We start from the raw sequence: 72,089 nt of genomic DNA on the forward strand, positions 1-72,089 counted from the left end.
TCTTCAGAATGTCTTTTATGTATTTACTTTGATGAACATAGGTGACTTCTGAAGCTTGATTAATCTGAATTCCTAGAAAGAACTTTAGTTCTTGCATTAAGCTCATTTCGAATTCTGCCTGCATTAGCTCAGAGAATTCTTGACATACATAGGCGTTAGCTGAACCAAAAATGATATCATCAACGTATATCTGGCATATCATGAGATCATTATTAATGTTTTTACAGAAGCGTGTAGAGTCAACTTTTCCTCTAATAAAATCATGTTCCAGAAAAAAGTTACTTAATCTTTCATACCAAGCTCTGGGAGCTTGTTTTAGTCCATACAAAGTTTTCTTAAGTTTAAAAACATGTTCTGGACAATTTGAATTTTCAAAACCTGGGGGTTGGTTGACATACACTTCTTCTGATATATAACCATTAAGGAATGCGCTCTTGACATCCATTTGATACAGTTTGATAGAATGATTTATAGCGAATGAGACAAGTAAGCGAATAGATTCTAACCTGGCGACTGGGGCAAAGGTTTCATTGTAGTCAATGCCTTCTTGTTGATTGTAACCTTGAGCTACCAGCCGAGCTTTGTTTTTGACAATTTCTCCTTTCTCATTCAGCTTATTTCTGAACACCCATCTGGTTCCGATAATGTGAGTGCCTTTAGGTTTAGGAACAAGATCCCAGATGTCGTTCTTTGTGAATTGATCTAGCTCTTCTTACATGGCTAGAACCCAGTCGCTATCTTGAAGTGCCTCGTCACAGGAAGTAGGCTCGATCAGAGATACTAGTCCCAGAGGAGTTTCTTCAGGTGTCTTGAAGGTAGACCTAGTTCGGATAGGTTCATCCTTGTTTCCCATAATCAACTCTTCAGATATGTTAAGGCGACTTTTAGCTTTCTTTGGGATTGTTGGGGATTTAGTTCCTTCTGAGGTTTGAGTGGCAGTTGCTTCAGGAGCTTTGATCTTCTCGTCAGAACCTGCAAGAGTAATCTCCAGATCTGCAAGTTTCTCAACTAGCTTTGACTTTTTAGGGTCAAGCTTATCATCAAATTTGACATGAATTGATTCTTCCACAATTTTGGTTTCTGTATTATATACTCTATAGCCTTTAGAGCGTTCTGAGTATCCTAACATAATACCTTTTTATGCTTTGGAATCAAACTTGTTCAGATGTTCTTTAGTATTTAGAATAAAACAGGAACATCCAAAAGGATGAAAATAAGAAATGTTGGGTTTTCTTCCTTTACACAGTTCATAGGGAGTCTTCTCCAGAATAGGTCTTATGGAGATTCTATTCTGAATATAACACGCTGTATTTACAACTTCAGCCCAAAAGTGCTTAGCCACATTTGTTTCATTGATCATGGTTCTGGCTATCTCTTGGAGTGTCCTATTCTTCCTTTCTACAACTCCATTTTGTTGTGGAGTTCTAGGGCAGGAGAAATCATGGGATATTCCATTAGAGTCAAATAATTCCTTAAAAAATTTATTTTCAAATTCCCCACCATGATCACTTCTGACTCTGATGATTTTAGAGTCAAATTCGTTTTGCACTTTGGAACAGAAGCTAGTGAATACAGAGTGAGACTCACTCTTGTGCTTTAAGAATTTTACCCATGTCCAACGACTAAAATCATCAACTATGACTAGTCCATATTTCTTTCCATTGACTGATGCTGTTTTCACAGGACCAAATAAATAAATGTGAAGAAGTTCCAGAGGCTTAGAGGTAGAAACAATGTTTTTCTTTTTAAAAGATGATTTTGAAAATTTTCCTTTCTAACATGCTTCACATAGAGCATCTGAAGAAAACTTCAGCTTAGGTAGACCTCTGACTAACTCGAGTTTATTTAGCTGAGATAACTTTCTCATGCTAATGTGGCCCAAGCGTTTATGCCATACCCATTGCTCTTCGTGAACATACATCAAACATTTTACATTTTGTTCTTTTAAATCCGAAAGATTTCTTTTATAAATATTGTTTTTCCTCTTGCCAGTGAATAGGACAGATCCATTGTTTTGATTTATGGCTTTACATGTTTTTTGATTGAAGATTACATCATACCCGTTATCACTTAATTGACTTATTGATAACAGATTATGCATTAATCCTTCTACATATAAAACATCAGATATAGAGGGAAGAGTACCATTACCAATAGTTCCGGAGCCTCTGATCCTTCCTTTCTGATCTCCTCCGAAACCTACGAATCCAGCGTCTTTAAGTTCCAGGTTTTGGAACATATACTTTCTTCCCGTCATGTGTCACGAGCATCCAGAGTCCAGGTACCATGACTGGTGTTTTAACTCTGCTACATAAGATATCTGCAACATAAACAATCTTATCCTTTGGTACCCAGAATATTTTGGGTCCTTTGTGATTAGTTTTCCCAGAGTTTCTTAACACTTTGGGTTTTCTAGCATTATTAAATTGTTGTGCTTGTGTATGTGTATAGTGATAGGAAAATGGAGATTTAGGTTGGTCATTAGTAGAAGTTTTATCTTCACTAGGATCATATCCAATTCCTCTTCTATTGTTCTGACTGACCCCATAAATCATGGATGCCATTCTGCTCCTCTCTATCCCATTTTTCAGAAACTTTTGAAAAGATTTTTCATATTCATAAATTATTGTGTTTGAAGTTTGTGGAGCTTGAGATAACGCTTCTTCAAGTTTTGAACAATTTTTCTTTGTTGAATCTCTTTCTAATATCAAGGTTATGTTTTCATCTTTAAGTTCTAAAATTGTTGTCTCAAGTTTGCCACATTCTTCTAGTGTTTCTTCAAGCACACCTTTTATAACTTTAAATTTTTGTTTGAGTTTCTGATATGAGTTTAGAGTTTCAGATAGGCATGATTCTAGGTCAGATCGAGAAAGTTCAGAAAATACCTCTTCAGATTCAGATTCTTCATCTGAAGTATTCTTGGATGTGGTAGCCATGAGTGCCACATTTGCCTGTTCATCAGAGTCTGATTCTGATGAGTCAGATTTACTGTCGTCCCAGGTAGCCATCAGTCCCTTTTTGGTTCTGAAGGAATTTTTCTTGAAGTTCTCTTTTCTGGAACTGTCTTTCTTCAACTTGGGACATTCGTTTCTTTAGTGACCTGTTTCCTTACATTCATAACACGTAACATCTTTGTTAGATTTACCTTTTGAGGTTGATTCTGAACGATCTCCTTTGGATCTTGGTTTTCTGAAGTTATTATTCCTTTTTCTCCAGAGTTGTTTTACTCTTCTGGTCAGAAGGGATAATTCTTCCTCATCGTCATAATCTTCCTTTTCAGAGTCATCAACGTCTTCTTCTTCGGCCTGGAAGGTTTTGTTTCTATCAGACTTGCGCCTTTCAGATCTGGACTTTAGTGCTACAGACTTCATCTTCTTCTGAGGCTCATCTTCCTCCAGTTCTATCTCATTTCTGAGTGAACTGACAAGTTCTTCAAGGCTGATGTTGTTCAGATCCTTTGATAGCTTTAAGGCTGTGACCATGGGTCTCCACTTCTTTGGCAAGCTTCTGACTATCTTTTTGACATGGTCCGCAGTTGTGTATCCTTTATCTAGCACCTTGAGACCTGCAATTAGAGTTTGAAATCTAGAAAACATTACCTCTACAACTTCATCATCCTCCATTTTGAAGGCTTCATATTTCTGGATTAGAGCCAGAGCCTTTGTTTCTTTGACCTGAGAGTTTCCTTCATGAGTCATCCTCAGGGAGTCGAGTATTTCTTTAGCTGTTTCCCTGTTGGTGATTTTTTCATACTCATTGTAGGATATGGCATTGAGAAGTATCGTTCTGGCTTTGTAATGATTCTTGAATTCGCGCTTCTGATCATCTGTCATTTTGCTTTTGGGAATAGCAACTCCAACATCTGTTACAGGAGGTATGTATCCAAATGTGACAATGTCCCAGAGATCAGCGTCGTAGTCTAGAAAGAAACTTTCAATTCTATCTTTCTAGTAATCGAATTTCTCTCCACCAAAGACTGGAGGCTTAGCGTTGTAACTATCTCTTTCATTGGTGTTGGCCATAGTTTTTCTCGTTCTGGATCTCTCTATACTGTTAAGTGTTTGATTAGAAAATCAATAACAGAGCCGAAGCTCTGATACCAACTGAAGGCGAGAAAAACAAGAAAGGGGGGGGGGTTGAATTGTTTTAGAAATTAAAAGCTTTTTAGAAATAAGAACACACAAAATTTTATACTGGTTCGCTTATAAAACAAAGCTACTCCAGTCCACCCGACCAAGGTGATTTCGCCTTTAAAAAGGACTTAATCCACTAATCTTGAAAGATTAATACAACCAAACGTCTAAGAGAATGATCTCTTAGTCCTCTCAAGTATACAGACTACGCAGAGTCACTTGAGGAACAAAAGCAATTTAGCAAAATAAATTTGTAATAGAAAGTGCTTCTAAGAGTAAGCAAGTATTACAGCAGAATATTTAAGCAAGAGTTTTCACGTATGAGCAGCAACTCGTGAAAAACTGAGAGAGAATATGAATGATTTTTCTGTGTGTTGTTGTGTGTCTCTCAATGAGGTAGGCTGTCCTTTATATAGTAGTGAGAAGGACCGTTGGAGTGATGACAGAATATTGGTCTTTGATGAACATTCAATATCATTACTTCTGTGTTTCTTGCCATAACCAATTTGTCTCCCTGAATAACTTCTTTCTTAAAATACTTCATTTCCATATTGAGAATTTCTTTCCATTACTCTTTCTGGATTTTGTGAATCTTCATCAGAGTCTTTGTTATCTCGGAGTCGTGCGTCAGAAGGAGATTATGTTGACTTTACATCAGAGCTTCTCAGAGTACTAGTCTTCTAGATCATCAGAACTAGGACCAGTGGATGTTTAGAGCTTCTGGTTCTTTTTTACTGTCTTGCTTTGCTCAGATTCAGAACTTCTTGGGCGCACTTCTTCCTCAGATGCGTCTGATCTTCTAGTACTCTGTATCTGATCAAGGTTTGTATATGATAAAATGATCAGAGTCCTTTGTTGCTGTTCAGAGTCCTGCAGACTTAGAAAAATTTCGTTAGGGTGCCATTTTTGGTTTCATCCTTTGTTATCATCAAAATCCTGGAATTCTATTGTTGGACTAATTTTGTTCTTACATAAACATCATACTCCGAAATACTGAAAATTCCAAGGCCTCCTACTTTTGAAGATGAAAATTGGAGTAAGGAATACCAAGATGATAGCCTAAGCGAATGCCTAGCACTAACGCCCAATCATATGCCTTGCCCAAAGAAACCAGCCATAGAACTTAAGACGTTACCCAAAAATCTAAGGTACAAATTCCTAGACACTGAACTTGAGCGACCTGTAATAGTCAATGTAGACTTAGGGCATATAGAGACCGAAAAGCTTTTACACTTTTTAAGAAAATATCCAACTGCTTTAGGCTACAATATCTCATATCTAAAAGGAATAAGCCCTTCCATATGCATGCATCACATAATACTAGAGGAAGACAGTAAGACCTTTATGTAGCGGTGTATTCGTCGCTATATGATTTATTGATTAAACCATAAGCAAAGTATACAAAGAAATCGAGTCGCCACCGCACTTTTATTTATCCAAAGGACTGGCTAAAAAGCGAACAAAAGCCTAAGGAGTTTTACACATAGAAAACTAATGAAAAGATCAGAGAGTCTGGGTAAGGGGTAAATTACGCAATGGGAAGGTGTTAGGCACCCATCACGTCCTAGGTACTCCTAGGGAACCCTTTTCACACTTGTTGAATGAAAAATGTTTATTTGTTTATGACATATGGTGCAAACATGAATGGGATGATGAGAAAAGAATGTACAAGTTTTATTATTTTTGTGTTTGAACGGATGAACCCGTTGCCTACGTACCTTCCATGAAAGGTAAGGATCAAAACGCCGTAGTTCGGCTAAAAGATTTCCAAATTATCAGTGGGTTCAATTTTAAAACAAGAGCACTAAGGCTTTTCATTCTCAACGGGAGAAAACTCAACCAATACCAACAATCCACCATGTAAGGATAGCTTTAACATACTAATGAGGGGTTAACCCTATAATAAGTATGGAAGACTTACAATCAACTCACTAAGGATGCGGTGAGATTTACATCAACCACTATAAGAATTGAAACCTATGGCTAATGTATGAAAACATATTAACAATGGACAAAGCCACAAAACAATTGAATGGATGGAGTTAATTGATTATGAGTATTCACAAAGTATGGTCAAAGTATGATTATCATTGATTCAAAAAGAAGTATTAACGAAAGTGAAGTTTGAAAAGTCAAGGACTTAAGGTCCAAGTTTCTAATTTGGAAGAGGTGAGAATGTTTGCACAACATGTATATACAAGTTTGAAAAGTCAACAAGTGAAAAGGGGTTTTGAAACAAAGGTGGATGATGGAGTGTAAAACTTCCTAGGAGTTCACCTCTTGAAATCATATAGAAGATGATTCAAGTGTGTCCTTAGGAATAGAGCAACAAAGCAATGCAAATGAAAGATAAGGTGATACCGGATGCCATCAATGGGCTTACTCCAATCTCACAAACAAAAGCGGATACCGGATACCAATAAATGGATTTACACCGATCTCCTTAAACAAAACAATGATACCGGATGCCAATAAATGGTCTTACTCCAATCTCACAAACAAGACAAAATATGGATGTCAGATGCCAATAAATGGTCTTACTCTAATCTCCTCAAAGCAAAAGAAAATAGGGATGTCAGACGCCAATCTATCTGGACTTATTCCAACCTCCACAAGATGATCATAGGAATACAAATGCCAACAACATGGACTTATAATTGCATCCTCACATAGCAAACACAAATGAAAAGAGGGATATCAGATGCCAATCTATCTGGGCTTACTCTGGTCTCCAACATATGATCATAGGAGTACAAATGCCAACAACATGGACTTATAGTTGCATCCTCACATACAACAAACAAACAGAAGCACAAGGCAAGGAGGATATGAGTGACCAATGAAATGGTCTTACACTCTATCCCTTCCAAATCATGGGAGCAATGGCCAAAGAACATGGTCTTACAACTGTCCTCAATGGGCAAACACAAATGTGTCACAAAGATATGCAATGATGATCATGCACTAATGAATAATCAATGATGACAAATGCACAAAAGCATGCAAGCAAGCATGTACATATGAATCAAGCAAATAATCAAACAAGGTCATTTATCACACACTATAACCAAGGAATCAGGCTCAAACAAAGGGTTTGACTTTAAAGTCAACTAGAATGGGGTAAATGGTGCTCTTAACCTTGACATTGAGAGCCAAGGTGAAGCAGATGAAAGGATATGAGGGGTGTACCTCATCACTCTTATCTCTGGTCAGAGAGAGTATTGAATATCAGAAGGTGTGGGAGTTCAGAAAGGGGGAACTCTCTCCACAAGTTAATGACTCTATAGATCTTGGGCTTTTACTCACTATGCATCAACACAAGTAGTGTGAGCAAGGTGAGAGACTCACAGAATAGTAGGAGATATGTTACATATCTCTTTTGTCTACCAATTGCCTTATTAAAAGGACTTCACCTGCTTGGGGACAAAAAATAAACACACAAAGACATTGCCTCTTAAGGAGGACTTCAGACAGGTGCCTGGCTAAATAACAAGCTAGGTCTTCCAGACTACATGGAGACAAGAGAGTCTACCTCAATGCAAATGCTATCAAGCAAAGCAATGCAAGTTCTCAAAGAACTATTAGCAACCATGGTACCTGAAATCAATCAAATACAATCAATATACCAATCACAAAGTCAAAACAGACAACATAAGAACCAACAGTTAACACAATTATTCACATGTGCAAAGCACAAAGCTCAAAGCTCAAAGCAAGTGAGCTAAACATCCTACAAAACAAACAAGTTAGTTCATCTCAATCAAATAAACCAACATCAATCAACTTGAATTGATCTCCTTAAAGCATTTGCTTCTTAACCTGAAAAGTCAAACTCAAACATGAGATGTAAGACCACTAGGACAAGCCTAGGGTCAAAAGGAGGTGAAAAATTCAAAACAGCAAGTGAAAATTGATCAAAACCAAGATTAATCAAACAAGAACAAAGTCTAATTGGTCTCATGTCAAAACTATACACCAAATCCATTTCATACACATAAAATGTCAAACTATGCATTTTGGAATCACATTGGAGCAAACAGAATGATCATACTCCAACCAATATCCAACAGCTCAATAAATTCCATAAAAATTCAAGCTTAAACAGAACATATTCAATGAGCAACATATCAAATTTCATTGCATTTGGACAAGGGGAAGTAAGGAAATTAAAATCATGAAGTCATGGTATACAAATACAAGCTCAAACAAGGTATCAAATGGAATATCAACTTCAATCAAGTATAAAACAGTGAGGACAAATGATAAATGGATGAGACCAAAGCCATGATATACTTCAACATGTTAGGAAGCAATGTATAAAATTTCAAGCTCATGTGATAAGGCACAAGGATTTCACAAAACATGGAAGTTCAGCACTCAACAAGAGTTCACAAATGACCAAACAACAAAGGAAAATATCAAACAAATGGAAAATGTATCTAAAAATTCCAGGAATATTCACATGTATTCTCAACATTTATAAGATCAATTATGCAAAAATCCAGCTCAATTGGCATAGCACAAGTATGGAAATTAAAATCAAGAACATGAACAAAGCATAGTGTGACATACATTGTCACACTCATGAAGATCACATCATATCTCCTAATCCAGAAATGCAAAATTAGCAAACCATATACCAAAATCACCAGGAATGAGTCTAGATCATGCATATAAAATTTCATGCATTTTGGAGCAAGCATCATTATTTCATGGATGAAATGGCAAAACATATGCAAGAAACATACATGAACAAAGACACTAGACCAAAATAAAAACCATCCATGCACAACTTTTATTATCATGCTCATAAAAAACTAGATGAAAAATGGAGATGGATGCAAAAATTCCCAATCAATTTGGATCATCCATGAATTATTTATGATTTTTTGAAGTTTGATCTAAAGATGAAATAAACATTTAAGAATTAAAATGAAATTAAAGGCGCGGATGTCAATTTGGTAATTATGGAGATCACTTAATGAAACGCTGAGTTTCATTAAGCGACTTGGCAACGCGTGAATGGACGGCGAAGGCGGTAAACACTAATTCAAACATGAAGCATAGCAAAACAGATCAAAATGAGGCCTGGACACGAGTTTGGACGCGTTCTTCACATCTTCATGCTGTTCATCAAGCTTATGAACAAAACTTCATGGAAATGCACAAACTATATATGGATCGGTTCATCTTTCAACAAGGATCAATAATATCACACTGATTTCTTCCAGAATTCAACATAGAAAAAGATTCGATCCAAGAAAGTTTTGATGTCCAAACTTCAAATCAAGATTTCTACATGAATACTTGATGGATTTACATGATTCGAATTGCATTCTACTCTATGTTGTACGATCTACCTAAGCCACATGTCAATTTCAAGAATCGAAGGAGTTGAATTCTTACCTTATGATGAAGCTACTGCGGAATCCGTGTGAATTTGGCTTGGAATTTTCAAAACAGATCGCCTATTATGTTGTAGAAGATGAATGCCAGTGATTGTTCAGCTCAGAAATGATTGATGAAGGAGAAATCTCAAAATGCCATTGATGCTCAAGGTTGCAACAGTTAGGATTCTGCACGATTCTTCCAATGATAGCTTCAAACAGATCTTCAAATCCACCTGCAGATGAAGATTACTACAAGAACCATCACAAATGATGAAGAATTTTGATGAATCAAAGTGAAAAAGTGTGAGTGAAAATTGAGAGAATTGAGAGAATTTGGATTTTGATCTGAGATTGTGAATGTGGATCTGAACTTTCTGTTACAATTAAGCTCTTATAGTCTTGTTAATCCAATGCCTTAATCATGATTAGCACAAATTGGAAGTGATTAGCAAGTTGCACATGTTATGCATTTTGGCCAAATTGCCCTTTTGCACTTAGAACCAATGGAACAGTTAATTCTCCTTTGAAGCAAGTCACAAATCATGTTTAGAAGTGAATTGAATTGGTTTGGTATGAAAATCCCATGTATTTTTGAAAATCACTATTTTTCCCACCAAATTTTAAATGGTTCACTTGAAAAATGACCTTTTTATGTGATGGTTTTTAATAAAATGTGATGATGGATTTGGATAGTACACATCAAATGTGGTTTGCTCAAAAAAGAATCACCCAATTTGGCCTTATGGTTTGAAAGTTATGCCACTTTGAATTTCAACATTTTCTGAAAATGATTTGATCATAACTTGACAACCACACATGGGAAATGAGTGTTCTTGGACTTTTTGGAAAGGTGAGAGCAAGATCTTCAACTTTCATGTTGGACAAAATTTCATTTGAAGCATTCTTGGACATGAAATTTTGAGGAGAAGAACTTTCCATTTTTGGCAGGTGAAAATTACAGGTCATTTCTATTTTTGGAAACTTTTTGTCTGACCTCCAATTCTTCAATGATGGCCTTTGAAATGTCAAATGAAGCTTATATGGACATGAATGAGACCTTTCCAACCATCTCACACCTTCCAATCCCTGATTAAATGCACAGTTGACCACAGTTGACTTTGCTAGGGTTTTGGTTGACTGAGCCATGTTCTGATGAATTTCAAACCTCTTTCTCTTGAGATCTTGATACCAAATGATATCACAACTTATATGAACTCTTGATGAATGGTCATGGCGCCCAAATTCTTCGAGAATGGTCACCATCCATTGCTCAATGGCTGATTTGACTGTTTGACCTAGTTGTTGCTTCATCTGCAAGTAACAAGGTTAGATGACAATATTTTTGTACTTTTGGTTAGTAAACAAAGGAAAAGCAATGATATACAAATGCAATACATGCTTGGTGATCAAGAACCACTCTCACAAGACAACCCACCCACTAGGAGGCAAACAAAGGTGCACCATGATCCTTGAGGCAGTGAATGATATGTTATGATGCCATGAGGGATCTTAGGGACAAAATTGGGGTCTTACAGATGCCCCTATTTAAGGTCATTCTAGCCGGAGAAGTGAAGTTTAGAAATCTTCACATCGCCGCGGTAGAATGGGCTTAAATAATAGTAATGAGACAAATTTTGGTCCCTAAGAGGCCTCATGATGCAGATGTATGCATGCAAAAAGACATAAACCCTGTGGGGGATATGGTTCACATAGAAGAAAAGGACGATCCATTGGAGTAATACACTCACCAGGAACAGAGACTCTAACAGGACTCTTGTGGGGATAATAAAGAAAAAGAGATGCGTGAGCAGGACACGACTTCAAGTTGGGGAAAACAAAACTGACAAATCGTGCGCAAGACACGACTCTGATTAGGGGAATAACAGAAATCAGACTGGAGACCTCACTGGGGAAGTAAAAGGACTCAGACTGGGAAAAGAACATTTCCAAAGGATATATACATCCATTGGAAAGACACAAGCTGACTCGCGAAATATATGTACTGGGGAAAACGCCAATACAGCAAAACAAATAGAAACACCACTCCGCTGGGGAAATCTAGAAAAGGCCTTCCAGGGGAAGCCAAAGGATGAGATGTTACCGGTATAAGGGTAACAAACTCAGGAAGAATGAACATCCAAGACCGGTATAAGGGTGGGAGATATCAATCAACCAACATCTGAGAAATACCTAAAAAGGTACATAAACTCAGGGAAATCTGACTCCACAGGGGACCAAAGTCATAATAGGGAGCAGAAAGGAAGGAACACCAGGGATACCGTGGTATATAATAGGTGACCGACCGAAACGTGAATTGGTATATATGCCAAAACACTCATCATCCGAAAGGAGGGCTAAAAAAAAGCAAATCGACTTACAGGATGGACATTCGAATCCACTACGGGAAAACGAACCTTACTCAAACTTGGGACACAAACCCAAAGAGTGTATGAGATATAATATTCATTACCGGCAGACCGTGGATAGAATACTCACATGAGATATATTATCTATTACCGTCAGAACGTAGATAATAAACTCGCATGGTAAGAAACACCAGAGATACCAAGGTATATAATAGGTGATCTACCGAAAACGTGAATTGGTATATATGCCAAAACACTCATCATCCAAAACACAAACTGGTTAAAGGATGGATATTCGATTCTACAAAGAATACGAATCTTGCTCAGTTGGGGAAAATCAACAAAGGATTCCAACTAAAGAGCGCATGAGACATATTATTCATTACCGGCAGACCGTGAATAATATACTCGAAAGGAAAAGGCACCAGGGATACCGAAGTATATAATAGGTGACTAACCAAAAAGAGAGACAATCGATACCAAGCATCTGGGTAAACGACAAACAACTCAAAGGATAAATTGCAAGCATCCGGCAATTATCCAACAACAAAGAACATTCGACTCCGCAGAGGGAAACAACGAATCTTACTCGACCAGGGAAACACAAAAGGCTTCAACTGAAGAGTGCATGAGACATATTATCCATTACCGTCAGAACGTGGATAACATACTCGCATGGAAGATTATCCACAACCGGTTACTGGGTTAACAAAGGATAAATCGACCGAAAATAAAGGCATCGGGATACCAAACTAGGTATATAAAGATGACCGATCAAAGGAAGCAACAATCATTACCAAGCAAACGGGTAAATGAAAGAAGACCCGCTGAGGATAAATTGCAAGCATCCGGCAATTATCCGCAGGGACTAGCTAGGGATGCATTGATAAACAATCAATGATGCGGGGAACAAATCACTAGCAAATGGTGAAAAGACCCACTGGCGACTTCAAAAGGAATAACATTGCAAGCATACGGCAATGATCCAGAAGATTTGCTGGGGATACAAGTGCTTACTCAAGAGCAACTACCCAGAAGAAAGTAGGAATATCAACATCGAACAACGAATGAAGATAACCACAACGAGCAACCATCATCGGTTAGGATGAACAACAAGGTCAACTCTGCAAAAGGGAGAAATTAGGGTTTATAACTACCGAATACGGGGTAGAATACCACAAACTCAGGCTGAGGAAACAAGAGGTTAACACTACCGACTACTGGGTAGAACCAAAGACTCAGCTGGGATAAAATTGCAAGCATCCGGCAATTATCCACCTGCTCCACAAGGCACGAACTCCACTAGGGAGAACAAAACCACAACATGGGATTTACAACTACCGAATACGGGGTAGAAGACCACAAACTCAACTGGGGATAAAAATCGCCACAGGGAGATACCAACTCTGTTAGGGATGAAACCACAACCACAGAAAATTCACCAACAACCAGAACGGACCACAAAGGGTTACCTCTGCTAGGGGAAAAGGGATAGGACTTACAACTACCGAATATGGGGTAGTAGCCATACTCTGGTGGGGATATCCACAAATTCACGTGGGGATGAAAGAAATCACAAATCCGCACGGGAAACAAAATAGGGTTTATAACAAACCACAAACTCTTGCCGAGGAATAAAAGGTATATAACCATCAATTCCATCAAAAGGGCAAGTAAAATAGGACTTACAACTACCGGTATAAGGGTAGAGGCCCGAAAACTCCGTTGGGGAACAACCCACTGGGAAGCACAAGACAGTTGACAAAACGCCCATTCGGGAATATTCTGAAAAGACAGACTGAATCAAAATACGTCCTATGAGGATATAACTCAATAGGAAAATCCATCCCAATATATTTGTTGGGAAGAAACGGAAGAAACCGTCATCCACGAGGAAGTATCTCAGTGGGGAACTGCAGAAGGAAAGACAGACGCTTTCGGCTTACGGGGCTGACTCTAAATTGAGAGATTTTAAACACCCAACATCTGCTTTGGGAAGATCTATAAAGAGATCTATATCACCCATTGCAAGAAGACAACATACAAACAAAAGATATATGGCAAACAATGCAACATGAATATCTGAATGTTTATGAATATGCATGAATATGCGTAAATTATGTTTAATGAATGCTGACAAAACAGACATATCTAACACAAACAGGTCCAGGAATCAAACGCCCGGTATTATACTTCCAGGGGAAAAACCAACTGGAAAGCCAATCTGCTGGAGATCCACATGCTAAAAAGCAAGGATCTGCGGGTACTGCAGGGAAACAGAGATATCAGGAAACACCAACACTCTGAGCGGTGGATCAGCCGAACAAACCAAACAGGCAAAACTGCCACCAAGACGAATCTGTTGGGAACAAGAGAAAACTCTCGAAAATATCTGTAGGGGATCTCAGCGTCAACTGAGAAACAAAAGTTCACAGCACAATGAGAATTGCTGCAAAAGCAACTCCAAACAACTTCGGGGTCCAACCCACAGAAGAAGAATAAACATCATTCAAGTAGAATCTAACTGCACAAGCAACTCTACTAGGGAAAACTGTCGGCTACTCTCTTGGAGAACAACCCACTGAAGGAGAAAGCACCACACAAGTAGACTCTGCAACAAGCCACTCTACTTGGGGATCAAAAGTAATCAGGAAGTCAATCCAATCTCTGGATGATGGAGCCATCAACCGACCATACTGGGGATTGAAGGAGGTTCAACGGGCAACGTTGCCACAACAACCACTCTGCAGACAATGCTGGGGAGATATGGATGAAAATACTGGGATATCAACCTGTCGCAACCCGAAAAAATACGGAGGTGCGAAAAAACAACCGGCGAAGAAAAAGATGACAGAAGAGTCGCCACCGTGCGTTATTTATCCCAAAGGAGGGAAAGGAAACGCTCGAAGTAAACCTGGAGAAAAGGAAAGGAAAAGACAAGGTCTCGCAACCAAATCTTGGGTTCGGGAGTCGATTATGCGGAGGGAAGGTATTAGCACCCCTACGCATCCGTAGTACTCTACGGGATCCACTTTTGTTGTTCTTGTCTAAAAGGTGTGTGTTATATCTAATGTACTATTTACTAAAAGGGTCAATAGAAAAATGACTCGCACAGATATCGCATCCATTGCATACGTATCTCATCTGAATATGAGAATCAGAGTCTTCGTAGCTCGGCTACCTATGGGTGAAAGAGATGAGTGTGCTCGCTAAGACGTCGCGTCTTATGCCTACGTATCTCATCGGGAATGAGAATCAGAGCAAAACGTAGTTCAGCTAACTACGGGAATAAGGGTCTCAATTGCAACTAGGGCAAGAGAAGGGGAAGGTCTCGATCGCAACGAGGGCGAGAGAAAGGATCACAACGAGGGCGAAAGAAAACAAGGATTAGTTATTAGTTGTTAGTCAAACTCGGCAAGACATCGTATCTTGTGCCTACGTATCTCATCTGAACATGAGAATCAGAGTTGCCGTAGTTCGGCCACATAGGGATTGCCATCTGAACATGGCACCTACACACAAAAAGGTGGCAAACATGGAGCCCGACTGCCAATCACTGGACTTACATCAGCATCCGAACCAAAACACACGCAAAAGGGCAAACGTGGAGCCCGACTGCCAATCACTGGACTTACATCAGCATCCGAACCCAACAAACCCACACTGGAACCCGAATGCCACTCGATGGACTTACATCAACTTCCAAGCACACAACAACCAAACAAGTTAATAGGGAGTCGGGAACTCGAGCCTATAACTGTCAAGCACACACAAAAAGAAAAAGGAAAGGTGCCCGGAGTGGTCTCGCACGACCACCTGCCTACATACCTCGTCTGGAACAAGGATCAGGGCGATGTAGTTCCCCTACACAGGGGTTGCCATCTGAATATGGACTTAGAAAAGGAGGACACCAGTTGTGTCAAAAGAGAGTGGGCAATGTGTTCACGTCCTAGCAGTAGGTGTCGCAGCTCGCTGAATCGAGTCTTAGGCAGTTACCTCTTTGCGATAGGACAGACCACATGCCACAAGATCGGAGACGCTCGGAAAGGTCTAGAAGTGGGGAAGCTCTGCCCTAGAGTCGTCATGCAATATGTACTTAAGTGTTTAGGATTTACAAATGGGAATATCTACCTAATGTTAGCATGCAAAGGAATATGGGAATCCTACCTATGTTATCATACAAAGGGTTCTATCTAATGGGTGCTACCTAATCGGAACAAGAATCGACGAATGGAGCAAGGAGAAGTGTTAGGGATAAGGGTAGATGGCGATGCATGAAGCAATCGACTTACAAGGTTGATGGCGATGCATAAAGCAATCGGCTTACAAAAGGAGGATGAATACGTGCTGGTTCTGTTAGGTTTTGAAAAATGATTACTCGACGTTGGATCGAGGTTTTGATCTTGTTTTGAAATGGTTATCGAATGTTCATTTTATTTCTTGTATTAACAGATGAATAGAGAATGAAAAGATAAATATTATACATTTCATGGGAGAGGGATACATTTGTTATGAATGGGGATTGACATGACAATCAAGCAATATAAATATATGCCTCATACACCATACAAGTAGGCAACAGTTAATCAAACAAGTAAGATATGAACAAGTATATAATCAAATCAAATAATCAAAGAATGAAATAATGAAGCATTAAACAATGTATGAGTGTAAGTGCGAAGGAACCGGCTCATTGTAAGGAAGCCCAAGAGTAAGCTATGTGAGGTCGACGACGATGCTTAAAAGGCAATCGACTTACGAGGGTGTAAAAAATGGGCTCGATATTAAATCGAGAAAGTATGATTTTTATAGTTTGAAAAAATGGTTTTTGAATTAAAATACAACAACTTTACATTATTAACAAAATGAACATATAAGTGTAATAAAGGCATAAAAATAAAAAGAAACTAAAATGCTAAAAGAAAAAATAATATAGCTAAAAGAAATAAAATGCCCAAAAAAAAGGTCACACATGAGTGTTGAACCCACCCCACTCAAGACTATGATACTACACTTCTCCACCAGATCACTCATGACTAGTTATTATTTTGATGCTAGATTGGATAAATAAACTAAAATGAATGAAAAATCAGAATTAAAATAAAAAACTAATAAAAAAAAAGAAAACTGTTGGACTAACCTAATTAAACCCAGCCGCTTGGCTGTTGGGTTTAAGAGGCCGGTGAGTTGGGAATAGTAAAAAAAAATCATTGTTAAACACCAACGTTAATGTCTACTGGAAACACTAAATAGTCACCTAAAGGGATTTAAAGGGTCTGTCTTATAATCCTTAATTAAAAGATCAAAAGATAGTAATAATAATAATAAAAAAAACGCAGAATCTCAAATCTCAAACCCAGAATCTCATCGTCCTCGTTCTCCCAATCTGCTTCACAAAGAAACACTCTCAATCGCTCTTATTCTCTCAGTCTCGCTCTCTCTCAACTCTCAACATCCCCGTCGCTCTCCCTCAACTCTCAGCGTCTCACTAAGAACCAAACTACAACAGAGATTGAAAATCCCAAACGGAAACTCACCTTCGGTGGTTTGGCAACTCAGGTAACGATCAAATCTTCCGTCGCTTCTTTCAAATGCTGGTTTTCTTTTATCTTCGGATTAAGTTTTTGATTTGCTTTCAAGTTTTCAATTCCGCCTCTCTATTAGGGTTTTTTTTTATTTTTTTCTCTCTGATTCGCTTTCTTCCCTTTTATATTTGCAGATTAGGGTTTTTAATTTGGTTTCCTTGTGTTCAAAAGAGGTGTCACTACGAAATACTTTTTTGGTGTTCAGACTCGGATTGCCCTGTTTATGCTAGATTCGAAAAGGAATCTGAACCTACGTACTTTCTTGCTCTGTTTTGACTTCAGGCCAATTTGGGATATTTGAGTTTTAACTGTCTTGCTGTTTTGCTTTTACTGCAGTGAATTTCTTGTAACCTGGAGGTTGTGGATGAGGTTGAGGCTCAAGGTGACCCGCTGGTATTGATCTTGGCTTGCTTCATGTCGCAGAACTACTCTGTTTGACTTTAATTTGGAATAGTTTGGTAGGCTGACATGATATGTCCAATTGTGGATTTCGCATTACAGGAGGTTCATGGAGCAATGGTGAGGACAGTGCAGGCTTTGAACTCTGTTCGAATAATCTTCTGGATAAGATTGTCAGTGGCAGTGTCGACGGATGCTGTTGCTTCATCAAGTACAAGTATTTTTGACTGCTTCAATAGAGCTCGGCCAAGAGAAGCAAGTTGCCGCTGTCCTACACTCCAATTGTCTCCACTTTCTATAACTGGTGTGTCAAGCTTTCGTCCTTTGTCGCGGATGATCTCGCCAAGTTGAGACTTATCTAGTGCCTCCCAAATGTCTTTATCTGAGTGCTCCTCAAGAGGATCAAGATTGCCTCGAATGGTCCCTTCAAACAAGGTCGGGTCCTGTGGTATGATACTGAGATGACTTCGGAGGTCATGAAGACCGATGTGTAAAATATTGATGTTGTCTATGTGGATACTTCCTTCTGCAGGTTCAACCAGTCGAAACAATGCTTGAATCAATGTAGATTTGCCACTGCCGGTGCGTCCAACTATTCCTATATTCTTCCCACCAGGAAATATGCATGATACTCCATGAAGCACCAAAGGAAGATTTTATTTGTAACGGACCTTCAAATCAACTATTTCAATTGTCCCATTTTCAGGCCATAAGGATGAAGGGCGGGAATCTTCAATAACTGTCGGTGCTTCACTAGGAATTTGGCTGTACTGATAAATTCTTTCAATTATTTTGTTTTCAAGTTTGCAAAAGCTAAGTACCCAACGGGATAACCGCGCATTTAAATTCAGACCATATGTTACAGCAAGTCCAGCCATGCTAGGGTCAATACTTCCATGGGGAAAGCTAACAAGCAATAGCATGCAGAAAGAAAATACACAGGTGGACAGGAGCTCCATACGAAGGCAGAGCCACTCAATAGCAGCAAGACTGTAGAAGAAAGGTCGTGCAAAACAATCAAGAAGGTAGAGGTTCCGCTTCATGAACCTTTTTCTTGTCCGAAACCCCTGATTGTGGATGCTATTGGTTTAGACATGATGCTGCTGTTATCACTGTGGTTAATATTGTGCAGGAAATTGAAGATCAAGTGGTTGCAAGGAAACAAAACAGGTTGCTTGAACCAGCCCAGGCAGAGAGGGCACTTGGGTGAAATGAAGCATTTTGGGCTTGTTGTACATACTACCGAGAATGAAAACAAATCATCCTCACTACCATTGTCAAGGCTAATGAGGTGGTGGATTCACTTGTGCAAGTCTTATGAGGAATTTTGGGCTTTGAGCGACCCGGTACACAAACTAGCTACCACCAACCTGCCGCGACTGGAAACGGCAAATACATACCACACAAAACCTTGCAACAAAACTGGTGGCAATCGGAACTTCAAATCTGGTGAGTTTTCTCGACTTCGATTCTGCTCTTCATTTTTTTTATGTATGTGTGCGCAAATCGAACCGGATGGTACAAGTTGAGCGTGAAACATTGATGGATGATTGTTTGCTGCAGGTTTACTTAGAGATGAATATGCCAGAGATCTATTCAAGTGATTGCTTTCTTATCCTGCTTAAATCCTGTGATATGTAACATGTGGGGGCAGCTTTGGCGTGCTGCTCTAGGTGGTGGAGTTGGAAAGAGCATTGAAAGCAAAGACCACCGTTGTGATTGTAGATAGTGAGCTGTCCTTCTAATCCCACGGCTGCACCTGAGACAAGGGGCTTTCCTAGTATCACGCAGCCGTCACTGACCAAATATCGGGTGGGAGCATTATCTGTTGCATCCATTATTATATCGTATTTGCTGAAAATTTCCGGAGCATTGGAATTCTGCAAAGCTTCTTCATGTTCCACAACTTCAAGGGATGAATTGATCGAGCGACAAGCAGCAGCAACGGATTCGACTTTTAGCTGACCAGTATATGCTTCCGTGTGCATACTCTTAATCCCACCTTGCTTTATATACTGCAGTTTTTTTCTTTGGCAGGGTGTTGGTTTTCTATCAAAGAAGATTGAAAGGCTCCATGATGTACTGTAGTTTTCTTTGGAGTTGACTAGGAATTGTAGATTGTGGGTTTTATGTATTTTTTTATTGGAAACCTTGTGTATGGATGCAATCGGGCTAAATGAAAATTTGAATGGTGTGATTGAATATTATAGTTGAAAGATCTGAGCCATAGAACATTTTCAGAGCAGACTCAATAATCATGTTATCCCATACATGATGAAGATTTGTTTTCCTCCTGTACCAACGAACTGTTATCGAGTTTCCACCTAGGTCTCCGGTAAAACCAACATGTAGGGGCTGATGTACATCCCCAACAAAATGTGACAAGAACAAAAGTGCCTCTGTCAAATTATAGTTAAATTTAGATGAAGCATCCGCATAAGCTAATTTTAATTGCATCGTATAATTGTGAATTGCTCCAGTAACACACCTATGCTTCCGTCCATAAGAATCATGACAATCTCTGCAGTATTGATAATTACACAAGAAATCAGGTGTAATAGCATAATGCAAAGCACTACTCCAATGATAATGGAAGCGAATTTCATCAGGCCAAGAGCAAAGTGCAGCAAGATCGCCATGAGCAGAATCTGGAAGCAGTTGTTTCACTGCAAAAAGAGCATTTTCACTAAGATACTCCTGTGTAATTTTACAAACCACATAGTGTCCCTCTCTTCCCCAACCAAGAACTGTTGGTATCAAACCACATAGTGTCCCTCTTTTCCCCAACCAAGAACTGTTGGTATCATTAACAGAACTAAGAGTGCTATCAATCGATCATCACTACCGATAGACATAGAAGAAATCATCGAGATTGTGTTTCCATAAATATTGCACGGTTCATAGGAGTACCATTCTTTTCATTCTCCAAATTTAGAAGAAAATATCCCTAAATTTTATTCTTCAATTTTAAACTTACTTGTTTTTCTAGATGAATGACTTCGTAGAAATCATTAAACGTGAAGTGGTCATGAAGAGAAATGCAAATGACTGATTTGATGGGAAAAAAATTTCAGAGTCAAAATCGGGGTATGACAGTTGCCCCTATTTAAGTATCTTCAACTAGAGAATATGAGGCAAGACACTCTTCATATGATCATAGTGGGAGATGGTTAAATACTAAGAAGACCCGGATTTTGATCCTGAATCCCTATGAAATAATTAACAATGCCTGTCAGAATCGGCAAAGAAGCAATCTCAAAAGAAGAATCCGTCTGGTACGGTGAAAATCGGCCTGAGTACCGAAACAGAAAGTTGACCTGGATACCAAAATAAATGGAAACACAGGAATACCCATGGCCCGAACGCCGCACATTAGTCTAAACACTAAGCATCGGAGTATGAGAGTATCAATGTTGGTCTGATCACCGATAATCTGGTCTGAACACCACTTTGATCTGGATATCGAAAAAAAAAAAAAACTGGCCTGAATGCCACTTCGGTCTGGATACCGGGAAAACTGGACTGGACGCCACTTTGGTCTGGATACCGGGAAAACTGGCCTGAATGCCACTTCGGTCTGGATACCGGGAACTGGCCTGAATGCCACTTCGGTCTGGATACCGGGAACTGGTCTGAACACCACAAGTTCTTCGTCCTGATTGTTGAGAACTTCTTCGATCTGGAAATCGGAAACTGGCCTGAATGCCACTTCGGTCTGGATACCGGGAACTCTGGCCTGAATGCCACTTCGGTCTGGATACCGGGAACTGGCCTGAATGCCACTTCGGTCTGGATACCGGGAAAACTGGTCTGAATACCATAAGTTCTTCGTCCTGATTGTTGAGAACTTCTTCGATCTGGAAATCGGAAACTGGCCTGAATGCCACTTCGGTCTGGATACCGGGAAAACTGGTCTGAATACCATAAGTTCTTCGTCCTGATTGTTGAGAACTTCTTCGATCTGGAAATCGGAAACTGGCCTGAATGCCACTTCGGTCTGGATACCGTGAACTGGCCTGAATGCCACTTCGGTCTGGATATCGGGAAAACTGGCCTGAATGCCACAAGTTCTTCGTCCTGACTGTTGAGAACTTCTTCGATCTGGAAATCGGAAACTGGCCTGAATGCCACTTCGGTCTGGATACCGGGAACTGGCCTGGACGCCACTTCGGTCTGGATACCGGGAACTGGCCTGGACGCCACTTCGGTCTGGATACCGGGAAAACTGGCCTGAATGCCACTTCGGTCTGGATACCGGGAACTTCATGTCTATCAGCGTCGGCGAAGATAACAAAACAGTGATACGTGAGCCGGCACGCATGCCAAAGATGCAAGTTGGGGATAACAATCGAAAGATTGACCAAAGAGTGCATGAGATATATTATCTATAGCCGTCAAAACGTAGATAATACACTCGCATGGAAGATTATCCATATCCGGGTTGTAGGTTGTTAAATGGATAAACGACCGAAAAGAAAGGCAACGGGGTACCAGACTAGGTATGCAAAAGATGACCAATCAAAAGAGGATAAAGTTGCTTACTCGGAGCAAGTATCCAAGAAGAAGGGGAAGACCCAATGGGGACAATACTGCTTGATCAAGGCAAGTATCCAAAGGGACAAGACTATCAATACCACAAAGAGGGGATTACATCTACCGGTTTGTAGGCAGAAAACCACAGAAAAGTAACCAGTCCTCGACCAGGATGAGCACAAAGGGTTAACTCTGCTAGGGGATGAAAGTGGGATTTTACAACTACCAGTTAGTAGGTAGAAAACCACAAAGATAGGACTTGCAACTACCGGTTCGTTGGTAGAAGCCACAAACAGTCTGCTGAGAGACCGAGCGAGAAAAAAGGATTTACAACCACCGGGTAGTAGGTAGAAGACCGCAAAATCCGCCAACAATCAGAATGAACCACAACGGTTACCTCTGCTAGGGGATGAAAGTGGGATTTTACAACTACCAGTTAGTAGGTAGAAAACCACAAAGATAGGACTTACAACTACCGGTTCGTTGGTAGAAGCCACAAATTTTGCCGAGGATAAGATGAATGAGTGTCGGTTAATGAGCGACTATTCATTTATGCCCCAGGGAAGCACGGGCGACAGCCAACAGGAAGCCAGTTTAGGATCGATCCAAAAAGGCAGACTGAATCAGGACTCATCCTAATGAGGAAAGAACTCAATAGGGAAAACCCATCCCATTAGGGAGGGAACGGAAACAACCGTCATCCACGAGGATGTAACTCAGTGGGGAGCGCAGAAGGAAATGGTAGACACTTTCTGCTTAAGGGGTAGACTCTATATGGAGAGATCAGACACACCCACTTCTGCTAAGGGAATGGACCCAAGCTTGCAAGATGCTGCCAACTTCGGGGAGTAACACTGCGGGGGATACCCACTCAACTAAGGAGTCACTTGTTGGGAAAACACCAACTTCTCAACCATGCTGATGAACCCAATTCTGAAGCCGATCCAATGGCGCGATGCTAAACTCTTTCCAACAAACCAATCTCGGCTAGTCACCACGGCCTAGGACTAATGGAAATGTTTGCAATGTTGATGCATGAGTTTTTTTTTGTTTTACACAATGCCCCATGATCATGGAAATGCTATGCACTAATGATGCAATATGTTATGCTTATCTAAATGATGAATGCATAAACACACGTCTCCTCCAGAGACAACACCTGGGAACTCCAAGAACTATGCTGAGGATCTTATAATCACGTCAACTTCCATCCTGCTAGGGAAAGACAAACCTTGCTGAGGATGCACTCCATCGAACCCGAACTGCTTGGAGATTACTCTGCTAGGGGAGGCAACTCATTCTTATCTCTACTGGGGATGATTTTCTCCGAACCCGATCCGCTTGGGGACCTCGCTGAGGGAAAACCATCAACACAAACCCTACTGGGAAGGCAGTAACCTTCAGGCTCGCTGAGGAGACACTGATCTCAAATCTGTTAGGGAGGTAACCCTCTCACACCTACTGGGGAAATACAGCTTATTGGACACGGAACACCTGTCGAGTCGCCGAACAGCGGCATCCATCGTCCACCCACAGTGTCGGCTTACCTCTTTTGAGAACACCCAGACTCGCCTAGACTCTTCTGATTCATCCCACGAAGATCGAATTCCAGGGATTCATACAAACTTTCCAGTCATCGGACTTTGAAGAGTCTTCTTGATTTACTTTCCAAGACTGTCGTCGTAATCCTTCACTGTCTTTTCACCGTTCAACTATCTCTTGCCCCTGATCAGGCTCTGCAGCAGGGATCGTTAGATAAAAGCGTGCCCCAGGTATGCCCCAGGTGTTCCGATATTTCAACGCCTAAGTCACTCAAACTTCCGAATAAGATTTCCAGATTTCAACCTCATAAACATGCATCGGAAGGGACCTCTATGTTTCAAAATGCAAATATTCTTATCAAAATAAACGGATGTTTTCGTAATCAAAACGGTAATGACACAAAAACAAAATTTATTTGACCGAACACACGCTTTATTGACTGGAATAAAAGATGGCTCACAACCGAGCAACACACAGGAAGCAAACCCTGGAAAGAGGTGATCGCACACAACAGAAAAAACTCTATCCTAGTGGCAATGTGAAACCATGATCTTATCGGGTTCCAACTCAGTTACACCTCATATGTCCTCAAGACTTTCCGCACTTTCTGTCTTCTGAACAAGATGCTTCCGATTGGTCTCTGTTGGAGATTCTCCAAGTCATCATGAGCACAGACGATCATGCCAGACGCAGTTGTTCGTTTCATTCCCTCTTTTGCCTGGACCGCCCTTTCAGGTTTCAGTCCACCGGGATACCCTTTTTTTGCCCAAGTCGCCCTTGTGGGGTTTTCGACTTGCCGGGTGTACAGTTCTCTTCTTTTATTATCCCTAACTTTTGCCCGAACCTTTTCTCTCTTTTTTTGGTTCGCCGGGATGCCCTTTTTTGCCTGGACTCTTTTATTCTTTTTGTCCAGCGGGTCTCTTTTTCACGAAGTATCTTTTAACAGCGTCCGCATTCACAGGGGATGGAAAATCCTCATCATCCGTGGTCGTCAGCAACAAGGCTCTGTCAGAGAAACCCTTTTTGACCACGAATGGACATTCATAACTGTTTATCCACTTGCCCCACGATCGTCTTGAGGAGGAAGGATCCTTTTCAACACCACATCTCTTCCATGCTACCCACGAGGTCGCACTTCTCGGTTAACAACACGCTTCATTCACTGGGTACAACTGCCTCAAGTAGATGCACGTACCGAAGTACGACACTCAGGATACCAACTTCGTACTCAGCCACCATCGTTGGTGTGTTCACATGTTATCGGGGAAGCACTAGCTCACTCTCTTTAAACTCTCCCCATCAGACATCAAAACCCGTTCGGATTCGGGGTCAGGCCCCTCCTCCGGGATCGGTCACTCTCAATCTTTCGATTCGAGTACCTCGAGATGTCCTCATCAGGGACTTCAGACTTCCTTGGTTGACAATCATCAGTGGGCTGTTGGGCGAGATAACCATACAATACCCTCCTCTTGGTTGCTTTTTGGGAGGTATACTGAATATCGTATTCAGTCGACATCACTTGCCCTCTCACAACCCGTCCGTTCGATGCTAGCTCCTCAAGCACATACTTGATCAGATCCATTTTGGACATCCACAAAGTGGTATGAACCAGCATACACTGTCTCAATCGGCGAGCAGCCTATGCCAAAGTACATCAAGTTTTCTCGAGCAGTGAGTGTATTGTTTCACAGTCGATAAACTTTTTGCTTAGGTAAATTGCGTGCTCTTTTCGACAAGACTAGTCATACTGACTCAATACGCACCTCATAGACCCCTTAAGGGCTGTCAGGTACCAGATTAGCAGTCGTTTCTTCCCCGGAAGGTATCAGAATCAGAGGTTCCTACTACTCTTTTTTTTTGTCTTTCCCTGCCCCTTGGCAGTCCTCATTCCACCTGACCATTTGATTTCTCTCTTTTTTCGTTTGTTTATGGTTCAAGCGTTTCTTGCACTGTTTTTTTTTTTTTTTTTTTTTTTTTGCAGGAAAAACCTCGATTCCTCTTTCATTCACAACATGCCTCGGCAGTTTGCTGGACAACACTCCATAAGTGCATTGATTCGAACTCAACAGTATGAGTTATCTCTACCTGTCAAACAACTTGATCCACCGGATGCCCCTCTTCTGCTTGGGACTTTGCTATCATGTCATCAACATGGCATTTGCTTTCACGATGAATCATATCATGAAACAAAGTCACCGTAGCCCTTTGATCCGTGGCACCGACCTTCTTCTTCACCTTATAACAAGAAGGTACTCTTTGGTGTGATGGACATTGTTTACTCCATATCGTCGGGCGACAATTCCACTTGATTTTGGCCAGAAAGCCATCTATGAAGGTAAACACCGAGAATTGAGTTGTACTATCAAACAATGCATCAATGTGAAGTACCGGGAATTCATCTCTAGAACTAGCTCTATTCACGTCTTGACAGTCCACACACATTCTCATCTTATCATCCTTTCTCGGCGCCAGCCGCTTCTCTGGAGGACAGTCTTCTCTCCATGGTAGCTCGTGCCCCACAACATTGGTATCCTACCTTGGTGCATCTAGATACAACCAGGCGCACATATACCATCCTGTTCTTGACTTGCCTCTGAAGCGGCCTCAATATTCGCTTTCTGACCTCGGCGGTGCTTGGAGCAACAATTCTGAGTACTCCTCATGCGGTTGAATCACCTTCTCCTCTGGTTTCAACGACCCGGCTAATTCCAACAAATCACAATCTTCTTCGCCTTCTCCTTCGGTATGATAGATCGAATTGTCGAAGTCATACAAAGGTGTAACCAAATGGTTATCGATGAGATCAGGAGGGTAATCACTTTTGAGGTTGGAACAAGACAAGTTCAAAAGAAAAACGAAAAACATTGCCATTTTTATTTTTTTTAAACTGTAAAAAATGAAAAACAAGGAACACCGCTTTTAATCACAAAAACATCCATTTATTACCGATGCAAAACGTTGCAAAATGAAACACATGAGATGGCCCTTACAATGGACCAGTACGTTTCGGGCAAAACGTATGGCTTTCATGCAAACAAAAATTGAAACACAGAAATACTACACTTCCGGATGAGTGATAATGATGCTTTTGGAGGCCTTCCAGTTGCCTGGTACGCACGACTTTATCCACAGCTCGAGCTCGCGGTCGCGGTCGATCTCTTCACTCACTGAACAAGCATGATCAGAATCCAGCATTCCTGCACTGACAAAGATGTACGGTGGACGACGTCCCCTGTTTGGTCTAGACGACTCTTGATCTGGATAACCAATCCCGAACATGTCTGCCTTTACCACTATGTCGATGATCCTGCCCCAACCTCGGGCCTCTTGGTTCTTCACCACCTCTAGAGCTTGTTTATAAGAAGAAATGGACAGCTTCTTCTCTTTCTCGACAACAAGAGCGCTCTCTACCTGGACGGTTTCGATTGCTTGACTGGGTGTTTCAACTTTCTCACTGTCCACTCCCACTTCTGTCATCTTCTGGGTCGTATCTCTCATCAATGCACACCCCTCTGTGGCAACGGCCGCACAACAATTATCACTAACAGGGAAAACTCCATCCTGCACCAGAGGTTTTGGGACCACAACCATTGGAACCTTCAGCTGATCTTCCTCAGTCATCTCCATTCTTTTCTTGACCTTTTTCACCATCCTCACTTTTACAGGACCCTGCCTGGGTACCGGGTTGACATCCCCATTCATTATCTGGGCCAAGCTGATGGTCTTGGAGTCCACCATGTCCTGTACGACATGCTTGAAAGCTCTACAACCCTCAACATTGTGCCCGGGTGCCTCAGAATGGAACTCGCACCTGGCATTCTCATCATGGTGTGCAGGCCTCTTCTGTTGTGTTATGGGAATCAACATCCTTGGCCGGACTAACCCCAAATCTCTCAATCTCCTGAACAGAAGGGTGTAGGTCACAGGTGGCTCCTCAAACTGACGATCCTCCTTCTTTCTCTTCACCTGGCTCCTAACTCTCGGTGCCTTCTGTTGAGGTGGTGGTTGTTGCGGGGGTACAGGTGAGTTACCAACAGGAGTGGTTACAGCAATAGCATAAGGATGATAACGATCCTTACTGCGTTCTTTCTTTGCTGGCACACCACTTGACTCAACCTCCTTTTTGAGCGGACCACTGTCAGAGAGTTTCTTTGCTACCGAGCCAGAGGGATTTGTTACATCGAATGATGGAGCCTTTCCCTGAACTTTCTCCTTGATCATCCAGCTCTCAATCCTTTCCAATCTCTCAGACATGGCTTTCTGCCCCAAGGCAAGCCCTTGCATAATACTGAACAATCCCCTCATCATCTCTTTCAGTTCAAGGATGTCGGCGTTGGGAAGATCCATCAGCTTGGATTTGTTGAGTCTGACTGTATGTCTGAATGGAAGAGCTATGCGCACCGGTTGACACCTACAAAACAGCAAATGGGTTAGTATGACTCACGCATGCAGTGTCTATTCGTACCAGGAATATTCCTTTGATTTTGGTTTCACAGAGACAGATAATTTTTCATCAATAACATTCCGACATCTGGATATCCCTCAACCAGAATCTTAATCAAAAAGTGGACCCTGAGTACGGATAGACACGAGTTGAATGCAGATGAATGCGATGCAAATGCATGAATGCAAGTCACTGCGCCACCAAGTCATCTGAAGACCCATTCTCTGAACTAGTCACAGTCATCGGGACTAAGTCACCATAAATCCGACTTGGGGAGTTCCGAAATAAACGGAACTGGAGATTACATCACTATCATCACAGGAACATCCACTGAACGGATGACAGTCAGATCCTCTGAACAGGTACTTTCAAATTCAACCCGGGGATCCGAAATAAACGGAACCCATTGATAAACCACGGACAAAACTCCGGCGTCCCAGAAATAAATGTCCATAAATTTGGCTGAACCAAAGTCACCATCACAGCACCGCTGGCAGAAACCGTATCTATAGAGATCAAACCCTCCCCTCACTGGTAGGTTCTAAGAACAGAAGTTTGTCAGCTTCAGCCCTTCAGTCGAGAATAATACGTTTACCACTGAAGGTTCGACATTATTACGAGATAAAAGACCTCTGCTGACTCCCCTCAACAAGATATCCTAAAGCAAGTTCCCAGTCTCGGGGTCCTCGGATTGAGCAGCGAGAATGCGCCCACCAGAGCTAACATAATCACGTCTCGGAGGAGAGGCCTCGACTGAGTTCTCGGGAAATGGTCACCAGAGTCGACGATTTCTAAAGGAATATCTGTCGTCATGGAACACCCATAGGACAGAATATATCCAAAAGAAACCTCGTCTGGAATGTGGGTCTCATGAACGACTTAACGTAGCAACATACCACGCAAGCCTCATGACTATCCACTCTAATACCTATGTGTACACTCAAGCCTGGGTAGTGGGCTTATCTCTCATAGAACAGTCCCAACCCAACAAACAAACAACCCACAGATACAGCAAGCATATGCCCATGAATGCAATAAGGTAAAGCAGGTAAATGCTGAAAATAAATAACTGTACAAAAGAATAAACACCCAATAAACAAGAAACCTACAAAAGCTAGGAGGGACTCGCTTAGGGAAACCACATCCCCAGCAGAGTCGCCAGCTGCCGCAACCCGAAAAAATACGGAGGTGCGAAAAAAACAACCGGCGAAGAAAAAGATGACAGAAGAGTCGCCACCGTGCGTTATTTATCCCAAAGGAGGGAAAGGAAACGCTCGAAGTAAACCTGGAGAAAAGGAAAGGAAAAGACAAGGTCTCGCAACCAAATCTTGGGTTCGGGAGTCGATTATGCGGAGGGAAGGTATTAGCACCCCTACGCATCCGTAGTACTCTACGGGATCCACTTTTGTTGTTCTTGTCTAAAAGGTGTGTGTTATATCTAATGTACTATTTACTAAAAGGGTCAATAGAAAAATGACTCGCACAGATATCGCATCCATTGCATACGTATCTCATCTGAATATGAGAATCAGAGTCTTCGTAGCTCGGCTACCTATGGGTGAAAGAGATGAGTGTGCTCGCTAAGACGTCGCGTCTTATGCCTACGTATCTCATCGGGAATGAGAATCAGAGCAAAACGTAGTTCAGCTAACTACGAGAATAAGGGTCTCGATTGCAACTAGGGCAAGAGAAGGGGAAGGTCTCGATCGCAACGAGGGCGAGAGAAAGGATCGCAACGAGGGCGAAAGAAAACAAGGATTAGTTATTAGTTGTTAGTCAAACTCGGCAAGACATCGCATCTTGTGCCTACGTATCTCATCTGAACATGAGAATCAGAGTTGCCGTAGTTCGGCCACATAGGGATTGCCATTTGAACATGGCACCTACACACAAAAAGGTGGCAAACATGGAGCCCGACTGCCAATCACTGGACTTACATCAGCATCCGAACCAAAACACACGCAAAAGGGCAAACGTGGAGCCCGACTGCCAATCACTGGACTTACATCAGCATCCGAACCCAACAAACCCACACTGGAACCCGAATGCCACTCGATGGACTTACATCAACTTCCAAGCACACAACAACCAAACAAGTTAATAGGGAGTCGGGAACTCGAGCCTATAACTGTCAAGCACACACAAAAAGAAAAAGGAAAGGTGCCCGGAGTGGTCTCGCACGACCACCTGCCTACATACCTCGTCTGGAACAAGGATCAGGGCGATGTAGTTCCCCTACACAGGGGTTGCCATCTGAATATGGACTTAGAAAAGGAGGACACCAGTTGTGTCAAAAGAGAGTGGGCAATGTGTTCACGTCCTAGCAGTAGGTGTCGCAGCTCGCTGAATCGAGTCTTAAGCAGTTACCTCTTTGCGATAGGACAGACCACATGCCACAAGATCGGAGACGCTCGGAAAGGTCTAGAAGTGGGGAAGCTCTGCCCTAGAGTTGTCATGCAATATGTACTTAAGTGTTTAGGATTTACAAATGGGAATATCTACCTAATGTTAGCATGCAAAGGAATATGGGAATCCTACCTATGTTATCATACAAAGGGTTCTATCTAATGGGTGCTACCTAATCGGAACAAGAATCGACGAATGGAGCAAGGAGAAGTGTTAGGGATAAGGGTAGATGGCGATGCATGAAGCAATCGACTTACAAGGTTGATGGCGATGCATAAAGCAATCGGCTTACAAAAGGAGGATGAATACGTGCTGGTTCTGTTAGGTTTTGAAAAATGATTACTCGACGTTGGATCGAGGTTTTGATCTTGTTTTGAAATGGTTATCGAATGTTCATTTTATTTCTTGTATTAACAGATGAATAGAGAATGAAAAGATAAATATTATACATTTCATGGGAGAGGGATACATTTGTTATGAATGGGGATTGACATGACAATCAAGCAATATAAATATATGCCTCATACACCATACAAGTAGGCAACAGTTAATCAAACAAGTAAGATATGAACAAGTATATAATCAAATCAAATAATCAAAGAATGAAATAATGAAGCATTAAACAATGTATGAGTGTAAGTGCGAAGGAACCGGCTCATTGTAAGGAAGCCCAAGAGTAAGCTATGTGAGGTCGACGACGATGCTTAAAAGGCAATCGACTTACGAGGGTGTAAAAAATGGGCTCGATATTAAATCGAGAAAGTATGATTTTTATAGTTTGAAAAAATGGTTTTTGAATTAAAATACAACAACTTTACATTATTAACAAAATGAACATATAAGTGTAATAAAGGCATAAAAATAAAAAGAAACTAAAATGCTAAAAGAAAAAATAATATAGCTAAAAGAAATAAAATGCCCAAAAAAAAGGTCACACATGAGTGTTGAACCCACCCCACTCAAGACTATGATACTACACTTCTCCACCAGACCACTCATGACTAGTTATTATTTTGATGCTAGATTGGATAAATAAACTAAAATGAATGAAAAATCAGAATTAAAATAAAAAACTAATAAAAAAAAAGAAAACTGTTGGACTAACCTAATTAAACCCAGCCGCTTGGCTGTTGGGTTTAAGAGGCCGGTGAGTTGGGAATAGTAAAAAAAAATCATTGTTAAACACCAACGTTAATGTCTACTGGAAACACTAAATGGTCACCTAAAGGGATTTAAAGGGTCTGTCTTATAATCCTTAATTAAAAGATCAAAAGATAGTAATAATAATAATAAAAAAAACGCAGAATCTCAAATCTCAAACCCAGAATCTCATCGTCCTCGTTCTCCCAATCTGCTTCACAAAGAAACACTCTCAATCGCTCTTATTCTCTCAGTCTCGCTCTCTCTCAACTCTCAACATCCCCGTCGCTCTCCCTCAACTCTCAGCGTCTCACTAAGAACCAAACTACAACAGAGATTGAAAATCCCAAACGGAAACTCACCTTCGGTGGTTTGGCAACTCAGGTAACGATCAAATCTTCCGTCGCTTCTTTCAAATGCTGGTTTTCTTTTATCTTCGGATTAAGTTTTTGATTTGCTTTCAAGTTTTCAATTCCGCCTCTCTATTAGGGTTTTTTTGTTTTTTCTCTCTGATTCGCTTTCTTCCCTTTTATATTTGCAGATTAGGGTTTTTAATTTGGTTTCCTTGTGTTCAAAAGAGGTGTCACTACGAAATACTTTTTTGGTGTTCAGACTCGGATTGCCCTGTTTATGCTAGATTCGAAAAGGAATCTGAACCTACGTACTTTCTTGCTCTGTTTTGACTTCAGGCCAATTTGGGATATTTGAGTTTTAACTGTCTTGCTGTTTTGCTTTTACTGCAGTGAATTTCTTGTAACCTGGAGGTTGTGGATGAGGTTGAGGCTCAAGGTGACCCGCTGGTATTGATCTTGGCTTGCTTCATGTCGCAGAACTACTCTGTTTGACTTTAATTTGGAATAGTTTGGTAGGCTGACATGATATGTCCAATTGTGGATTTCGCATTACAGGAGGTTCATGGAGCAATGGTGAGGACAGTGCAGGCTTTGAACTCTGTTCGAATAATCTTCTGGATAAGATTGTCAGTGGCAGTGTCGACGGATGCTGTTGCTTCATCAAGTACAAGTATTTTTGACTGCTTCAATAGAGCTCGGCCAAGAGAAGCAAGTTGCCGCTGTCCTACACTCCAATTGTCTCCACTTTCTATAACTGGTGTGTCAAGCTTTCGTCCTTTGTCGCGGATGATCTCGCCAAGTTGAGACTTATCTAGTGCCTCCCAAATGTCTTTATCTGAGTGCTCCTCAAGAGGATCAAGATTGCCTCGAATGGTCCCTTCAAACAAGGTCGGGTCCTGTGGTATGATACTGAGATGACTTCGGAGGTCATGAAGACCGATGTGTAAAATATTGATGTTGTCTATGTGGATACTTCCTTCTGCAGGTTCAACCAGTCGAAACAATGCTTGAATCAATGTAGATTTGCCACTGCCGGTGCGTCCAACTATTCCTATATTCTTCCCACCAGGAAATATGCATGATACTCCATGAAGCACCAAAGGAAGATTTTATTTGTAACGGACCTTCAAATCAACTATTTCAATTGTCCCATTTTCAGGCCATAAGGATGAAGGGCGGGAATCTTCAATAACTGTCGGTGCTTCACTAGGAATTTGGCTGTACTGATAAATTCTTTCAATTATTTTGTTTTCAAGTTTGCAAAAGCTAAGTACCCAACGGGATAACCGCGCATTTAAATTCAGACCATATGTTACAGCAAGTCCAGCCATGCTAGGGTCAATACTTCCATGGGGAAAGCTAACAAGCAATAGCATGCAGAAAGAAAATACACAGGTGGACAGGAGCTCCATACGAAGGCAGAGCCACTCAATAGCAGCAAGACTGTAGAAGAAAGGTCGTGCAAAACAATCAAGAAGGTAGAGGTTCCGCTTCATGAACCTTTTTCTTGTCCGAAACCCCTGATTGTGGATGCTATTGGTTTAGACATGATGCTGCTGTTATCACTGTGGTTAATATTGTGCAGGAAATTGAAGATCAAGTGGTTGCAAGGAAACAAAACAGGTTGCTTGAACCAGCCCAGGCAGAGAGGGCACTTGGGTGAAATGAAGCATTTTGGGCTTGTTGTACATACTACCGAGAATGAAAACAAATCATCCTCACTACCATTGTCAAGGCTAATGAGGTGGTGGATTCACTTGTGCAAGTCTTATGAGGAATTTTGGGCTTTGAGCGACCCGGTACACAAACTAGCTACCACCAACCTGCCGCGACTGGAAACGGCAAATACATACCACACAAAACCTTGCAACAAAACTGGTGGCAATCGGAACTTCAAATCTGGTGAGTTTTCTCGACTTCGATTCTGCTCTTCATTTTTTTATGTATGTGTGCGCAAATCGAACCGGATGGTACAAGTTGAGCGTGAAACATTGATGGATGATTGTTTGCTGCAGGTTTACTTAGAGATGAATATGCCAGAGATCTATTCAAGTGATTGCTTTCTTATCCTGCTTAAATCCTGTGATATGTAACATGTGGGGGCAGCTTTGGCGTGCTGCTCTAGGTGGTGGAGTTGGAAAGAGCATCGAAAGCAAAGACCACCGTTGTGATTGTAGATAGTGAGCTGTCCTTCTAATCCCACGGCTGCACCTGAGACAAGGGGCTTTCCTAGTATCACGCAGCCGTCACTGACCAAATATCGAGTGGGAGCATTATCTGTTGCATCCATTATTATATCGTATTTGCTGAAAATTTCCGGAGCATTGGAATTCTGCAAAGCTTCTTCATGTTCCACAACTTCAAGGGATGAATTGATCGAGCGACAAGCAGCAGCAACGGATTCGACTTTTAGCTGACCAGTATATGCTTCCGTGTGCATACTCTTAATCCCACCTTGCTTTATATACTGCAGTTTTTTTCTTTGGCAGGGTGTTGGTTTTCTATCAAAGAAGATTGAAAGGCTCCATGATGTACTGTAGTTTTCTTTGGAGTTGACTAGGAATTGTAGATTGTGGGTTTTATGTATTTTTTTATTGGAAACCTTGTGTATGGATGCAATCGGGCTAAATGAAAATATGAATGGTGTGATTGAATATTATAGTTGAAAGATCTGAGCCATAGAACATTTTCAGAGCAGACTCAATAATCATGTTATCCCATACATGATGAAGATTTGTTTTCCTCCTGTACCAACGAACTGTTATCGAGTTTCCACCTAGGTCTCCGGTAAAACCAACATGTAGGGGCTGATGTACATCCCCAACAAAATGTGACAAGAACAAAAGTGCCTCTGTCAAATTATAGTTAAATTTAGATGAAGCATCCGCATAAGCTAATTTTAATTGCATCGTATAATTGTGAATTGCTCCAGTAACACACCTATGCTTCCGTCCATAAGAATCATGACAATCTCTGCAGTATTGATAATTACACAAGAAATCAGGTGTAATAGCATAATGCAAAGCACTACTCCAATGATAATGGAAGCGAATTTCATCAGGCCAAGAGCAAAGTGCAGCAAGATCGCCATGAGCAGAATCTGGAAGCAGTTGTTTCACTGCAAAAAGAGCATTTTCACTAAGATACTCCTGTGTAATTTTACAAACCACATAGTGTCCCTCTCTTCCCCAACCAAGAACTGTTGGTATCAAACCACATAGTGTCCCTCTTTTCCCCAACCAAGAACTGTTGGTATCATTAACAGAACTAAGAGTGCTATCAATCGATCATCACTACCGATAGACATAGAAGAAATCATCGAGATTGTGTTTCCATAAATATTACACGGTTCATAGGAGTACCATTCTTTTCATTCTCCAAATTTAGAAGAAAATATCCCTAAATTTTATTCTTCAATTTTAAACTTACTTGTTTTTCTAGATGAATGACTTCGTAGAAATCATTAAACGTGAAGTGGTCATGAAGAGAAATGCAAATGACTGATTTGATGGGAAAAAAATTTCAGAGTCAAAATCGGGGTATGACACAACCCAATCAACCACGGGGTAGAAAAAATAAATCCTGCTCTGCTGAGGAGAACAAACACTCTGATAGAGAGAAAGCAACAACTCTACTGGCAACTGCATTGGGGAGAGTGATAACAATTCTGCTAGCGACTGTGCTAAGGAGACAAATGATGTCTGATGACGTCGACTCACTGGGGAAAGTGACGGGGCACCAGGATGGCAAACCATCAACCGCCGAATCTTCCACAAGGAAAGCACCCATGCTGGGGAAAACTGCTGCTGGAGAAAACTGAGTCTTCAATAACACTCTGCTTGCGATCATACTGGGGAACAACCCCACCAACAACTCTGCTTGAGGAACCACCCCAACAGCAAACTGGAGAAATAAGGATACACCCATGCCAGGAATGTGAACAAATGCCTTACCTGTTGGGAATCATACCACCCTCGGGAGAGCGCTGAGACATTCTTAGGTATCCTTTCAACCTTGTGAATATTCACTTTATTTAAAACAACAATTTTGAAAAATTAGATTTGTTTAAAACAATGATATTTTATCAATTAAAACATGCAAAACATTTGTTGAATTGAAACAAATAAGAGTGCAAATAATTGGATAAAAAGCTCAAACTTATTTGATGGAATGGTAGCCTGCAAATGGCAAGACTCCATAGATCTGTACAAATTTGAAATCAGTGATATATATTGGAAGAGGGCTACATTGAACATAATGATCCTTTCTCTACCAATTTGAATCTCTATGTATTCGAAGCTTTAGTTGACGACGAATCGAGAATCCTCTGACGAACAGACAGCTGGTGAACAGAAAGTCTTGTCAGGATGCAGTTACTTGCCAAATCCCTAATTTTTGCCTAGATTGCCCCAGGGTGAGGTACTCAATCTAGCGGGATGCAAATATTCTTTTTTTTTCAAGTCTCTAACTTTTGCCTGGATCACCCTTGCGGGTTCTCCACCGAGACGCTTATTTTTGCCTAAGCCGCCCTTTCGGGTTTTCAACTTAGCGAGCTATTCTGTTTTTCATTTGCATATACTCTCTTTTTTTTTAGGCAAAGTATTTCTTGACTGCATCTGAATTCACAGGACGAGCGAAATCCTCCCCATCCATTGTTGTAAGCATCAAAGCTCCGCCTGAAAAGGCTCTCTTAACAGCATATGGACCCTCGTAGTTTGGAGTCCACTTGCCCCTGGAATCGGGCACGAAAGACAAGACTTTCTTGAGCACGAGGTCACCTTCTCGGAACACACGAGGCTTGACCTTCTTATCGAATGCTTTCTTCATTCTCTGCTGATATAACTGACCATGACACATGGCAGTTAATCGCTTCTCTTCAATCAAATTCAGTTGGTCGTAACGACTCTGAATCCATTCAGCATCAGTCAACTTGGCTTCCATCAAGACTCTCATTGATGGGATCTCCACCTCTACTGGGAGAACAGCTTCCATGCCGTAAACAAGAGAGAAAGGGGTTGCCCCTGTTGAAGTGCGTACAGATGTACGATATCCATGCAAAGCAAATGGCAACATCTCATGCCAATCTTTGTACGTAACAACCAACTTCTGGATAATCTTCTTGATGTTCTTATTAGCAGCTTCAATAGCCCCATTCATCTTAGGTCTGTAAGGAGAGGAATTATGGTGTGCAATCTTGAATTCAGCGTACAATTCTTCCATCATCTTATTATTCAGATTAGATCCATTATCAGTAATGATCCTCTCTGGCACACCATAACGGCAAATCAGCTGGTTCTTGATAAACTTCACAACCACCTGTCTGGTCACATTCGCATACGAAGCGGCTTCAACCCATTTGGTGAAGTAGTCAATTGCTACGAGAATAAACCGGTGTCCGTTGGACGCTTTCGGCTCAATCATGCCGATCATGTCAATTCCCCACATAGAGAAAGGCCATGGTGATGAAATCACATTCAACAGTGTCGGAGGAATATGAATCTTATCCGCATAAATCTGACACTTGTGGCATTTCTTCACATATTTGCAGCAGTCAGACTCCATTGTCAACCAATAGTAGCCTGCTCTCAACATCTTCTTAGCCATGGCATGCCCATTGGAATGAGTACCAAATGAACCCTCATGGATCTCAGTCATCAATAGGTTTGCTTCGTGTCTATCCACGCATCTGAGCAAAACCATATCGAAATTTCTCTTATACAGCACTTCACCACTGAGGTAGAAACTGCCTGACAACCTTCTCAAAGTTTTCCTATCTTTCACAGATTCCCCAGGCGGGTAGACCTGGTTCTGGAGGAAATTCTTGATATCAAAATACCAAGGCTTGTCATCATTCACTTCTTCAATTGCAAATATGTGAGCTGGTCTATCCAAGCGCATCACAGTAATATTGGGCACTTCATTCCAATACTTCACAACAATCATGGAAGCAAGCGTAGCAAGAGCATCTGCCATCCGATTATCCTCTCGAGGAATATGATGAAAGTCAACTTCTGTAAAGAAAGTTGAAATCCTTCTTGCATAATCTCTGTACGGAATGAGACCAGGTTGATTCGTCTCCCATTCACCCTTGATCTGATTAACAACTAGGGCCGAATCACCATACACATCAAGATGTTTGATTCTCAAATCAATACATTCTTCAAGTCCCATAATACAGGCTTCGTACTCTGCCATATTATTCGTGCATTTGAAAGTTAGCCTTGCTGTAAACGGAATATGAGTACCATGAGGAGTAATGATTACTGCCCCAATTCCATTTCCATACTGATTTACAGCGCCGTCAAACACCATCGTCCATCTGGAACCAGGTTCTGGACCTTCATCAAGTGTAGGCTCATCACAATCTTTCATTTTCAAATACAGAATTTCCTCATTAGGGAAGTCATACTGAACAGACTGATGATCTTCAATCGGCTGGTGTGCTAGATGTTCAGCCAAGATACTACCTTTGATAGCTTTCTGAGCTCGATACTCAATATCATACTCAGACAACAACATCTGCCAACGGGCAATCCTCCCAGTTAAAGCAGGCTTCTCAAAGATATACTTGATTAGATCCATTCTGGATATCAACCAAGTTGTATGATTTATCATGTACTGGCGCAACCGCTTAGCAGCCCAAGCCAAAGCACAGCATGTCTTCTCAAGCATAGAGTACCGAGACTCACAATCAGTAAACTTCTTACTGAGGTAGTATATAGCAAATTCTTTCTTCCTTGATTCATCTTGTTGACCGAGTACACAACCCATCGAGTCTTCAAGAACAGTCAAATACATAATCAGAGGTCTTCCTTCCACAGGCGGAGACAAGATCGGAGGTTCAGACAGATACTCCTTGATACTGTCGAAAGCTTTCTGGCAATCCTCGGTCCAGTCATGAGACTGATCTTTCCGAAGGAGCTTGAATATCGGCGCACATGTGGCAGTCATGTGGGATATAAATCTGGAAATATAGTTCAAGCGGCCAAGAAAACCTCGGACTTGCTTCTCAGTTTTGGGTGCGGGCATCTCTTGTATTGCTTTGACCTTTGCAGGATCGACTTCAATACCTCTCTCGCTTACCACAAAACCCAACAACTTGCCGGAACGGACTCCAAATGTACATTTGTTCGGATTCAGGCGAAGTCTAAACTTCCTCAAACGCTGAAAAAGCTTCAACAAATGTTCAACATGCTCAACTTCCGTTCGGGACTTAGCAACCATATCATCAACATAGACCTCTATCTCCTTGTGCATCATATCATGAAACAAGGTAGTCATAGCTCTTTGATACGTGGCTCCGGCGTTCTTCAAACCGAAGGGCATCACTCGATAACAGAATGTTCCCCAAGGTGTGATGAATGTTGTCTTCTCCATATCTTCGGGTGCCATCTTGATTTGATTATATCCGGAAAATCCGTCCATAAAGGAAAAGACTTTGAATTTAGCCGTATTATCTACCAACATATCAATGTGTGGCAGAGGAAAATCATCTTTCGGACTAGCTTTATTCAAATCTCTGTAATCAACGCACATACGGACTTTTCCGTCCTTCTTAGGAACAGGCACAATATTGGCCACCCATTGAGGATATGTAGAAGTCACCAGAAACCCCGCATCAATTTGCTTCTGAACTTCCTCTTTGATCTTCACTGCCATATCTGGATGAGTTCTTCTGAGCTTCTGCTTTACAGGCACGCACTCAGGCTTTAAAGGCAGGAAATGTTACACAATATCTGTATCTAGACCCGGCATGTCTTCATATGACCAAGCAAAGATATCTGAATATTCTCGTAGCAAACTGATCAAATCTCTCTTGACAGACTCTTCAAGAAGTGCCCCAATCTTTACCATGCGAACACAATCCTCAGACCCCAAGTTGACTGTTTCCAGATCTTCAAGGTGTGGCTGAATGATCTTCTTCTCGTGCTCAAGGAGACGGGTGATCTCATCAGGAATTTCTTCAACATCATCTTCCTCTGCCTCGAATACAGGGGATTCAAAGTTGGGAGATGGCGTTGGATCATTATGTTCAATGGGTTTTAAGATTAACCTGCATAATGATTTGGGTTAATGAAAAACTTTAGCATTTAAACAAGCAAACCATTATGCAGATGAAAAGATTGTTTTTATTCTTGTTGTTATGGTTTTTTTGTGATCACTGATTTCATGCAAAAGCAAAAAGTGAAAACAAATGGAAGAACAAATGTTTAACAATGCATTAACTGAATGAAAACATCATTGTATATATGCTTTGCCAACAATGTCATCACTTCTCCTTTTGGCATGGGAGAAGGGTTTTAAACAAAGTGAACAATTACTCTGATCTATGGATGACTGTAGGAACATCTACAGCGACCCAATTGTGGCAGACACCACCAGGAATAACGAAGTTGTTCACACCCTCTGCATCCTCTTCCAAGATAGCAGCAGCTTCCTCTTCAGGTTGATCATCATGGATGAATCCTCCACTCTTGAACAAACCTAGCTCATTATATGCCCCAGAACAGTAGCCAATGCCAGCCCGGGACTTATTGTCTTCCAGCTCAATCACCTTCCCTAAACCAGCAACTGCACCACACTCAATGGCCAGTTTTGCATCATGGTAGGAAGCAAATGACGGAGACTTCTTCTCAATTGGTTCATCAATAGATAAAGCTTGGAACGGAGTTCCAACTTCATCCTCTACGTCAATGTATGAGAAAGAAGACAAGTGGCTAACCAAGAGAGCCTTTTCTCCCCCTACCACAACCAGTTTCTTATTTTTAACAAATTTCAGCTTTTGGTGTAGGGTGGATGTCACGGCGCCAGCCTCGTGAATCCATGGTCTGCCAAGGAGACAGCTATATGACGGGTGGATATCCATTACCTGGAAGGTAACCTGGAAATCACTTGGTCCAATTTTGATAGGGAGATCAACTTCCCCAATCACGGTCTTGCGCGACCCATCAAAAGCCTTCACAACGACCCCACTCTGCCTCATAGGAGGACCCTGGTATGACAATCTAGAGAGTGTGGATTTTGGCAATACATTTAATGATGATCCAGTGTCCACCAGCACGTTGGACATAGCATCAGATTTGCAGTTCATGGAGATATGTAAAGCCATGTTGTGGTCTCTTCCCTCCTCAGGGAGATCAGCGTCACTAAAACTCAAAGTGTTGCAAGCAGTGATGTTTGCAACTAAACTGTCAAATTGTTCAACGGTGACGTCGTGATCAACATACGCCAAATCCAATACTTTCTGCAGAGCCTCCCTATGGGGTTCTGAATGCAACAGCAAGGATAATATGGAGATTTTGGATGGCGTTTGTAGAAGCTGGTCTATAACATTGTACTCACTCTTTTTGATGAGCTTCAACATCTCATCAGATTCTTCATTCGCAATGCCACTCGGGCCAACTGAAGAAGTGGGAGTCTTTTGTACGGAGGAGGGTCTGGCAACATCAAGTGCCGGATTCTGAATATTAACAGCTGTCCCCACAGGACGTTCAACAGATTCAGAAGCAACAGGAGCCTTAGCAGGTGCAGAGAAAACACGACCACTCCGGGTCAATCCGCTTACATCAGCAATGTTGGTTACAGACGTTGAAGGCAAAGACACTTCCACCCCATCTTGCACATCAACAGGGTTATATCTGAACGGCACAGCTCGGTCAGAAGAATAAGGCACGGGGCCTGCAGGTTTAATCACCAAGGAGGGAGAAGCCTTCGGCTTGCTGCTATCATAGCGAATAACAACAGGCTCGGGTAACTTGAACACGGGGGATATAACATTAACCTCTGGTTCGTCCTCATCGACATTGCGATTCTGCAGAATCTCAATGGTTCCTTCGTCTAATAACTCTTGCAATTCTCTGCGGACCTGGTTGCAACCCAAGCGGTTCACCGAGCAAATGCGGCACTTGTCGTGATCATGCTCCATGTAGCTGTATTGACACAGCAAACGATGTAATTCCACCAACGACTGTCGAATATGACTTACATATTTGACCTTATATTTCCCAGGGCATCCCTGGACCATGTTCACAGATTCCCCATGCGAAGGCAATGGGTTCTTAGTGACATTTGGGCCTGAATCTTCAAAGCTCAGAATCCCACATCTCATAAGGTCTTGAACCTTAGTCTTGAGTGGATAACAATTTTCAATATTATGGCCCGGAGCTCCGGAGTGATACACACAATGCTGATCTGGTTTATACCACCATTGTGGATTTGCAGGAATAGTAGGAGGATCCCTGGGAGTAACCAATTTCCTTTCCAACAAGGAAGGATATAGCTCTGCATATGTCATCGGAATCGGATCGAAGCTGATCTTCTTCCTATCATAATTCAAGTTGGCCTGATTGGTTGTGCTTCCACGAGGCTGGTAAGCCTGTTGCTGTGGAAGCTGCTGTTGCTGATATTGAGGCTGTTGATATTACTGTTGCTGATATTGCTGATGCTGCTGAGCATTATCTTTGAAAACGGGTGCTATATGAGCCACCTGATGCTGATGACCGGCACGACGTGCGGTTTTCCTCTGAACAGGAGGTTTCCTTGGTTTGCCATGGGATTGCACAACATGTGCTTCCCCATCCTTCTTCTTAGCAAATGCTCCATACCGCTTGCTAGAAGAGCCTCCATCCTTCGCCAAACGTCCTTCACGGACACCTTCTTCCAACCTCATCCCCATATTCACCATCTCGGTGAAATCAGAGGGAGCACTAGCGACCATCCGCTCGTAATAAAAAGAACTAAGAGTCTTCAAAAAGATCTTAGTCATCTCTTTCTCCTCCAACGGTGGAGTAATCTGAGCTGCCAGCTCTCGCCACCTCTGGGCGTACTCCTTGAAAGTCTCCTTATCTTTCTGCGACATGGACCTGAGTTGATCTCGGTCAGGCGCCATATCGACGTTATATTTGTACTGCTTGACGAAGGCTTCGCCAAGGTCATTGAAGGAACGGATATTGACACTATCCAAACTCATGTACCATCTGAGCGCAGCACCCGATAAACTGTCTTGAAAATAATGAATCAGGAGCTGATCATTATCAGTCTGGGTTGACATCTTCCTGGCGTACATGACCAGGTGAGCAAGCGGACAGGTGTTCCCTTTGTATTTTTCAAAGTCAGGAACTTTGAACTTGATCCGTATCTTCACACCGGGAACAAGGCACAACTCGGCAGCAGACTTGCCGAACAAATCTTTACCTCTAAGAGTCTTCAATTCCTTCCTCAGCTCAAGGAATTGGTCATTCATGGCGTCCATCTTTTCATTAACATCCGGACCCTCAGACGGCTCGGAATGATAGATGGTGTCGTCTACCCTGGGCATGGTATGCACGACAGGAGGAGCAGCAACAGGGACCGGGCTAGATGCCGGCATGTGAGCAAAAGTTGGAGCAGGGATATCAGGCATGAAACCTGAAGGCATACCCCAAGGGAACCCGGCTGGCATTGCATTGGGCACAAAATGAGCACTGGCAGCAGGCGCAGTCGAAGCTACAATCTCTGAAATCACCGTCCTCTGGACAGGAGGTGCAGGCGGTTGAGCAGGTTGATTCTGAGCAGCAAGGAGTTGCTCCATCAAAGCGCCAAGTCTGGCGACCTCTTCTTTCAACTCACGGTTCTCTTGTTCTAGCTGATCCATTACTCTTGTAGAATTGGCTCGAGTATAATACCGGTGAGTCAGCTTGTCTTCAAAATAAATGAAGAACACAGAGTTAGGACAAGAAGACCGGAAACAAGGTACCTGCTTATGCGAATGATGCATGAAATGCTTGTGCAGATGCTTTTGTTTTATTTTCAAGGAACCCTTAGGGCATTATTTGCAATTTTTGAATATTTAAAGCATTTTTAATTCCATATGGAAAACATCTCATTCAATATATTTTGCAAAGAAGTACAGCATTTTTGATCATTACAAAGAGAAAAAGAAAACAACATCCTATGGATCCCTAGAAGCTCGGGATGCTGGAAGACGAGAAGTACACAGCTTCTTGATCTCTCTCTCATAGGCTGCTTCCATATCTGCTTTCTCCTTTGCAAGTCGATCATACTTCCTATTCCAGAACTTGGAAGATTGAGGAAGTAGAGAAGTCCAGGTGTCGTTCGGGTCATCGATCACCTGATGCTCAAGGAAGTCAATCAGAGCATCTTTCTCCTTAATCTGCTGCATCAATTCCTCTCTTTCACGGATCCAAGCACGTGAAAGGTCTTCCTCTCTCAACTCCTCTACACGTTGGGTAGGGAGGGTTGAAGGCCCAGCCACATCCAACGGTGTAGGTCTCGGATAGTCATATGGCATCAAGTACACGACAACTCTCTGTCTGACCCAAGAGGTATAAGGCTCCAAAGCAATGCAATTCTTTGGACCTAGCTCATTCCTACTCTTTTTGCAGATCTTGCGCCAAGCGCGGACGAATCTGGCTTTCAAGCCTTGGGGATCTTTACCCTCCAAAAAGAATACACCTTCTAACAGAATGTTATGAGGTTTATCCTTTAGGGGGAACCCAAGCTGACGACGTGCTAATATGGGGTTGTAGCTGATCCCACCACATGTACCAAGAAGAGGCACATTAGGGAATTCACCACAATAGTCAATGATCTGAACGGTATCATACACGCGATCATACCAAGAGATATCATCATTAGTGAGAGACATGAGCCTCTGAGACCACCGTAGACATCCCTTGTTCTCCTTAAAAGCAACTGTCTGCGGCAAGTGCGAAATAAACCACTTGTACAGCAAAGGTAGACAGCAGACGATAACTCCACCACCCTTCGCATTCCTCAGGTGCAAAGAGACGTATGCATCACCCAACAAAGTCGGAACAGGATTAAGAACTGAGAAGATCCTAATAGCATTCATGTCCACAAATTTGTCAAAGTTGGGGAACAACACTAAACCATAGATGAGCAATACAAACAAAGCCTCAAAGGCATCCTCACTCCTGGCCTTCCCATAAAAGGTAGCTTGAGCGATGAGGAACTCGGAAGGAAAACCCTGAATTCCGCCTTTGGTAGTCAGATTAGCTTTAATCAAATCTTCATCTATGTGCAACAAGCTTGCAATCTCTCGAGCAGTCGGAATACTCTCTAAGCCACTGAACGACACCTGATCCAGAATAGGAATCCCAATAAGATGAGAATACTCCTCCAAGGTAGGTAGCAACTGGAAGTCCGGGAAAGAGAAGCAGTGATACAGCGGATCATAAAACTGAGCCAGAGTACTCATCAAACCCTCATCAACCAGAGTAGTCAACAGAGGCAGAAGCTTCCCATAACGAGCTTTGAAACCCAAGGGATCTAATACATAAGATGTCAGATTCCTTAACTCTTTCACATCAGGTTGTCTAAAGCTGTACTTCTTTGTATGCCTTTTCGGTCTTTCCATGTCTGAAAGTTTTGCAAATAAACCCTTTAAGTTCCTTGAAAATTTTCTCTTTTTTTTCTGATGACATGGAATGCAGATGAATGCATGAATGCATGAATGCAACAATCACACTCAAGGATCAAGCAAAGCACACCAGACAAAGGTCATGGGAAGGCTCAAAGTATCCCTAATATCAATCATCCATTTTGGTGGATTTAGGTTTTCACCTTATCGACACCCAAGTTCCATTGATATTAACGGTACATGAACCGGCTCTGACATCCTTAATATCAATCATCCATTTTGGCGGATTATGGTTTACACCTTATCAACGCCCAAGTTCCATTGATATTAAGGTTGTCTGAACGACTCAACCATGAATCACGGGTTTGCTGAGAGTCACGAGCATGGAGTTTCGGTTAAGAACCACCCAAAGGGAGTGTACTAGGGTTTAAACCGGCCAGACATGTTCTATCAGAGGTTCCCATAATCATCGTTCCATCTTTCGGATATTATCAGAGGAACGAATACTCGTATTCCAAAAATATTCTCAAGAGAAACTCTTATGAGTGTAGTATCGCGTAACAATCGCATCAGATCTTACATCTGAACGACCTCCGCACTACGTCCTAAAAATAGGCCGAGATGGGTTTGGTAAACTAAGGTCCTTGGCTTCTAAGGCACATGATTGAAAGAATAATGCCTAACCACAAATAACTTGTGTGACATTATTAATCCAACATGACCTCCACCAAGTGAATGGACTCGCAAGTCAACTGGCTAAGGAATACTCCACACCAGTCAACAAGACTATGCCATTCTCCTATCCTATAGTGCACTCGAGTTCGGGTATAGAACTCATCTCACAGAGATCACCAAAGCAAACAGCAATTGTATATCAAGCAATTCAAACATTACAATCAATACAGTTATCCCAAATTGTACAAAAATATGTCATATAACAAATAACAATATATCACACAACAAGGGTGAAAAGTAGGCAATACCACCAAGGATCCACTATCCCCAGCAGAGTCGCCACTTTTCTGTAGCGGTGTATTCGTCGCTATATGATTTATTGATTAAACCATAAGCAAAGTATACAAAGAAATCGAGTCGCCACCGCACTTTTATTTATCCAAAGGACTGGCTAAAAAGCGAACAAAAGCCTAAGGAGTTTTACACATAGAAAACTAATGAAAAGATCAGAGAGTTTGGGTAAGGGGTAAATTACGCAATGGGAAGGTGTTAGGCACCCATCACGTCCTAGGTACTCCTAAGGAACCCTTTTCACACTTGTTGAATGAAAAATGTTTATTTGTTTATGACATATGGTGCAAACATGAATGGGATGATGAGAAAAGAATGTACAAGTTTATTATTTTTTGTTTGAACGGATGAACCCGTTGCCTACGTACCTTCCATGAAAGGTAAGGATCAAAACGCCGTAGTTCGGCTAAAAGATTTCCAAATTATCAGTGGGTTCAATTTTAAAACAAGAGCACTAAGGCTTTTCATTCTCAACGGGAGAAAACTCAACCAATACCAACAATCCACCATGTAAGGATAGCTTTAACATACTAATGAGGGGTTAACCCTATAATAAGTATGGAAGACTTACAATCAACTCACTAAGGATGCGGTGAGATTTACATCAACCACTATAAGAATTGAAACCTATGGCTAATGTATGAAAACATATTAACAATGGACAAAGCCACAAAACAATTGAATGGATGGAGTTAATTGATTATGAGTATTCACAAAGTATGGTCAAAGTATGATTATCATTGATTCAAAAAGAAGTATTAACGAAAGTGAAGTTTGAAAAGTCAAGGACTTAAGGTCCAAGTTTCTAATTTGGAAGAGGTGAGAATGTTTGCACAACATGTATATACAAGTTTGAAAAGTCAACAAGTGAAAAGGGGTTTTGAAACAAAGGTGGATGATGGAGTGTAAAACTTCCTAGGAGTTCACCTCTTGAAATCATATAGAAGATGATTCAAGTGTGTCCTTAGGAATAGAGCAACAAAGCAATGCAAATGAAAGATAAGGTGATACCGGATGCCATCAATGGGCTTACTCCAATCTCACAAACAAAAGCGGATACCGGATACCAATAAATGGATTTACACTGATCTCCTGAAACAAAACAATGATACCGGATGCCAATAAATGGTCTTACTCCAATCTCACAAACAAGACAAAATATGGATGTCAGATGCCAATAAATGGTCTTACTCTAATCTCCTCAAAGCAAAAGAAAATAGGGATGTCAGACGCCAATCTATCTGGACTTATTCCAACCTCCACAAGATGATCATAGGAATACAAATGCCAACAACATGGACTTATAATTGCATCCTCACATAGCAAACACAAATGAAAAGAGGGATATCAGATGCCAATCTATCTGGGCTTACTCTGGTCTCCAACATATGATCATAGGAGTACAAATGCCAACAACATGGACTTATAGTTGCATCCTCACATACAACAAACAAACAGAAGCACAAGGCAAGGAGGATATGAGTGACCAATGAAATGGTCTTACACTCTATCCCTTCCAAATCATGGGAGCAATGGCCAAAGAACATGGTCTTACAACTGTCCTCAATGGGCAAACACAAATGTGTCACAAAGATATGCAATGATGATCATGCACTAATGAATAATCAATGATGACAAATGCACAAAAGCATGCAAGCAAGCATGTACATATGAATCAAGCAAATAATCAAACAAGGTCATTTATCACACACTATAACCAAGCAATCAGGCTCAAACAAAGGGTTTGACTTTAAAGTCAACTGGAATGGGGTAAATGGTGCTCTTAACCTTGACATTGAGAGCCAAGGTGAAGCAGATGAAAGGATATGAGGGGTGTACCTCATCACTCTTATCTCTGGTCAGAGAGAGTATTGAATATCAGAAGGTGTGGGAGTTCAGAAAGGGGGAACTCTCTCCACAAGTTAATGACTCTATAGATCTTGGGCTTTTACTCACTATGCATCAACACAAGTAGTGTGAGCAAGGTGAGAGACTCACAGAATAGTAGGAGATATGTTACATATCTCTTTTGTCTACCAATTGCCTTATTAAAAGGACTTCACCTGCTTGGGGACAAAAAATAAACACACAAAGACATTGCCTCTTAAGGAGGACTTCAGACAGGTGCCTGGCTAAATAACAAGCCAGGTCTTCCAGACTACATGGAGACAAGAGAGTCTACCTCAATGCAAATGCTATCAAGCAAAGCAATGCAAGTTCTCAAAGAACTATTAGCAACTATGGTACCTGAAATCAATCAAATACAATCAGTATACCAATCACAAAGTCAAAACAGACAACATAAGAACCAACAGTTAACACAATTATTCACATGTGCAAAGCACAAAGCTCAAAGCTCAAAGCAAGTGAGCTAAACATCCTACAAAACAAACAAGTTAGTTCATCTCAATCAAATAAACCAACATCAATCAACTTGAATTGATCTCCTTAAAGCATTTGCTTCTTAACCTGAAAAGTCAAACTCAAACATGAGATGTAAGACCACTAGGACAAGCCTAGGGTCAAAAGGAGGTGAAAAATTCAAAACAACAAGTGAAAATTGATCAAAACCAAGATTAATCAAACAAGAACAAAGTCTAATTGGTCTCATGTCAAAACTATACACCAAATCCATTTCATACACATAACATGTCAAACTATGCATTTTGGAATCACATTGGAGCAAACAGAATGATCATACTCCAACCAATATCCAAACAGCTCAATAAATTCCATAAAAATTCAAGCTTAAACAGAACACATTCAATGAGCAACATATCAAATTTCATTGCATTTGGACAAGGGGAAGTAAGGAAATTAAAATCATGAAGTCATGGTATACAAATACAAGCTCAAACAAGGTATCAAATGGAATATCAACTTCAATCAAGTATAAAACAGTGAGGACAAATGATAAATGGATGAGACCAAAGCCATGATATACTTCAACATGTTAGGAAGCAATGTATAAAATTTCAAGCTCATGTGATAAGGCACAAGGATTTCACAAAACATGGAAGTTCAGCACTCAACAAGAGTTCACAAATGACCAAACAGCAAAGGAAAATATCAAACAAATGGAAAATGTATCTAAAACTTCCAGGAAAATTCACTTGTATTCTCAACATTTATAAGATCCATCATGCAAAAATCCAGCTCAATTGGCATAGCACAAGTATGGAAATTAAAATCAAGAACATGAATAAAGCATAGTGTGACATACATTGTCACACTCATGAAGATCACATCATATCTCCTAATCCAGAAATGCAAAATTATCAAACCATATACCAAAATCACCAGGAATGAGTCTAGATCATGCATATAAAATTTCATGCATTTTGGAGCAAGCATCATTATTTCATGGATGAAATGGCAAACCATATGCAAGAAACATACATGAACAAAGACACTAGACCAAAATAAAAACCATCCATGCACAACTTTTATTATCATGCTCATAAAAAACTAGATGAAAAATGGAGATGGATGCAAAAATTCCCAATCAATTTGGATCATCCATGAATTATTTATGATTTTTTGAAGTTTGATCTAAAGATGAAATAAACATTTAAGAATTAAAATGAAATTAAAGGCGCGGATGGCAATTTGGTAATTATGGAGATCACTTAATGAAACGCTGAGTTTCATTAAGCGACTTGGCAACGTGTGAATGGACGGCGAAGGCGGTAAACACTAATTCAAACATGAAGCATAGCAAAATAGATCAAAATGAGGCCTGGACACGAGTTTGGACGCGTTCTTCACATCTTCATGCTGTTCATCAAGCTTATGAACAAAACTTCATGGAAATGCACAAACTATATATGGATCGGTTCATCTTTCAACAAGGATCAATAATATCACACTGATTTCTTCCAGAATTCAACATAGAAAAAGATTCGATCCAAGAAAGTTTTGATGTCCAAACTTCAAATCAAGATTTCTACATGAATACTTGATGGATTTACATGATTCGAATTGCATTCTACTTTATGTTGTACGATCTACCTAAGCCACATGTCAATTTCAAGAATCGAAGGAGTTGAATTCTTACCTTATGATGAAGCTACTGCGGAATCCGTGTGAATTTGGCTTGGAATTGTCAAAACAGATCGCCTATTATGTTGTAGAAGATGAATGCCAGTGATTGTTCAGCTCAGAAATGATTGATGAAGGAGAAATCTCAAAATGCCATTGATGCTCAAGGTTGCAACAATTAGGATTCTGCACGATTCTTCCAATGATAGCTTCAAACAGATCTTCAAATCCACCTGCAGATGAAGATTACTACAAGAACCAGCACAAATGATGAAGAATTTTGATGAATCAAAGTGAAAAAGTGTGAGTGAAAATTGAGAGAATTGAGAGAATTTGGATTTTGATCTGAGATTGTGAATGTGGATCTGAACTTTCTGTTACAATTAAGCTCTTATAGTCTTGTTAATCCAATGCCTTAATCATGATTAGCACAAATTGGAAGTGATTAGCAAGTTGCACATGTTATGCATTTTGGCCAAATTGCCCTTTTGCACTTAGAACCAATGGAACAGTTAATTCTCCTTTGAAGCAAGTCACAAATCATGTTTAGAAGTGAATTGAATTGGTTTGGTATGAAAATCCCATGTATTTTTGAAAATCACTATTTTCCCCACCAAATTTTAAATGGTTCACTTGAAAAATGACCTTTTTATGTGATGGTTTTTAATAAAATGTGATGATGGATTTGGATAGTACACATCAAATGTGGTTTGCTCAAAAAAGAATCACCCAATTTGGCCTTATGGTTTGAAAGTTATGCCACTTTGAATTTCAACATTTTCTGAAAATGATTTGATCATAACTTGCCAACCACATATGGGAAATGAGTGTTCTTGGACTTTTTGGAAAGGTGAGAGCAAGATCTTCAACTTTCATGTTGGACAAAATTTCATTTGAAGCATTCTTGGACATGAAATTTTGAGGAGAAGAACTTTCCATTTTTGGCAGGTGAAAATTACAGGTCATTTCTATTTTTGGAAACTTTTTGTCTGACCTCCAATTGTTCAATGATGGCCTTTGAAATGTCAAATGAAGCTTATATGGACATGAATGAGACCTTTCCAACCATCTCACACCTTCCAATCCCTGATTAAATGCACAGTTGACCACAGTTGACTTTGCTAGGGTTTTGGTTGACTGAGCCATGTACTGATGAATTTCAAACCTCTTTCTCTTGAGATCTTGATACCAAATGATATCACAACTTATATGAACTCTTGATGAATGATCATGGCGCCCAAATTCTTCGAGAATGGTCACCATCCATTGCTCAATGGCTGATTTGACTGTTTGACCTAGTTGTTGCTTCATCTGCAAGTAACAAGGTTAGATGACAATATTTTTGTACTTTTGGTTAGTAAACAAAGGAAAAGCAATGATATACAAATGCAATACATGTTTGGTGATCAAGAACCACTCTCACAAGACAACCCACCCACTAGGAGGCAAACAAAGGTGCACCATGATCCTTGAGGCAATGAATGATATGTTATGATGCCATGAGGGATCTTAGGGACAAAATTGGGGTCTTACAGATGCCCCTATTTAAGGTCATTCTAGCCGGAGAAGTGAATTTTAGAAATCTTCATATCGCCGCGGTAGAATGGGCTTAAATAACAGTAATGAGACAAATTTTGGTCCCTAAGAGGCCTCATGTTGGGGAAAACAAAACTGACAAATCATGCGCAAGACACGACTCTGATTAGGGGAATAACAGAAATCAGACTGGAGACCTCACTGGGGAAGTAAAAGGACTCAGACTGGGAAAAGAACATTTCCAAAGGATATATACGTCCATTGGAAAGACACAAGCTGACTCGCGAAATGCATGTACTGGGGAAAACGCCAATACAGCAAAACAAATAGAAACACCACTCCGCTGGGGAAATCTAGAAAAGGCCTTCCAGGGGAAGCCAAAGGATGAGATGTTACCGGTATAAGGGTAACAAACTCAGGAAGAATGAACATCCAAGACCGGTATAAGGGTGGGAGATATCAATCAACCAACATCTGAGAAATACCTAAAAAGGTACATAAACTCAGGGAAATCTGACTCCACAGGGGACCAAAGTCATAATAGGGAGCAGAAAGGAAGGAACACCAGGGATACCGTGGTATATAATAGGTGACCGACCGAAACGTGAATTGGTATATATGCCAAAACACTCATCATCCGAAAGGAGGGCTAAAAAAAAAGCAAATCGACTTACAGGATGGACATTCGAATCCACTACGGGAAAACGAACCTTACTCAAACTTGGGACACAAACCCAAAGAGTGTATGAGATATAATATCCATTACCGGCAGACCGTGGATAGAATACTCGCATGAGATATATTATCTATTACCGTCAGAACGTAGATAATAAACTCGCATGGTAAGAAACACCAGAGATACCAAGGTATATAATAGGTGATCTACCGAAAACGTGAATTGGTATATATGCCAAAACACTCATCATCCAAAACACAAACTGGTTAAAGGATGGATATTCGATTCTACAAAGAATACGAATCTTGCTCAGTTGGGGAAAATCAACAAAGGATTCCAACTAAAGAGCGCATGAGACATATTATTCATTACCGGCAGACCGTGAATAATATACTCGAAAGGAAAAGGCACCAGGGATACCGAAGTATATAATAGGTGACTAACCAAAAAGAGAGACAATCGATACCAAGCATCCGGGTAAACGACAGACAACTCAAAGGATAAATTGCAAGCATCCGGCAATTATCCAACAACAAAGAACATTCGACTCCGCAGAGGGAAACAACGAATCTTACTCGACCAGGGAAACACAAAAGGCTTCAACTGAAGAGTGCATGAGACATATTATCCATTACCGTCAGAACGTGGATAACATACTCGCATGGAAGATTATCCACAACCGGTTACTGGGTTAACAAAGGATAAATCGACCGAAAATAAAGGCATCGGGATACCAAACTAGGTATATAAAGATGACCGATCAAAGGAAGCAACAATCATTACCAAGCAAACGGGTAAATGAAAGAAGACCCGCTGAGGATAAATTGCAAGCATCCGGCAATTATCCGCAGGGACTAGCTGGGGATGCATTGATAAACAATCAATGATGCGGGGAACAAATCACTAGCAAACGGTGAAAAGACCCACTGGCGACTTCAAAAGGAATAACATTGCAAGCATACGGCAATGATCCAGAAGATTTGCTGGGGATACAAGTGCTTACTCAAGAGCAACTACCCAGAAGAAAGTAGGAATATCAACATCGAACAACGAATGAAGATAACCACAACGAGCAACCATCATCGGTTAGGATGAACAACAAGGTCAATTCTGCAAAAGGGAGAAATTAGGGTTTATAACTACCGAATATGGGGTAGAATACCACAAACTCAGGCTGAGGAAACAAGAGGTTAACACTACCGACTACTGGGTAGAACCAAAGACTCAGCTGGGATAAAATTGCAAGCATCCGGCAATTATCCACCTGCTCCACAAGGCACGAACTCCACTAGGGAGAACAAAACCACAACATGGGATTTACAACTACCGAATACGGGGTAGAAGACCACAAACTCAACTGGGGATAAAAATCGCCACAGGGAGATACCAACTCTGTTAGGGATGAAACCACAACCACAGAAAATTCACCAACAACCAGAACGGACCACAAAGGGTTACCTCTGCTAGGGGAAAAGGGATAGGACTTACAACTACCGAATACGGGGTAGTAGCCATACTCTGGTGGGGATATCCACAAATTCACGTGGGGATGAAAGAAATCACAAATCCGCACGGGAAACAAAATAGGGTTTATAACAAACCACAAACTCTTGCCGAGGAATAAAAGGTATATAACCATCAATTCCATCAAAAGGGCAAGTAAAATAGGACTTACAACTACCGGTATAAGGGTAGAGGCCCGAAAACTCCGCTGGGGAACAACCCACTGGGAAGCACAAGACAGTTGACAAAACGCCCATTCGGGAATATTCCGAAAAGACAGACTGAATCAAAATACGTCCTATGAGGATATAACTCAATAGGAAAATCCATCCCAATATATTTGTTGGGAAGAAACGGAAGAAACCGTCATCCACGAGGAAGTATCTCAGTGGGGAACTGCAGAAGGAAAGACAGACGCTTTCGGCTTACGGGGCTGACTCTATATTGAGAGATTTTAAACACCCATATAGGACAACTTATAAGACCCCAATAGGAACCACACCTTTTAAGCTAGTTTATGGAAAATCATGTCATTTGCCGGTAGAATTAGAACATAAAGCATATTGGGCCATTAAGACCCTTAATCTCAATTATACTACCACAAGCGAAAAAAGAATATTAGATATCCACGAACTAGAAGAACTTAGACTAGATGCATATGAGAATGCCTGAATCTATAAAGAAAGAACTAAAAAATGGCATGACAATCGCATATCAAGGAAAGAGTTTAAGGAAGGCGACAAAGTACTTCTGTTTAACTTCCACCTCAGACTCTTTCCCCGGAAAACTTTGTTCTAGGTGGTTCGGTCGCTTCAAAATTACCAATATCTTTCCAAATGAAGCAATATAGATAAAGGGAAAAACGAGCGAACCATTCATAGTAAATGACCAACGTTTGAAACATTACCACAACATTGATAACAATGATTTCATTGCAAATCTAAAGCTTGTGGAGCTTCACGCTCATTCAAAAGAATAACACCTATCCTATTTCTGTCGAGCTTACGACAATAAACAAAGCGCTTGGTGGGAGACAACCCATACTCTATCTTTAACTATTTAATTTAATTATCTAAATATCTGATTATTACTATTGCTTATTTTTCATTCTTTCTTTCTTTCTTATTTCTCATAAAGTCAATCAGTATCTTTCTTTATTATTGACCATTACTAACTTAATGTTGTTATCTACTTGATTTTATCTAGCTACTGACCATCACAATGTAACAAATATATTACATAGATATAGTCTTCAGAGGCAGAGCTCAAAGGAGACGTTTTAAGGCTCTAGCTCAGAGAGAAATGGCACTAGCTTTATACCCAGATGGATGCACAATGGCCAAATTAGGTATAAGAGGCAGTGTTATCTTCCTAATTAACCAACTAGGATGGGACACCTTCGCCATCAAACGAAAATTTAGTTCCTACAGTAGGTTGACTTTAGAATTCCTAAGCTCCCCAGTGTACCTGCCAAACCATGGTATGGGATTTAACAAAGGCCTCATCACCTTTAGGTTGTTTAATAATGACTACCGCTACACCCATAGAGAAATGACTGAACTCCTAGAATGCCCTAATGGTCCTGATACCTTTACTTACCCAGGAAGACAGGCTTGTAGACCATCAATTAGATCTCTTTTGGGGTAGCATCACAGAAAACGACCATCCCGAGTCGGACCTTATGCATTCAGAGAACATCCATAACCATACCATTCGTTACTTTCATAAGATCCTAGCTCACACCTTATTTGGAAAGGAACAGAATAGAACATTCGTGTCCAAAGACGAACTATTTATAATGTATTGTGCATCACATGCCCGATCTGTTAACGCCGCTAAATTCATGATAGCTAATTTATACCATATAGCACAGGAAGACAATGGACTAATCTTAGTGGGAGGCTTAGTGACCATGATAGCAAATGCCATCGGATTCAGACAACCACTTATCAGGCTCAACCCTTTAGGTGGAATACGACCAATGAATATCGACTTTTGCTTCAACACCAATATCATTAAGAATCTAGGTCCGGATGTGTTTTAATTCCTAATTAACAGCCAAGTAGTACACCTGTTCACCCTGCTAGATCATAAGACGAATGTACATGACAGGAACAACTGACTCTATGATTTGGATGGACCACCAGATGCACCACCTTCTCCTCCAGAGACACCCCAAATCTATGACCACTATGACAATTATCTCTCTGACGCTGAATCACACACCCTAGTTATACCTGGTACACCTCTCACCGATCATGTTGCTGCCATCAAAGCTATCCAGACAAACATTGCCAATCTGAGAGGCGAGTTGAGCACCCTGCACGTGGAATTCCACGGCTTTATGGATGTAGTGACAGAGAACCTGAATCACATTTACCAGCACTTCTACTCGTTCGCTCCTCCTACCAGCAGTCACCATAATGGCTAATTTATTGGAATATTACCGATTCACTGACATTTATTTTATTTTCTTATTTGGAATTTTATTGTTATTTGTTTTTACACATTGGGAATTTATTTAATTACTTCATTTCTTTTTATTCCAGTAGACGAATTATATCATCTTTTCCTGTTTACTCCATTCTTTTATTCTTCAATTTTGCGTTTTAATTTCATTTTACTATATTATGTTTATTATTCCTACCTATATATTATGTTGGATCTCTTATAACTAGTTATTAAACCATTATTCCATGCCGATAAACTAAAATTCAAATAAAAATTATGGTCAAAGCAATAAACTGGCACACACATGGGAGCAGACCACACTGCATGTGGCGCCTGCCATACACAGCTGTGGCGCCCATGTGAGGACTGTGGCGCCCACCAAAAGTCTCTAGTGACGCCCGCCACGAGCATGAAAAGTGGCGCCAGCCACTACACAACCTTTCACATGCACGCTGCTACTAATTGTCACATCAAATCATTTAATTATTTTGTCCCTTGCATGCTTGACAATGCCTTAAAGCCTTTTCAACCATTTTCAAAATTCTTTGACCAAGGCATTGAAGACCGTAAATGAAATTTATTTCATCAATAAATTTCCAACCACCGTCACCTCTATATAAACCACCAACATAACCTCACAAAACCACACCTCTCATAAGCATAATTCTCCTCTCTCTTTCTCTATTCTTACCACATTACACAAGAAGTGTAAAATTCATCATGGCACGGATGAGGGAATACGAAATAGTGTTCAGAAATGGCGAGCCAGGTGAATTACAGGAAGAGACGTACACGTCTCTAAGCGCAAGAAAGATCGAATCAACAAGGTACGCCGATGAACCCTATTTATTTGCCTTAGGAATTCTAGACAGTGTTAACTATATGCTAGACGCTTTAAATTTAAATTATTTCCTATCTCTTAAGGACCCTGTCTATGCTCAATTAACACTAGAATTTTTAAGTTCGTTAATTTTTAGTCCCACACCCAACACAAACTGCTCTAGTGGGACTGTCCAGTTTCGTTTATTCAACATTGAAATTCTGGTATCAGATATGAGATGTCGAAGGTAATGTCACGACACTAATATCTGAATAACAAGTGAAATATAAACAGGATAAAAACAGAGTAACAATTTAAACAGCGACACAAGTAATTGTTAACCCAGTTCGGTGCAAACACACCTACGTCTAGGTGCTACCAAGCCAGGAAGGAAATCCACTAAACAGAATTAGTTCAAAGACTCTCAATAAACAACTTCAAGTTACAGTCTTTTCCCCTAATCTCTACCAGTGTGACTTCTATCTAAGAACTCTTAGATATGAGACCCTACTCACTTCCCCTCAATCACAGTAGTGATACTAGAACAAATACTACAAAGAAAGAAGACACACTTCAAGGACACATACTTGATCTTGCTAAAAAGCTTCAATCAAGTAAACAAATACCTTCGTACTTCAAAGCTTAGAGTGGATAAATTACAACACAAAACTCAGTCCAATTCATACATCAACAAGATGAATGAATGGCTCACAATTCACAAGCTCACACAAGACTAAAACCATAAAACTCTCTCACTTCATCGTTAGTTTCTTGTGTGTGTAAAACAGGTTTTACATGACCTTTAAATAAAAGCTTTTTGACTGGGCCTGGGCAGTATGAAACCCTAATTCTATTTTAATTGCGTATCTCCTAAGAAACAACAACTAATCATTCCTTTTTGGAAAATAGAATATTCTGGTTTTAAATAGAATTACTCCTTGAATAACGCACGCAATCTCCACATAATCACACAAAGATTTGCATGAAAAGTGCAATAACAAAACACGTAACATTCAGACTGAAAGTTCTGTATGCACATGTCTTAACATCGGGTCTGACATCTTGGCTAACTCCTGCACAACCATATTTAACTAACCTGCAGGAAGCTGATATCACATGTCAAGACAACACGCGTGACATCTTGTGATAACACTAAGTTTTACCAAAATTGATGCCAACACATAGAACCAACAAACTCCCCCTTTGGCAAATTTTGGCTAAAACATACATCAGATCATACGTTCACAAGAAATCAATCAAAGTATCAGTTCAGTAGCAGAAGTAAACATACACAAACACACATTACTAGCAAAAATAGCAACTAGTAAACACACATGCGCTTGTGCTCAGAACACACCATCTCCCCCTTCAGCTAGACTACACCAAGCAGCAACCTGCTTCACACCAGAAAAGTTCTCCAAACATCATCTAGCTATAACTACTTCTCCCCATTTTTAGCCAAAAGAGACCAAAGAGACAAAATAAATGTCTATTTAGTCATTAACCGAAATATCAAAAGTTAAAGGGTTACAAAACCAAGTACATAACCAGCTGTAAGCAAGCTGAGATACAAACCAACAAAACAGCAAAACAGAATTGCCAAAATCAAGAAAATCCATCACATCAATAACAACCATCACATCAATAGGGACCAAAGTCAAATGAGCTAATCAGTAGAGCTTGAGCTTGCAACTTCATCAGCACCAGAAACATAATTGCCACTTGTTTCATCATTGTTTGCAGACCTCTCACTAGAAGTGTGGGCTTCAGCTTCCTTAGCATGTAAAATATTTTCACCTTCAGCTTGCTCCAAGCTTGCAATCAAGGCTTCCAACGATTGTTTCCTAGCGATTGCTACCCTTATCCCTTCACCCAGCTCTTTGCAAGTGTCCTTAAGCTCAACAATAGTTCCAACTTTTGAGGCTGGCTTTTTCATGGCAGATGTCATGACAATATCCTCGACATGACTGCCTTCAAATAGTTTATAGTGCACAGATAGAGCAGATTTTCTTCTACTAGGTAAGTCATTAGAGTAGAGAATACCAGGGTGTTGATTCAGGATAATCCCACAAATCATAAAGGGAAAGACAATAGGCAGCTTAACTGCATTAGTGGATGCATGCTTGATGATTTGTTCAAACATAAATCTACCATAGTCAAAATTCACCTTGGTTCCAACAACAAAAATAAACCTTCCAAGGGTATTAGCAATGGTGGAAATATGGTTGGTAGGGACCCAATTTGCAGCTCCTATTTTATGCAATATAGCATACTTGACAGTCAACTTCCCAGCAGGAAAATGCTTTTTAATAGGCCAACCTTTCACCTGCCTAGTTGTAATCTCTCTACAGACCTCATTGTCTGTAACTTCCAATTCACCTGCGCCCTCAATTTTTCTTCCTAGGAAATTATTAATAACAGTGGGAGAGAATGTTATACACTTACCCCTCACAAACACCTTGCAGAACTCCTTGTTGTTCTTATCAGCAATATCCTCAGGAATGTTGACAATGAATTCCTTAACTAAACCCTCATAGCATTGAGAGAACCCAACCATAGTCTTCAACAACCCAACAACCTTTATCAGGTCCATGACCTTCTTGACCTCAACAACATCTTTTCCCAACTCCCTTTCCACAACCACCCTTCTTTGAATCACAAATTTCCACTTGGAAGCTCCATCCTCAAGATGGAAAGAGATGTTATCCAAATGAACAACAAGAACTTTAACAGGAGATTTCTTAGCAGTGGTTTTCTTCACAGGCGAGATGTCAGGGACATCTTCCTCAACATCCTCTTCAGACTCAGAATCTTTTCTGACCTTCCTCTTCTTTACTTCAACCTTGCTCCAAGATTTAGAGGGATCAATACCAACAGTCTTCTTAGTTTTTCTAGCTGACATAAGTTCATCCACAGATCTTCCTTTTCGAGTCTTCATGCGTTTAGTCACACTTGGGTTTAGGTGATGAAGTAAACTTTCCTCTTGATCATCAGAGCTACCATACTCTAGATCAATCACCATATTTACATCATCATGCTTCTTAGAGTGGGAAGCATTGGAAGTTTTAGGTGCTACAAATTTTCTTTTATCAGACACAGTTTTCCCTAGAGAGCATAACCCTTCAGTAGCCATGTCCTTTTCAGAACTGGAGGAATTGTCATCCTTCTCACTATGTTGTTCAACCTCAGGAGAGGGGTACATTTTAGAAAGGGGAGTAGAGACTCCCTTCACAGAATATCCTTCATCAAGGATTCTAGTGACTAGGTTTCTTATAACACGATCAGTGTGGTGTATATCTTCTTTAGATTTAGTGGCAGGAGTTGAGCCAGAAGGGATACTAGAGATGTTACCTTGATTGGGGCATGCAGAAGCTGAGGCATCCATGGGTTGGTTCAAATCAATGGTCTCGCAGGGAATAACAGAGAGAGGAACAACATCCAGAATCTCATCATCGGGAATGTCCATGGGAGGAGCACTAACCTTTTGAGTAGACTTAGTATTTTTGAAGCATAAGTATCTTGATGTTGTGACATTTTGGAGTTTTTCTGGAAAAAGTGCAGTTGCCCTAGCAGAGGTGTGTGAAGAAGGAGCAGGAAGATGGAAGAGTTGAAGTAGGTAGTGAGGTTTTGGAGGTAGCATGTGTTGACATAATAGATGGTATTTACAAAACTAGGTGATGATTTACCACAATGGGGGCGCTTTATTTTAGCCACATAAACACTAATTTGTTTACTTTTTCCACTCCATATTAATTGCTACAAGTCTTCATAAATGCAAATCCCTAATTTTCCTCTCAGGACTTCAAACTGATTTGTATCCAAAGTCTTTGTAAAAATATTAGCTAACTGCATCTCAGTAGCAACATGCTCTAAGACTACAGTCTTATCCTCCACAAGTTCTCTAATAAAATGGTGACGTATATCAATATGTGTCGCAACGCGAAAAACAACCGGCGGGAAAAAAACACAGAGCCGCCAACGTGCGTTATTTATCCCAAAGGAGGGAAAGGAAACACTCGAAGTAAACCTAAAAAAGGGAAAGGAATGGTCTTACGATCAGAGATTGCAAGGTACGGGAGTTGGTTACGCAAGGGGAAGGTATTAGCACCCCTCACGTCCGTCGTACTCGACGAGATCCATGCTCAAAAGAATAGGAAAAGGTTGCTAATAAACTGCTTAAAAACTGCACCAAACTGGAATAAGACGCAGGTGAAAGAAGATGGAAGAAGGGGACTCGGCAGGATGTCGCATCCTGGGCCTACGTAGTTTGTCAGAAACAAACATCAGAGTCGACGTAGTTCGGGGAAATGGGGAACGTGCTCGCTAGGACATCACATCCTATGCATACGTATCTTCTCTAACCAGAGTAAGAATCAGAGCACTCGTAGCTCGGCTAACGCACGCCGAAACAAAACACCGAAAAAAGACGCTGAGACGTCAAAAGAAAAACCCAACAAGGAAACAGAATGCCAATAGCTGGACTTATATCTAACTCCTCAAAGCAAACACAAACAAGGAAACAAAATGCCAAACCTGGACTTATATCCGACTCCAAACACAAGCAAACCAGGAAACAGAATGCCAATAGATGGGCTTACATCCGACTCCAAACACACAGACAAGGAAACAAAATGCCAAACCTGGACTTACATCCGACTCCAAACAGATAGCACACACTAACCAGCGAACACCACAACAAAAGGTAATCAGATCAACAAGCTAATAGGGAGTCGGGAACTCGAGCCTAAAAGTTGCCACACCAAACACACACAAAAAAGAAAAAGGTTGCCCGGAGAGATCTCGCACGATCTCCTGCCTACGTATCTCATCTGGTATGAGAATCAGGGCGACGTAGTTCCCCTTAACAGGGGAGAAACTCTCTCCTAACCAGAGACCAGGGAATATCAAACTAAAAGGGAGACTGACTCGAGCCTAATAGTTGTCATGCAATCCACAATAGCCCTAGGTTAAGGTATCTAAACAGAACCTAACTCGCACAGGAAGCAAGTCAAACACACAGCAAGTAAACATCAATCACATGTGAACAGGTATCACATTCTATATGCAAACAAGCGTCTCATACAAGGCTGGGCTTTAGTAAAGGGTTCATATCAACCTCGACAAACAAGCCAACACTGGAAGGGTATGATGAAGCTCTTAACCACTGACATTGACCGTCAGGGTGAGCAAATGAAAGGTAATGAGGGTTAGACCTCATGGCTCTTAACCCTGGCCTGGGTGAGCTCAAATCAAAGAATGTGTGGGGGTCCAGAATGAGGGACCCTATTCCACTTGACTGACTCTATATACAAAGATCTTGGGTTAGGTTCAAGAGCGTCAGCACGTAGTGCGAGCATAATGAACGACTCAACGATTAACAGGGGATTGATTGCTAATCCCTTCTATCTGTCAATTGCCTCTTCACTTAGGAGGACTTAAGTAACATGCCTCGACAAGGAGGTCTTCAGCACAAATATAAACAAACACAGTCATTGCCTCTTAAGGAGGACTTCAGCCAAAACGCCTGCCAAAAAGCGACAGGGCTTCCAGACTACATGGAGTTAGAAGACTAAACTACCTCAGTAGTGTATCAACCACACTCCAAAGCAGAGCAAAGCTAGCTAGCAATAGCTAAAAGCGGCTAATGTACCTGTATAAAAGCTAACCAGTCAGTATCATATTCAGACAAACCAAACAGACAATCAACAGTGGTTCCTCAATATGTACACAATACAAGTCCTATGTGTAAACAACTCAAGTGAGTTCATCACCAAGGGACCTACAACACAACAATGGTTAGTGTACAAAGCAAACTTGTATCTCAAGTAATGAGATCACATCAACCACTAGAGCTAATTGCTTGAACCTGAAATACAACGCTCAAAAGGTGAGTACAAACCACTAGTGCAAAGACTAGGGTCAAAGGCAAAGCAAAAAGTCAAAACAGAAGTTGATATTCCACATGAAGCACATTCAATCAAATAAGAATATGTCATAAAAAGGATCAAACTCAAATCATAAGGCAAAGTCCTCACATGATCATGATAAAGCAATAGCAAGCAAAGGTGCACACAATTGGACATCAAGAAGGGAAATTCCATATTAAAACAGAAATGAATCCAATGATCATGAAACTTTTTATGTGATATCACCATGTTAAACACAAGCATCATGCCAAAAATTAGAATCAGAAAAGCTCAATTGACATGTGTATGAAAATGAACAAGAGCAACATCAAAATGTGTGACACACATTGTCACACCATACATCCATGTGTCCAAAACAGAGATGGAATATGCTAAAAATGCCAAACAAAAGCTCAAAAATCATGTAACATGTTATGAATGAGCATGTCAAATTTTAAGGCAATTGGATAATCAATAAGCATTTCACAAAACAATTGGCATAACATGTCACATTTGCATCAAGATCAAATAACAGTTCACCATTCAAAATCCAGAAATGATAAGATCGGGAAATGGACATCATAAAATAATAGACATCAAGATGAACATGTGGAAAAAAGAATGGATTAATTTGGACACACATGCTATTTTTTATGATTTTTTGAAGCTAAGGAAATCAAATGACATAATATTGCAAATTATATGAAAAATGAAATGAAGAGAAAATTAGAAACAACATCAACAGGAATCGAACCAATGCCATGCCAGTCAAACAAGCGCGCTCAGGAAAATTAATTAGAATAAAGGAAATGAGCAAAGCCAGGGATCGAACCCCGGTCAGCTAGGTTCCAGGCGCGTTCCAAAACGCATCGTTTAAGGCATGGAAAATAAATGAGGAAAGCATACGCGAGGCCAGGCTCGAACTGTGGATACGCGGGTCGCTAGCGCTAAACAGTTAAATCCTAGAGCTGAACCAGATGACCAGAACAGTACTTCCGATCATCTTCTCCGATCAATGGCCGGCGACAACAATGATGAACTTCATAATTTTTTCCAGAATTTGGCATGGTATACATCAATCGAACCGTCTCGATACCAGGAGCACGAATCTAACATTTATTAAGCCTAATTTTCACTAACAAGCACGGATCGATCCAAAACATAATGCACAACAAAATTTCAACTCAACATATCTCATCCAATACTTCACCAAATTCAATTATATTTATATCAGCGTCATCAGTGAGTCAAGGCCTATCTAATCATGGCAATAAAATGGCAAATTATGAGATTCAAAATCTAACCTCTTTGAAGAACAGTGAACTGATTTCTTGGATTCAAGCTCTAGCAATGTCCATATCCACTCCTAAGCTTGTGTATGGAAGCTTTATGCACGAATTGATGCTTAAATCCACTTGAATGCAGCTCAAACTTCAAGTTCCATGTCCATCTTCAAGCTTGGTGTGTGCATGATTCTTGGCCAATTTCTTCAATCCACAGCTTGATCCCTACTAAATGATGATCAATGAACACGAATATGCAATAAAATTGAGGTGTTATGTGAAGAATTTTCAAATTTGCAATGAGAGAATTTTTGGAGGGAAAACCAATTTCTAGATCTAGAATGTGTAATCTGATCCAATTCTGTTATGATTAGCCTTATATACTCCTCCTTAATCATGTTGAAATTAAGTTTAAGCATGGCTAATGAAAAATTAATGAAATATGGGGTGTATGACCAAAAATGCAAATGTGAGGGTGCATGGCTCATTCCCACGTGAACAGTGCACATGCATGGTTCAAAGTCACTTAAAATCATCCAAAGATCACAATGGCATTGGTATTTTTCATGTATGATCAATAGAATTTGAATTCTCCATTTTCCCTCCAAAATATACATGCATGGACAAATGATCATGTGAGTTAATTTCATGCAATGCAATGATAGATTTGGAAAATGTTGGTCACAAGAAGCAATTTGCAAAAAGAGTGGCTCAATTTGGAGTTTTGTAGCCAAAGTTATGCCATGTTGAAGTTTCATGCACACTTGGTGATCATTTGCTCATAACTTCTCAACCATTCATCAGATGCTCATGATATAGGACTTTTTGAAAAGAGGATAGAAACATCTTCAACTTTCATGTTCACCAAAAATTCATTTGAAGCTTCTTTGATGTTGCAAAGTCAAGTTGAATGTGGACCAAAAACTTGCCATTTTTGGAAACTTTCAATTACAGGTCATTTTCCATTTTGGGAAACTTTTGATTTGACTTCAAAATCTTCAAGCTATATGTTTGAAATGACATATGGACCTCTTTTGAACATGAATGAGATGTTGAAATTCATTTCTCCCCCTCAAAGCCCTCAGCTCTTGCACAGTTGAGTGTATAGGTCCTCAGATGACCTTGACATGCTCTGATCAGCTTGAACTTCCACCACTTGAGGAAATTGCTCAGCAATGAACCCCTAGCTCAAATAATCTCAACATAATACTCTTGTGATCTCCATCTTAGTAGAATACCTCACCTCCTAGATAAACCCTGGTTGAAAGAATAGCATTGATTAGGGTTGACCAGAGGTCAAAACCCTAATCTAAAGGAACTGAGCATGAACAATGAAGCCCTTGAGGATGACATAACCATGATGATGGTGATATATCCTTGCCAATAAGATAACGCTCAAGACCATTGAAGAACCAAGAAAACCCTAATTGAAGCACAAACCCTCAGATGGTCGATGATCAATTTAAAGAAACCCTCAGGCTTGAATCTCTTAACCTCTCTATCTTCTAGAAAAGACTTTGGAGGATGACCCTCTTATGTTCACATGATATGCAATATGCAAATGCCTAATGCCCTAATATATGGAATGCAATATTCTAAGCTAGTCCTTAGAAAGGAGGGCAAATTTTGAGGTGTTACAGCTGCCCCTATTCAATCCACTATGAACCTGTCGATATGAACAGCCTCGGCTTTCAGATGATCAGGGTGAAGAGTGATTGAATACCAAGAACAGACGAACAATTTGCGCTCCGCTGGGGATTATTATATTTTTTGCTTTTCTTGAATCCCAAAATTTTCTGATTTTCTTTCGCGCGGATGATCCCTGATCGCCGCATTTGGACCCCGATAACTTCATGTCAATCTTGCTGCCAAACAATGCACCTCGTTCTCCATTTTCCCATGCTAATTCCGTTGACAATGCCGGAAATAACACCAACCACCACTCTGATGGCGACATATCAGAGGATATTCAACCAGACATTTACCAATGACTGCGAAGGAACTCGACGTTTACTAACATCGAACAATGATGTTTACCGACACCAAAGAAAGGATACTCGACCAGACATTTACCAATGACTGGGAAGGAACTCGACGTTTACTGACATCGAACAATGATGTTTACTGACACGAAAGAAAAGATACTCGACCAGACATTTACCAATGACTGGGAAGGAACTCGACGTTTACTGACATCGAACAATGATGTTTACTGACACCAAAGAAAAGATACTCGACCAGACATTTACCAATGACTAGGAAGGAACTCGACGTTTACTGACATTGAACAATGATGTTTATTGACACCAAAGAAAACAGACATTACGGGGATCGACACGACACTTACCGGTATCGCAGGGATGACATCTACATATGTCAAAACAAGGCAGACGCTTGCTGGGGACTAACTGAGGAATGTTGTTGATCCAAAATCACGATGCTAAACTCCTCGGAGTAACATCTTCATCAAACGGTAACCACGACTTGAGTCTAACTTATCCAACATCATGATACTAAACTCCTCGAAGTAACATCTTCACCATCCGGCGAAACCAATTCTCAAACGGTAACCACGGATTGAGTCGAATTTATACTTGCAATGCTGATCTTCCAACCAGCGAAACCAATCCTCAAACGGTAACCACGGCTTGAGACTAGTTTATGCTTGCAATGCTGATGCATGATTTTTTTCAGCGTAATGCTCCATAACCACGGAAATGCTACACAATTAGGTATGCAATATGCTATGCTTTCCTAAATGATGAATGCATAAAAAGTATCCCCCTCCGGGGACGGCACGAGCCACTCTGCTAAGGAGCTTGATACTACTTCATTCTCCACCCTGCTGGGGAATAGCACTGCCGCTGGGGAAAGGACAACCCTCACCAGGGATGACCTCCACTGAACTCGATCCGCTTGGGGACTTCGCTGGGGGAAGAAACCACCAACGCACACCTCCGCTGGGGAAACAACAACCTTCAGGCCTGGCTGCTGAAATAACAATCTCACCCTGCTAGGGGAAACAACAACCTCAGGCCTGGCTGCCGAGGAACACCGATCTCGGACCTGCTGGGGAGATACGGAATATTCGACACGAAACACCCGCCGACCCGTCGAACACTGGCATCCACCATCCACCCATAGTATCGACTTTCCACTTTTTAGACTTTGAAGAGTCTTCTTGATTCATCACCCTGTATTCTCGACTTCTCTCTACTCCGAGATCGATCTCCGCAGATTCGGGCCAACTCTCCAGTCCTCAGACTTTGAAGAGTCTTCTTGATTAATCACTTAGGATCGTCGCACGTCTCTCGCCGTCTTTCCACCATTCTTTAATCCCTTGTCCCTGATTGGACTCCACGGGGATCTTTCGTCAAAACGCTTCACATCACAACCTGCAAGTGAGTGAAAATATCTAACAGCACCTGCAAAAGAGATCGTTAGATAAAAACGTGCCCCAGGCGTGCCAAAATTTCAACACCTGGGTCACTCTACCTTCCGAATAAGATTTCAGGCTTTCAATCTTATGAACATGCATTGGAAGGGACCCGTATGTCTTAAAATGCAAAGATTCTTTATCAAAATAAACGGATGTTTTTGCCATCAAAGCGGTAATGAAAACAAAAACAAAATTATTTGACTGAATATGCATTTTATTGATTTGAAAAGGTGGCTCGTAACTGAGCAATACACAAGAAGCAATTCCTGAAAAGAGGTAATCGCGCATAAAAGGAAAATCTATCCTAATGGCAATGTGAACCCGTGCTCATCGAGTTCCAACTCGGTTACACCCCATATGTCCTCAAGACTCTCCGTGCTTTCTGCCTTCTGAACAAGACGCTTCCGACCGATCCCTGTCGGGGATTATCCACGTGTCTTAACCAAAACACAAACGATCATGCTAGACGCAGTTGTTCGTTTCATTCCCTCTTTTGCCTGGACCGCCCTTTCGGGTTTTCAGTCCACCGGGATACCCTTTTTTGCCCAAGCCGCCCTTGTGGGGTTTTCGACTTGCCGGGTGTACAGTTTTTTCTTTTTATCCCTAATTTTTGCCCGAACCTTTTTTCATTTTTTTCTAGTGCGCTGGGATGCCCATTTTTGCCTGGACTATTTTATTCTTTTCGTCCAGCGGGTCTCTTATACGAAGTGTTTTTTAACTGCATCCGCATTCACAGGGGATGGAAAATCCTCACCATCCATGGTCGTCAACAACAAGGCTCCGCCAGAGAAAACCTTCTTGACCACGAATGGACCTTCGTGATTGGGTGTCCACTTGCCCTGACGATCGTTCTGAGGAGGAAGGATTCTCTTCAACACCACATCTCCTACATGATGCACACGAGGTTGCACTTTTCGGTCAAAAGCATGTTTCGTCCGCTGCTGGTACGACTGCCCATGACAAATGGTTGCCAGCCTCTTTTCCTCAAGTAGGCTCAACTCTTCATACCGAGTCCTTACCCATTCCGCCTCTTTCAATTTCACATCCCTCAGAACTCTTGATGGCGGAATCTGGACCTCGACCGGTAGCACGACTTCCATCCCATACGAGCAAAAAAGGCGTTGCCCCAGTAGATGTACGCACCGAGGTCCGATACCCATGCAATGCAAACGGCAACATCTCGTGCCAATCTTTATAGGTCACGACCATCTTCTGCACAATCTTCTTAATATTCTTATTAGCTGCCTCGACTGCCCCATTCATCTTCGGACGATAAGGAGAAGAATTGTGATGCTCGATTTTGAATTCCCGGCACAATTCTGCCATCATCTTATTGTTCAGATTAGAACCATTATCAGTAATGATTCTTTCGGGAACCCCATATCTGCAAATGATGTCCCTTTTGAGGAACCTGGCAACGACCTGCTTCGTCATATTGGCATAAGAGGCTGCTTCCACCCACATGGTGAAGTAATCGATAGCTACTAATATGAATCGGTGCCCATTCGAAGCCGTAGGCTCGATCTTCCCGATCATATCAATGCCCCACATAGAAAACGGCCACGGAGACGACATTAAACTCAACGGGTTTGGAGGCACGTGCACCTTGTCAGCATAAATCTGGCATTTATGACACTTCCGCACGAAATTGAAACACTGGGCCTCCATCGTCATCCAATAATAACCAGCCCTCAGCAGCTTTTTCACCATCGCATTCCCACTGGCATGGGTACCAAACGACCCCTCGTGCACCTCTTTCATCAATTGGCTTGCTTCTTTGTTGTTGACACATCTGAGCAAAACCCAATCGAAATTCCGCTTGTACAAAACCCCATCTTTGTTCAGATAGAATACCATGGCCAACCTCCTCAGAGTCTTTCGGTCCTTCTTGGATGTTCCCTCAAGATACTCTTGGGTTTCCAGATAGCGTTTGATATCGAAATACCACGGCTTTTCATCATCAGGTGCTGTTTCAACAGCAAACACATAAGTCAATCTATCCAGACGCCCCACCTCAACACTGGGGAACTGATTCCACCACTGCACCTTAATCAAGGCGGCCAGAGTAGCCAAAGCATCTGCCAAAGGATTCTCTTCTCTCGGCACATGATGTAATTCCACCTTGGTGAAAAACGTCAACAATCTCCTCGTATAATCCCGATATGGAATCAAATGAGATTGATGCGTATACCATTTCCCGTTAACCTGATTCACAACCAAAGCTGAATCTCCATAGATAACAAGGTTCTTGATCCGCAAATCAATCGCCTCTTCGATCCCCAGGATACAAGCTTCGTATTCAGCCACATTGTTGGTGCACTCAAATGTTAGCCGGGCAGCAAAAGGAATATGGGATCCTTTCGGCGTAACCAAAACAGCACCAACTCCACTACCATTCACGTTAACGGCGCCATCAAACATCAGAATCCATTCGGATTCAGGGTCAGGCCCCTCCTCCGGGATCGGTTCCTCACAATCTTTCGATTTGAGAAACATGATGTCCTCATCAGGGAATTCAAACTTCATCGGTTGATAATCCTCAATGGGTTGCTGGGCGAGGTAATCAGACAATACACTCCCCTTGATCGCTTTCTGAGAGGTATACTGAATATCGTAGTAAGTCAAAATCATTTGCCATCTCGCAACCCGTCCGGTCAATGATGGCTTCTCAAATATATACTTGATCGGATCCATCTTGGAAATCAACAAAGTGGTATGAACCAGCATATACTGCCTTAGTCGGCGAGCAGCCCATACCAAAGCGCAGTAAGTTTTCTCGAGCAGTGAATATTTTGTTTCACAGTCGGTAAACTTTTTGCTAGGGTAGTAAATTGCATGCTCTTTTCGACCAGACTCGTCATACTGCCCCAGTACACACCTCATAGACCCCTCGAGGACGGTCAAGTACAGAATTAACGGTCGTCCCTCCACAGGAGGCATCAGAATCGGAGGCTCCTGCAAATATTCTTTTATTTTTTCAAATGCCGCTTGGCAATCATTATTCCACCTGACCGTTTGATCTTTTCTCAACAATTTGAATACGGGTTCACACGTGGCTGTTAGATGAGATATGAACCGTGAAATGTAGTTCAATCTACCTAAGAAACCACGAACCTCCTTTTCTATTCTCGGTTCAGGCATTTCTTGTATTGCCTTTTTTTTAGCAGGATCAACCTCGATTCCTCTTTCGCTTACAATAAGCCTCAGCAACTTACCGGATCGCACTCTGAAAGTGCACTTATTCGGATTCAACCTCAGTCTGAATTGTCTCAACCGGTCAAACAATTTGGCCAGATCTACCAGATGCCTCTCTTCTGTTTGGGACTTTGCTATCATGTCATCAACATAGCATTCGATTTCATGATGAATCATATCATGAAACAAAGTCACCATAGCCCTCTGATACGTGGCACCGGTGTTCTTGAGACCGAATGGCATCACCTCCACTCTTGACACTCGCCTCCAAGGCGGCCCCAACCTTTACTTCCTTTCTGACCTCTTCGGTACATAGGTTAACAAGCTCAACTCGCTCCTCATGCAGCTGAATCAACTTCTCCTCTGGATTCAACAACCTGGCTAATTCTTCCGACAGTTCACGATCTTCTTTGCCTTCTTCTTTGGCATGATAGATCGGATTGTCGAAGTCATATGAGGGTGTAACAGGATTGTTATCAATGAGATCCGGAGAATACAAAAGTTGGAATGAAGCCAATCAAAAGGAAGGAAAAATGAAAAT

The 72,089-nt window shown here is 41.1% G+C and overlaps 2 protein-coding genes and 2 pseudogenes across 2 annotated transcripts; all 4 read right to left on the bottom strand.

The window, feature by feature from the left end:
* Window positions 1–17,980: 17,980 nt before the first annotated feature.
* Window positions 17,981–18,920, bottom strand: LOC127102506 (ABC transporter C family member 5-like; annotated as a pseudogene).
* A 1,125-nt stretch (window positions 18,921–20,045) lies between these two features.
* Window positions 20,046–29,004, bottom strand: LOC127102507 (endonuclease 4). The gene is made up of 2 exons (XM_051039872.1): window positions 28,988–29,004; window positions 20,046–20,667 (listed from the first exon to the last, which is right to left on the bottom strand). Exons 1-2 carry the CDS (start codon window positions 29,002–29,004, stop codon window positions 20,046–20,048), a joined length of 639 nt encoding a protein of 212 aa, XP_050895829.1.
* A 3,847-nt stretch (window positions 29,005–32,851) lies between these two features.
* LOC127102508 (ABC transporter C family member 5-like) lies at window positions 32,852–33,791 on the bottom strand (annotated as a pseudogene).
* Window positions 33,792–34,915: 1,124 nt separating this feature from the next.
* LOC127102509 (endonuclease 4-like) lies at window positions 34,916–56,876 on the bottom strand. The gene is made up of 2 exons (XM_051039874.1): window positions 56,692–56,876; window positions 34,916–35,537 (listed from the first exon to the last, which is right to left on the bottom strand). The coding sequence occupies exons 1-2, from the start codon at window positions 56,874–56,876 to the stop codon at window positions 34,916–34,918; spliced, it is 807 nt and encodes a 268-aa protein (XP_050895831.1).
* Window positions 56,877–72,089: the final 15,213 nt, after the last annotated feature.

Source organism: Lathyrus oleraceus, chromosome 7 (assembly GCF_024323335.1).
Source record: "Lathyrus oleraceus cultivar Zhongwan6 chromosome 7, CAAS_Psat_ZW6_1.0, whole genome shotgun sequence".
Taxonomy (NCBI): Eukaryota; Viridiplantae; Streptophyta; class Magnoliopsida; order Fabales; family Fabaceae; genus Lathyrus; species Lathyrus oleraceus.

Coding starts and splice junctions, on each gene's coding strand:
- LOC127102509 (XM_051039874.1), bottom strand. CDS start 56,876: ATGGTGACTGCTGGTAGGAGGAGCGAACGAGTAGAAGTGCTGGTAAAT. Junction 35,538..56,691: donor ATCGGTGAGAGGTGTACCAG/GTATAACTAGGG, acceptor TGATACCAACAG/TTCTTGGTTGGGGAAAAGAG.